The sequence below is a fragment of the Musca domestica genome, unplaced genomic scaffold (genome assembly GCF_030504385.1).
Source record: "Musca domestica strain aabys unplaced genomic scaffold, Musca_domestica.polishedcontigs.V.1.1 129, whole genome shotgun sequence".
Classification (NCBI taxonomy): domain Eukaryota; kingdom Metazoa; phylum Arthropoda; class Insecta; order Diptera; family Muscidae; genus Musca; species Musca domestica.
The window spans coordinates 849681-911414 of record NW_026712171.1 but is presented as its reverse complement, the minus strand read 5'-3'; the positions used below and the strand labels follow the sequence as shown (position 1 = coordinate 911414).

General features: G+C 34.2%; 1 protein-coding gene across 1 annotated transcript; it reads left to right on the top strand.

The window, feature by feature from the left end:
- The first annotated feature begins 2003 nt into the window (after positions 1-2003).
- On the top strand, positions 2004-43115 carry LOC101897055 (dual specificity protein kinase splA). The gene is made up of 4 exons (XM_020037169.2): positions 2004-5030; positions 38593-38762; positions 41366-41439; positions 41842-43115. The coding sequence occupies exons 1-4, from the start codon at positions 3732-3734 to the stop codon at positions 42978-42980; spliced, it is 2682 nt and encodes an 893-aa protein (XP_019892728.2). The 5' UTR covers positions 2004-3731; the 3' UTR covers positions 42981-43115.
- The last annotated feature ends 18619 nt before the right edge of the window (positions 43116-61734 follow it).

Genomic DNA, 61734 nt, shown 5'->3' with positions numbered 1-61734 from the left:
TATAGGTCTACGTTTTGGTATAGCTCCCATATAATTGTACATCCCGGTATTCGGTAATTAGATGATTTTTGTCACATTTTTCCACGAATTTTTCTAAAAATTGTTATTTGTAGTTGGTAATGGGTTCTAGCACCGGTGGCGGAGCACAGCCCCCGCATAACGATACCTCCCGAAATTCGATATTTTAATGATTTTCGCCACATTTTCCATGGATTTGTCTAGAAATTGGCTTTTATGGCGGAACTTAGTATATATAGATCTATGTTTTCGTATAGCCCCCATATAACGGTACCTCCCGATATTCGCTATTTAAATGATTTTTGCCACAGTTTTCAATGGATTTGTCTAAAAATTTATGTTTGGAGTTCGTATTGGGTTTTAGCGCCGGTGGAGCACAGTCCCATATAACGGTACCTCCCTAAATTCGATATTTTGATGATTTTCGTCACATTTTTCCACGGATTTGTCCAAAAATTGGTATTTTGTAGGTCATAGTCGGTTCTATCTTCGGTGGCGAAACATTGAATGTATAGGTTCACGGTTTTGTATAGCCCCATATAACGATACCCATCGATATTCGGAATTTTGATGATTTTTGCCACATTTTCCCACGAATTTGTCTAAAAATTGTTCGTAATAGGTTCTATAGTCGACCTATACATACAATGTATATAGGTCTGCCGATATTCACGATTTTGATAGTTTTCACCACATTTTTCACCGATTCGTCTAAAAATAGGTATTTGGAGGTCATAATGGGTTCTCGTTTTGGTGGCGAAACTTTGTACGTTTAGGTCCGAGTTTTTGTAAAGCCCCCATGTAACGGTAACTTCCGATATTCGGAATTTTGATGATTTTTGCCACATTTTTCCACGGATTTGTATAAAAATTGGTATTTGTAGATCATAAAGGGCTCTAGCTCCGGCGGTAGATTTTTACATTACCGATACAAATGTTTTCTTTACCCGAAGGTAGAGGGTATTAAAAGTTCGGCGCGGTGTTAATACCCTCAGCCATGGCATTTAATGTTGTTTTTTTTTGTTTTATTTCAAACTTGCACATGACGCTCTACATATGTATGAATGTATCCCCCATTATTAATTTGACCTTTAAAAAAAAAATAAAAAATATATATATATTGACGCTGGCATTGATTTAAATTAAATTAAAACAGCAACAACAAAGAAATATGGCACTAAATTAAAAGTAATATATTTTTCCTTTTTTTACTTATATTTCCAGAAATTATAAACAAAATCAACGGCAACGGATATAAAATGCAGCAACAACAAAATTGAAGCCAGGCAAAAACAAAGAAAGAAAAGCAAATTTAATAAAGCCAAACAAACAACAACAACTAACTAGCAAAAAAAATACAAAAAGAAAAAGTGCAATTTTCTTCTTTACACTTTTTGTATTACAACAAGAAATATGAGAATAAATTATTACACAGGTGTGGAACGCGTATAAAGAGATGGAAAAAACAAAACAAGAAACTATATAAAAAATGCTAAAAGATAAGGAACTAAACACACAAAAACAAAACAAGAAGCTAAAAATCAAGTATTTTTCCAATGCATTATTTATTGTAAGAATAAATCCAAAATCGACAAGAAAATAAATAAGAATTAACAACAACAATTTATGTGCCATAATTGACAAAAAACTAAAATTAAACATTTAAGTATAACAAAATAAATAAAAATTACATATTATATATCTACATATTCCTAAAGAAAAAACAAAACATAAAAGCTTTAAAAAATTATTTATAAATAATATACCTACCAACATATATTTATTTTAATATTAAAGAAAATTAAATATAAAAACATAAAGGACAACCTTTAACTAACAACAAAAAACTTAACTACTTAACTGAGACAAAGGTGTCGAAATTATAACACCAGTTACGAGAACAAGTATCAAACCCCCTCTTTAAAATAACTAGAGAAAGAAAAGAGAACCCATCACAGCTTCTCTCACTTACAGCAAAACAGACAAAAAAAGAAAAACCAAAACCAACAAATTTGACAAAGTGTAAACATTGTATTCATAACAGTATTATTAACACATAACCCCCCAAACATCACTTTGCCAACGCCATCATCTGAACTCTCAGCATTAATGCCGCCGATGCCACCAACAATACCACCACCATCAACATTGAGCCATTTATTCTGTGTGTTTGTTGCTTCATACTCATCACCGCAAATCACTCTGACAACTGTAAACATCAACAAAAACAACAACTGCTACTCACCTAACAGCTGTTGAGCTGTTGTTTATCAACGACAAAAAGAGCGTCCCCCCAACCAAGAAGACTTGGACTTGGCAAAAAAAGCGAGAGTGTTTTTAACACCATCACCAACAATTGTTATTGCTGTTGACATCATCATCGCCATCATCCTCGTTCGTCATTCTTGCAGTGGAGATAATACAACAACAAGGGCTACTGACGACGACTACACCCAGTGAAACGACATTTCTTTACAACCTCGAATAGCAACACATTACATTGTTACAACGCCAGCCGAGAGAAAAGTCATAGACCCCCCACATGAACACAGAGAGTAAAGTGAGAAGAGAAAACAAAAAGAAAAAAACCATCCCCACACACACACACCATAGATTTGTGCGTGTGCATGTTTGAACCGTCTGGCTTGATTCGTTTAACACATAACAGCGTCGGTACTGTGTGTCGTGACTCCTTCGGCGGCAGCAACAACTACAACAACCACGACTACCCTTTAACACATGAAACAAACACACACAATCGAGTTGTGTACGGTTTTCGTGGTCTTTCCATTCGTTCGTTAGGTGTTCGTGTGCGTTAGGTCTTTTCCTGTTGTGTGACGTAGTCAGTCAATCCCCATTGTTTTGTCCCAAAGAGAGGAAGGGCCAAATCGTACTGTGTTCTTTTTTTTTTTTTTTTGATTTGGACTGTGGAGTGTGTTTTGTTAAGTTAGTTGTGATTTGAAATTCTTTAACATGTGGATTTGTGTGTGATTGTCTGTCCTTCCGGATCAGCATTGAAGACGGAACCTGAAAAAAAAAAAACATTTATATGCCTCCATCCCATACTGTGTATATGTCTATGTGTGTAATCTGTGTGAACATTTACCAAACGAGACATCAACACTCAGCTTGAAAGCAAAATAAGAAGAAAATCTGCCAACAAAAAAGCAGCATTTAAGAACTCACTAACCCACATACAAAAAAGAAACACAAAACAAGCTAAACAGAGAACAACAGAGAAACTGACTGCCACACTCAACCAAGCAGACTGGCAAACCAACAACAAACAGTAGCTACCACACTAGAGGAGGATATCATCAGGCACTTGCTTGCTTGTCAGTTTGGCTGTGTGTGAAATTGTGCAAAGAAGGAAGTTGAAATAAACAGAGGAGAGAAACAACAACACGACAATATCAAAACAAAGCTACACGCGGTTACAACATCATTGGTGTTTCCCAAACGTTTGTGGGCCAAAAGAGTAAAAAAAACTCGAACACACAAGTCAGACGGGCAGACAGACAGACTAAGGCAAAGCGACCTTGGTAAACACAAACAAGAGCCGCCGCCGTCACTACCATCGCATCACCACCACCAACCACCACCTGTAAGCCAACAGCTTGTGTGGGTCATCAAATAGCAACAACAAGAAGAAAAAGCTTGCGGATTTCGTTTTTTCTGTCTTTTTGTTTGTATTCGTATCTTTATCCCTCAAAATGTCCTGCATCTCTAGTAATTTCAGCTCATTCTTCCTGAATTCCCTCAATGATCCATCGGAATTTTCAAAATACCTAAGCAATGGCGAGTTGAGATTTTCCTCATTTGAGGATTTTCAAGTTTACAACAATAGTTCGCCACAACAATACCAGCAACAACAACAGCCCCAGCCACATTATCACATGAATGGCACAGATGTGGCTACCGATGATAATAATTCGAATTTGGAAAATACTCAGCCGCAACCTGGACAACATTATGCCGGAGGCAGCTATCAGCAACAACAGCAGCATCCGCAACAGGCCCATGCCAGTATGCATGCTCCCCATGGCGTGGGTAATTCATCTACACATCCCTTAATGCATCTACAACAACATCAACAAAGATGGACTCCCCATGCCCCAGCAAATGGGCCACATCATGGCGGGGCAGCTACTACCGGCTCGACTGGACATCAGCAACAGCAACAACACTTTGATGGTTCCTTTGAATTTATGAAGTATTTACGTCACTCCAACGAATACAATGAAACCAATGCCCATGACCCAAATCAGCGCTTGTCCTCCCATCATCATCATCAGCCACATAATGGCAATGCTTCCAGTGGTGCCGTTGGCGGTCCTGGACCAACAGCCATTGGCACCAAACCTGAACCATCCCTAAATGCCAACAATTCCAGTCTCATCGATTTGGATACGACACCCCATAAAGTTTCACGTTCCTCGCGCAAAACTCCCGCCAACAGCAGTAACTCGAACAGCAGCAATAGCAATTCGACAAGTAATCATCATCCACCCACACCCATGGCAGTCGATGTCTACGATCATGATTCCAAACATATGCTGTACGATATGCATCACATGAATTCGGCCCACAGTTCCAATTCCAATGAATCTTCCATGGAGTTATCCTCGCTGACGTATCCCAATTCCCATTTGAATGCTTCCAATTCGAATACTTCCTCCGAGGGTGGGGGCAACACTCAAGGTCACAGTGACTTTTCTATGCTGGGTGTTGGTGGTGCCGGCGCAGGCTCCTCCACAACATCATCATCATCGGGCAATCCCGATGCCGCAGCCGCCTCACCTGCGGCGCCCAAACCCTTGGCCACATTCACCATTGTTGAGAATTTCGAAGCGCATCCCTCGCACAAAGTGGAGGAGGGCATATTCCAGCACATGAACAAATTGCCAACCAAGAAGAAAGAGAATCTCAAACAGTTGGGTGTACGTTTTACCGGTCAAATGACACTCAACGATAAATCGATAATTGTGGAGAACTTTATTAAATTCTGTCAGGTAAGTGTGTGTGTGGTTATTTTTTCCATTATCATTATTATTATTAAATTCTTGTCCATGTACGTATTACCCATGACATTTTACGTTGTGGTACTGCAAACGGTTGTTCTGGTAGGATTGGAATTGCACACCAATATGCTATTTTTAGTCCTATCTCAGGGTGGCCCAAGAAAAAGTTCAGCAACTAGTCAATTTTCTCGAAAAGGCTTTGTACACCTAGTATTTTCTCGCTCAACTAGTCAAAACTAAGATTTAATTTCGTTAAATTTAAGTTTCGTTTAAGTTTAAATTTATATATTTCTGTTTTATGACCTTTTTGAAATCTCCATCAAAATGTTAGGTAATTCAAAGGCCATTTGATATTAGTTAAAATCATTTGTCCACTAGGTATCCGTGTCTAATATGAGAACAGAAGCCGCGAAATCTTGTACAGAAAAAATACACATACATAGGCCACATTAATTTTATCGCTAACTAAAGGCTACATATCGTGTTCGAGTCATATGTAAAGCGTAATTTTCACATTTATACTTTGCTCTCTTTATAGCATAGTTTTAGGCGCTAAACTATATTCTATACAAAACCAGATTCATTCCAACAGTTCGTGTTAGACCTTTTTAGTACTCAAAATGCATAATTTGTCTAGTTTGACACAAATACAAAACTTCATACATCGTACTAAGATTTCAAATTTTCGAGGTTTTGCTTTTTTGGAAAGAATAATAAAAGGTGAAACAAAAAAGTTTTCAAAATAGTAAAACCATTGCAAAATGGATCCAAATCTAATTTTTATGTCCAAAATTATTTCAACGTCTCCAAATGTAAACCCTTGAAATCAACAGTGACCTCAATATCAAATTTCAGAATTGTATGTAGTACACATTTCCAAAACCACTTCCTTCTCGCAACTCCACACACCAACAGTAACATCCATATCAAATTTCAGGATTTCAGCTCTATCCCTTCACCATTGGGTGAAATTGTGAAATTTTGTAGCATTTAGTTCTTTTCGTACAGTTAAAGTACGCATTTTCAAAACAATCTCCATATCTCAATCACTGATACCAACAAAGACCTCAATAACAAATATCGGAATTCCAGATCTTTCCATTCACCCAGTACCAAATTTAGTACTATTCATACAATTATAGTACACATTTCCAATATCCCACAGACCACCAACAGTGACATCTACATTAAATTTCATAATTTTAGCTCTATTAAGATCCAATACCAAATGTAGTACTATTTTGTACTTTTCGTACTATTGTAGTACACATTTGCAATACTTCACCGAATACCAAATTTAGTATTATTTCATCCATATTTAAATTCCTGATACCAACCGAGAACTCAATATCAAATTTCGGGATTTAAGATTTATTCCTTCACCCAATACTAAATATAGTACCATTTAGTACATTTCGTAGAAATATAAAACGCATTTCCAAGCGCATCTTCAAATCTTAGAGACCAACAGTTATCTGAAATTCGAATTTCAGAATTTTATCTCTATCCCAAAATAACCCAATATGAAATTTAGTACCATTTAGCACTATTCGTACAATTATAGTACACATTTCCGAAACCACCAAGTATGGTACTATCTAGTACTTTTCGTGCACTTGTAGTATCCATTTCTAAAACTACCCAGATACCAACTGAGACCTCAATATAAAATTTCGGGATTCCAGCTCTATTCCTTCACCGAATACCAAATTTAGTATATTTCATACAATTGTCGTACACATTTACAAACCATCTTCATATCTTAACTGCAGATACCAACAGATACCTAAATATCAAATTTGTGGATTCCAGCCCTATCGCTTCACCTACTACCAAATTTAGTTCCATTTAGTACTTTTCGTACAAATATAGGATGGATTTCCAAATGCACCTCCAAATCTCAACTTTATATACCAGCAGTTATCTAAATATCAAATTCGGGAATTTTATCTTTATCCCTTCACCCAATATCAAATTTAGTACCACTTAGTACTTTTCGTACAATAATAGTACACATTTCCGAAACCAGCTCCATAGGACCAGGCTACACACGATCAGCAACCCCAATACCATAATGCAGATTAAAAGCACTATTTGTTTACCCAACACCAAATTGTACCAAATATAGTAATATTTAGTACTTTTCGTGGTACTATCAGTACCCATTTTTAAAATCACTTTCAATGACAAACCTACCATCAACAGGAACCACAATACAAAATTAAAAATGTCAGCTTCATCCGTTTGCCCTAAACCAAAGTATTGCAAATTTAGTACAATTCGTACACTTAGTACAAATTTCCAAAACCACCTTAATATATCAAACTTGTTTTCCAACCATGATTCAAAACCAAATATCATGTTTTTGGCTCTATCCGTTCATATAATCTTAAATGGTACCATTTTAGAAGTTTATTACCTTTTTAGAACTTTAAAGTGGGAATTTTCCAAAAACTCTTACTGCACTCCATCAATGACTCTCATTCCAAAATGCATCCAAATTCTAGTTCATTCCGTTTGTCTAATACAAAGTGTGCTATTTTTCGTATATGTTAGTACTCTTCGTACCCTTTTAGTACGTATTTACAGAAAAGGCAGTCTTATCACATGCCTACGCACCTGATCCTCTCAATATTATATCTATGCCCGTCTTTCTCTTCTTATGTTGTAATTACGCTAGAGTCCAAACGACTTGCGATAGGAAGATTAGATTCAAAACAGAGATCAGAGATTTTGTTCTGCAGGCATGTCATGTTTGAGAACCAATGTCGTCTATATCGGTTCACGATATCGGGTAGCCCCCATATAACGGTTTATTCAATATTTTGTCAGAATTGTTTACCAATTGATATATGAAGTTCAGCTAGACGCTGAAATATTGCCTTTAAGATATTTGAGTTTATTTTGAGAAGAGAGGATTAAACTCTTTTATAGAGGGAGGAGGCCCTCTCCCCTAAATATTCAAAAATTGCTCAGGACAAATATTTACAAATTATATACCCTCCACCATTCGGAACGAATTTGGCAATTAAAAAAAAAATTAAATCTGTTAAAAAAAACTCTGTTAAAATCTTAAAAATACCGGATGTAGCCGTATGTATACGACGACGTGGACCTGCGAAGGCAACTTTTGTCATAAGCCATTACAATGCGAAACTTGAAAAAAAAAAAAAAACATTCGGTAACTAATGTCGCTAAAATCATCAAAATACCGAATATCAAGAGGTACCGTTATATGAGGGCTATACGAAGACGTGGACATGCACAGACAATTTTCTGTCTTAGGCTGAAGTATCCATGACCAACTATAAATACCAAATTTGAAATAATTTCGGTTAATAATGTCGCTAAGATCATCAAAATACTGAATATCGGGAGGTACCATTATATGGGGGCTATACCAAAACGTGGACCTGCACAGACAATTTTCTATCTTAGGCTGAAGTATCCATGACGAACTTCAAATACCAAATTTGAAACAATTCCGGTGAATAATGTCGCTAAAATCATCAAAATACCGAATATCAAGAGGTACCGTTATATGAGGGCTATACGAAGACGTAGACCTGCACAGACAATTTTCTGTCTTAGGCTGTACTATCCATTACGAACTTCAAATACAAAATTTGAAACAATTCCGGTGAATATTGTCGCTAAAATCATAAAAATACTGAATATCGGGAGATACCGTTATATGGGGCTATACCAAAACGTGGACCTACATGTCCCATTTTTAATAGCAAAAGTCCTGCAGACATAATATACATTTGAGTAAAATTTTATAAACCTACTTTATTTTTTTCGGAAACTAGATTTCCACAGACGGACGGACATCGCTAAATCGACATAGAATTTTATGCTGATCAAGAGGATGTCCATTAAGATAGATTCGAATCTATCTAGCAAATACTCAAACCACTCAGCAATTAACAGAGTACTGTTAAAATTAACAGAGTGCTGTTAAAGTTAACAGAGTTAAAAAAAATGTTTTTAGCCAAAAATATAATTTTAATTGAAAACAAATATATTTAAGTAAAAATTATAAAACTTTATTAACTTTGTTATTATTTTCACCAAAAAAATGCAACATTAAGTTATACGATAAAGGCCGAGAGAGTTATTTCTGTTGGCTAGGTTATATGCTCATTGATCCTATAAGGATAATTCTGCCGGGACAACATGGATACCGCTGAAAAGCTTATCGAGAGTACTCTCCATAGAAATAATAAAAAGATTCAAAAATATTCCCCGATGCCGCCGAATCCACCCATTTTTGAAATTATCCTGGGGTAAGGATAATTATTCCGGCCATTACTCGTACAAGGATAAATTCTGCCGGGACAACATGGGTATCGTTGGAAAGCTTATCGAGAGTACTCTCCATAGAAATAATAAAAAGTTTCAAAAATATTGCCCGATGCCGCCGAATCCACCCATTTCTGAAATTATCCTGGGGTAAGGATAATTATTACGGCCATTACTCTTACAAGGATAAATTCTGCCGGGACAACATGGGTATCGTTGGAAAGCTTATCGAGAGTACTCTCCATAGAAATAATAAAAAGATTCAAAAATATTACCCGATGCCGCCAAATCCACCCATTTCTGAATCTTTTTATTATTTCTATGGAGAGCACTGTCGATAAGCTTTCCAACGATACCCATGTTGTCCCGGCAGAATTTATCCTTGTAGGAGTAATGGCCGGAATAATTATCCTTACCCCAGGATAATTTCAGAAATGGGTGGATTCGTCGGCATCGGGCAATATTTTTGAATCTTTTTATTATTTCTATGGAGAGCACTGTCGATAAGCTTTCCGGGCCGTAATGGCCGGAATAATTATCCTTACCCCAGGATAATTTCAGAAATGGGTGCATTCGGAGGCATCGGGCAACATTTTTGAATCTTTTTATTATTTCTATGGAGAGTACTCTCGATAAGCTTTCCAACGATAACCATGTTGTCCCGGCAGAATTTATCCTTGTAGGAGTAATGGCCGTAATAATTATCCTTACCCCAGGATAATTTCGGAAATGGGTGGATTCGGAGGCATCGGGCAACATTTTTGAATCTTTTTATTATTTCTATGGAGAGTACTCTCGATAAGCTTTCCAACGATACCCATGTTGTCCCGGCAGAATTTATCCTTGTAGGAGTAATGGCCGGAATAATTATCCTTACCCCAGGATAATTTCAGAAATGGGTGGATTCGGCGGCATCGGGGAATATTTTTGAATCTTTTTATTATTTCTATGGAGAGTACTCTCGATAAGCTTTTCAGCGGTATCCATGTTGTCCCGGCAGAATTATCCTTATAGGATCAATGAGCATATAACCTAGCCAACAGAAATAACTCTCTCGGTTTTATAATTTTTACTTAAATATATTTGTTTTCAATTAAAATTATATTTTTGGCTAAAAAAACATTTTTTTTAACTCTGTTAACTTTAACAGCACTCTGTTAATTTTAACAGTACTCTGTTAATTACTGAGTGGTTTGAGTATTTGCTAGATAGATTCGAATCTATCTTAATGGACATATCAAGAGGGAGGGTATAAAAAACGACAACACACTACGGATCAGAGGGCTGCAATGAGTATGATTGAGTAGGCTTGATCACACACAGTGGAAATACAATCAAACTCAATCAGTTGGTCAGATGCAACATGTTCATTCGAGTTACTCAAGCCAAACGAAAAGATTGTGATCAAACATGTATTGATCGAAGTTTTGTGATCGCAATCAAACAGCTCACATGAGTTATTTGTTTACGAACTTATGTTGAATTGTTCATAACGGGTCGATCATCTATGATGAGTCTGATCGGTTTTATTTATCCTAGTTAAGTGAGTGATTTGATTTGATTAAAACACAAATGTTCGAATTTGAGCGAAATCATGATTGTAATTTTACTAAGGATTTCATAACTAAAAGATGTCCCCATTAAAGAAATTGGTACAAATTATATTTAATAAGCATACAATTTTTCATTATACCCTACACCACAAGGTGGTCAGGGTATTATGTCTTTGTGCATTTGTTTGTAACAGGCAAAAGGAAACGAGATAGACCCATAGTTCCTTTTGATGATCTGCATAGAATCACTTTCTGAGTTGATTTATGCATGTCAGTCCGTCTGTCCGTCCGTCCGTCCGTCTGTCCATGTATTCTTGTGAACAAAATGCAGGTCGCATTTATTATCCGATTGAGATGAAATTTTGCAAACAACATTTGTTTGGCCTAAGGACGAACCCTATTGAAATTGGAGATAATCGGTAAAAATTTAGATATAGCTCCCATATATATCTTCGTCCGATTTGCCTTTTATTGTGCCCCAAACGTGTAATATCAGCCCGAATAGTATGGAATTTTTCACATACAACCAAATTAGGCCTGAAAATAAGTATGCCAAATTTTATCGAAATCGGTTCAGATATAGCTATAGCTCCCATATATATATTGTTCATCCGAGTTGTTGTTTTTGTCCTCCGCAGCCGTAATATGCACTTTGTAACAACAATATTTGGGGAAATATATCAAATGCAGCTCAGAAATACCTTTGCTAAATGTTATCGAGATCGGTTCAGATTTGGATATAGCTCCCATATATAACTTCGTCCGATTTACCATTTATTGTGCGCCAAACGTCTAATATTTGTCCAAATGGGATGGAATTTGGCACATACGACCGAATTTAGTCTAGAAGGTAGTATGCCAAATTTATTGTTGTATTTGTTACCCATAGCCGTAATATGCACTCCGTAACAACGATATTCAGGGAAATATATCAAATATAGCTCAGAAATATCTTTGCCAAATTTTATCAAGATCGGTTCAGATTTGGATATAGTTCCCGTATATATTTTTATTCGATTTCAAATTAATTTCGCACCAAATGGGCAATACAAGTCCGAATTTGAAAGATACAAATGCTTCGGCATATTTAGTCCTTTGAATTTTAAATTATAATTATAATCATAGCGTGTATGAGTGAATTCTCCCATAAAAACTTTTAATTATTAAGTGGAGCTCAACTAAATTAGCAAAGTGGTGTAGGGTATCATAAAATCGGCCCCGCCCGACTTTAGGACTTTCTTTACTGGTTTTATTTGGGTTTTTGGGTATGCTAGGCTTCAGTAACTTATCTGAAAAAAAAAAAAAAAAAAAACAAAATTAAATTTTTTAATAAAGAAACACATCATTGGTATTTATTTTACAGTATTGGTCAAGATTTTTCACAAACTTCAACCTTTTCGTTTACCTACACCTGTGTAGTTTCTACTTGCAACAATTTCGGTCGCACTATGACAATATTCTTCCATTTCAAATATTAAAAAAGTCAAAATAAACTGTCCCAACTTGATTAAATGGTTGAATAAACAATGACGCTGAGCGAACTCGATTCAAAGAAGACAATCACGGTTGTGCTTGCTCATTTACATTCATGTGTTCGATCAACTCATGTTGCTGAACACATCAAAAAGTCTCGAACGCTCATGTTTGATTGTGAGTGAAGTGATTCAAACTGAGCGTTCGATCCGATCCGAAGCGAAAACGGTCATTTCATTCAGATCAAACTAAACGACTGCATCAACGAAAATCATGTCAGAAACCGAGTACGCTTGAATTTTTGCATACTCGTTGCAGCCCTCTGCTACGGATGTTCTTATGCAATTTTTTTTACGAACTTCTATGGCATTCCCTCTGGAATCACAACCATGACGCTGGTAGTTTTCTGAATAAACAATGCCTCCTAATTGCAAGGATATTCTCAAAGTATTTATAGCCCTTGTGAGAGATGGTGGTGTGACCTTTTCCTATCCTTGGAATTAAATGATAAATGTCATAAAAAGAAAACCACGCTATCTTTAAAATTGTGCAGAGGTTATGATAAACAACTATTGATTTTCTGCTTTGGAGACTTTTTCATTTCTTCTTTGTTATGGTTTTTTGTTTCGAAGCCTAAAATCGTTTGGTATATAAATCCATTCGCAAGGATATTCATTTCTTATTTATGGTTTCCCAATTTGTTTGGGAACAAAAACAAAAAATAAATTCTTAATTAAATCACCAAACGTTGAAGACAACACACTCATTTACACACAAACAAAAAGGCAGACGGACTGTTTTATATGTCTTCTCCCCGTTGCTTCTTCCTGGCCGTAATGTGTGTGTGTGAAAAAACTGATCCAAAATATAGTAGAGACACATTCATTAAATGTGATATTTGTACCCCAAAGGATATAACGAACTGCCTTGCCAGTCGTTTTCTGTACTGTACTTGGGTTCTAATACGCACACATGCTTAGCCCTCCAATACACACAACATGACAAGTTTAGTAGCTCGCATGGTATTCTGTCATAGACAAAGAGGCAGTGCTACAAAATTTCTATAAAATGGGATGAGCCACGAAGCCTAAAATTTGTCCATTTTGCAATGATGATGAGATGGGAGATTGAAAACTTCAAAGATACATATGGACGTATGGATGTATGGATGTGACTGGTAGCTCCCCTGTGCTTAATATTATTATTATTGTTGTTGTTGTTATTGTTATCAAACATCAGAGGAACAAAGAATGAAAATAAATTTGATATTTCTGTGGTATAAAATAAATATCATTTACATAAACGTACATATGTACGTTTCTATTCTATGTGAACACACCACCCACAGTCACATATCAATGTGGGATTTATGCATTTGTAGATTTTGCATATATTATCCTCCCCCACCTCCCCTTGTACATCATTTTAAAATTTGTGTATGGCCAAGCGACCAACCAAGCAACCAACCACCATGCATTTCCCCCCACCTATGTATGTATGTATATTTGAATTTTGTTATACCCATGCACATGTATGCGTCTCCTACACATATTTATAATCTAATGCCATGTACACATGTATTTTGGCTACATATAATTTTATACATATGTAAATAATTTTAAAATTTATAATCAAAGTATACACACACTGTGCCCACTTGTCGCCGTCGATTATGGTACATGGGCCCGACAAATGCATAACGCCACTCAAAATAGAGCCATAGAAAATGTTGTCCGCTCTTCCGAATTCTTGTCCATAAAGTCACAGAGGTATATTTCTGATGTGAGACATTCCCATGGAAAATTGTAAAACAATCAAATTTGACAAAAACGATACCAGTTGTCGTCAGTGAATTTATCTTGACATCTGGAATTGAGAAAAAAAATGAAAATATACCCCTATTCCGGCATTGTAGATAAAACTACACTCTTAGCCCCTTCCAACGATACACATATTTTATAGCTACTGAAATGGATATATATATTTATACTCTCAACCTTGGAAAGGTTTGTAGCATGTCTAAATATTCGTCGTAGACCCCATAATGTATGTATATTCATAATCAGTATAAAATTCTAAGTCAAATTAATGATGCCCGTCTGTCTGTGTGTCCGTCTGTCTGTTGAAATCACAATACAGGCCACATTATTTGACGTAGAGCGTCAACATTTAGCAGAATAATTTGTATTGTGTCTAGGATGATTGGTATTGAAAATGACATATATCGGTCCACGTTTTGGTATGGTCCCCATATAGCGGTATCTCCCGATATTCGGTGTTTTGATGATTTTTGCCGCATTTTTTCATGGATTTGTCTAAAAATTGGTATTTGTTGGTCATAGTGGGTTCTAGCTCCGGTGGCGAAACTTTGCATGTATAGGTCCACGTTTTGGTATAGCCCCCATATAACGGTACCTCCCGATTTTCGGTATTTTGATAATTTTTGCCACATTTTTTCACGGATTTGTCTGAGAATTGGTATTAGTTGGTCATAATAGGTTCTAGCTCAGTTGGCGAAACATTGTATGTATAGGTCCACGTTTTTGTATAGCCCTATATAACGATACCTCCCAATATTCGGTATTTTGATGATTTTAGATACAATATTCAACGAAATTGTTTGAAATTTCGTATTTAAATTCCTAATAGGTACTACAGCCTCTGACAGAAAACTGTCTATGCAGGTCCAGCTTTTCGTATAGCCCCGATATAACGGTACCTCCCTATATTCGGTATTTTACTTACTGCTTTTTTACTGTTAATACTCAAAATGCAATATTTGTACAGTTGGACAATTTTTTTTAATCAAAACTTCAAACATCACAGTTAATTTTCAAACATTCAAAGTTTGGCATATTATTCAAGTTTTTTCCTTTTTCGGAACGAATAATAGGAAAATGTTTACCTTTTACACCAAAATGTATTCTAAATCTTTCATTTTGAAATTTACCGAGGAGGATATTAGAAAAAGCATTGCACAATGGACCCCCAACCAATTTTTCTGTCCAAAACTATATCAACGTCTCCATACCAGTTAAAATACGCATTTTCCAAACAATCTCTATTTCTCAACCGCAGATACCAACAGTGATCTTAATATCAAATTTCAGGATTTCAGCTTTTAATTTCCCCCATTACCAATTTTTGTACCACTTACGCATAGTACAATTATAGTACGCATATCCACAACCAGCTCCCTCTCAACCACAGACACCATATCTAGTTTCAGGATTTCAGCTCCATTCCTTCATCTAATACCAAATTAGTACTTTTCGTGCAAATTTAGTAAACATTTCTAAACCACCTCCAAATCCCAAATTCAGGTACCAACAGAGAGCTCTATATCAAATTTCCGGATTTCAGCTCTATTTCTTTACCCAATAACAATTTAGTACCATTTAGTTCTTTTCGTATTGTAGTACGTATTTCTACAACCACATCCATATCTCAACTCCAGGTACCAACAGAGCCATCAATATCAAATTTGAGGATTCCAGTTCTATTTCTTCACCCAGTACAAAATTTAGTACCATTTGTTACTTTTCGTTCAAATAAAGGACGCATATCTAAAACCAGATCCTTCACGCAGACACTAACAGTGACATCTATATAAAATTTCGGCATTTAAACTCTATTCCTTCACCCAATAACAATTTAGTACCATTTAGTACTTTTCGTGCAAATATAGGACGCATATTCAAAATTACCTCCACATCTCAATCGTAAGCACCTACAGTTATCACAATATAAAATCTCGAGGTTTCAGCTCTATGCCTTCACCCAATACCAAATTTGGTACTATTTAGTACTTTCCGTACAATTATTGTATATATTTCCAAAACCACCTCCATATTTCAATCCCATCCGACAAATATTGAAAAATGAGCTCGGGGTAAAGCCATTGAAATTTCAAAAAGTGGAAGAACTTGCACCGCAACAGAAAGAAAATAGACTCAAAAGAGCTAAAGAGTTGCTTCGCTTGGCCGAAAGTGGTGAACTGCCGAATTCGGTTTTCTCCGAACAGAAAACATTCGTTGTCCAGAAGTTTGTAAACAAACAAAATGATTGTGTTTACTTGCCAAAGAGGTCAGCTGAAAATGTGCACCTTCGTTTGGCCACTAGAACTCAAGCGCCGGCCATGGTGATACCGCAGAGCAACAAAAAAAAATTAAAAACTATGGGGTTTACTTTATATATACATATATATAAAGGGCTGGGGCTTGTTTTGGGCTAGGAATACATACGCTACCATGAATTAATTAATTTTTACCAAAAAAAAAAAAATACATATTTAATAAGTGCTCCTAAAACTTGGTATGAATTTCAACTATATATACAGGATTGACTCATATCCCATGGGGGCCTTTTGACATACGTTCACAAAATGCCTGAAATTGTGCGAGTCGTATTATGGTTGCTCATGGGTGTGTGGGTGTGTGTATGTATGGGTTGGAACGTGTGCCTTTGTATGTGTCCAAAAGTAATGACCAAACTTGGAATATATCTAAATACATATATACACATCTATATTCGTACCATATATGTAGGTATGTACCCATGGTTGTATGCATGCGTTTTCGCTATATTATGTGGTTGATTCCTGTGATAATTTGTGAAAATAGACTTGAGGGAAGAGGAGAAGGTAGTGTGTGGGGGGGTTTATACATGGGGCCGGCCATACACATTACCATGGACAGAGAACGCGAGCGACGTTATTATCAAAGGTAGAAATGTAAATTATTTAATGGGGTTAACATAAGTGCTTGGTGATGCGGGGGACAAACATGGTGAGTCGGGCCTGGCGATATTTACTAAATTTGGGGGGAATTTGCTGCCACCCAGCCAGCAATTAGTAAAACCCCTTTTCATTATTCTGACATAGACACACATAGCCACACATATTTGTCTGCAGTTCTACACCGCCAAAAACCAAAATGATTTGAAATATGTTCCAAAGTCCTGACTGCATAAAATGTGTGGGAGGTGGGGGTTAGGGTTTTGGTTGTGTTGGCATCTTTTGCATAATAATCAACACCGTCAAAGGATGTTTCACCGTGTATTTGTCATGTATAAGTGAATACATATTATGTGTGCATGTGTGTATGAGTGTGTGTGTGTACGCGTACATTATGGATTCTATGTATATGTATAAATTTAGATAATTAAGGTTTCTTGTTAGGAATTAATTTTCCAAATTGAATTTTGAAATGGCGGCAGCTGTACAAAAATTATGGAAATTTTGTGAGGAGGGGAGGGGAAAGGGAGGGATGCAGGAAACATGTCGTGTATCATTTATGATATTTGTAAATGTGAAAAGGCATGGCAGGCATTTCTCTGGCATATTTGCACACAAACACATGTGTTGTGCAATTTTTCACAAAACCCACAATCTCTCCACCAATACATGTGAAATTTCAGCTAGCTACCCATACATATGTAAATACCTACCCAGTATGTATAAATGTGAACATTCAAATGTAAATGGCAAAAGTAAATAAGCACAAGGATAATGATGCAAAAGTTAAAATTTCAAGTTATAAATTTCCATGGCATACCTCTAAGTTTCGTCTACCTCTTGCTTCTGTTGCCACCACCTTCCAACGCCTAGTTGGAAATATGGTGGTTAGTAACACACAAGCAGCCAGTCGTAAGTCTTTCGTTCCTTAACTCATTCGTTTCATTTCGTTTTATAACTAGTAGTAGTTTTCGCATTTCTTCTAAGACTAGAATATTCTTCTTCTTCTTCTACAATTTCCCAACCACCACCCAAACCGGAAAAGGTAATAAAAAGTTTCAATATTTTTTTTTTTTCGTCGTACTCGCAGCTAAAACTATAAATATACAAATGTTTTTTTTGTTGTTGTTTTCCTTTTTGTAAAATAAAAACGAAGAACATATAATACATAGCGACATATATATGTTTTAAATACAGGGTGTTACGTTTGTGGCCTTCAGTCTTTTTAATACGAAAACGTACCATTTATATATATGAAATCATGATATTGGTAGCGATCGGAAAATATGAAAAGCTGTCGATTTCGGTTTGAAAAATCATTACTCTGTAATATGAAGCTATGCCAATGGGGAAATGTTCCAGACCTAAACAATCATTTGATTGAATCTTCTACAATAACCAAACAAACAAAAAACAAGTAAAAAAGATGAAAGGCAGGACCGAACGTTGAATACCCTCCACCATTTGGAAAGAATTTGGCAATTTTCAAAAAAATAAAATCCGTTAAAAATTATGAGAATATCTTTAAAATACCGAATGTAGCCGTGATATTAGGGTCTATGCGACGACGTGGACCTGCACAGACAGTTTTCTGTCTTAGGCTGTAGTATCCATTACGAACTTCAAATACCAAATTTGAACCAATTCGAGTGAATTATGTCGCTAAAATCTTTAAAATACCGGGAGGTACTATAACATGGGGTCTATATATCCATTACGAACTTCAAATACCAAATTCCAGTGAATGATGTCGCTAAAATCATCAAAATACCGAATATCGGAAGGTACCGTTATATACGCACTTCAATACCAAATTTGAAACTATTCCCGTGAATAATGTTGCTAAAATCATCTAAATACCGAAAATAGGGAGGTACCATAATATGGGGACTATACGAAGGCGTGGACCTACATGGCCCATTTTCAGTACCAAAGGTCCTGCAGACATGATATGCATTCGAGTAAAATTTTATCAACCTACTTCAATTCGATCGGAAGCTAGAGTGATTTCCACAGACGGACGGACATAGAATTTTATGCTGATGTGGGGTGAAGAGTATAACAAGTGAAAAAGTATTAGTCGGTTATGACGACAGATGTGTACCCTCAGCCAATGTTCGACTTTTGTTGTGATTATTCAAATTGTTGACCCTCTATGGAGTAGGTCCATTGGGCCAATGTATTGCGACCTACCAGGTTAGCACCATATTGGTGACTTCCTTCACTTAATAAGAGATACCAGATAGTATTCCATTTTTATACTTCTTCTAATACCCATATGGACAAAATGACAAGAAAATCGAACATTTATATCCAATTTTATGCAGAATCATAAATTCCATATTCACCTCAGGTTTCTGGTTGAGAGAAATATTTGGATATAGCTAGTTGTAAAGAATCGCTGACTTATTTCGCAAGTTATGACAGATGAAAGTATTGAAAATTGTGACCCTTTGTGGGCGAGGTACCAGAAGGGTTTCGCAGATATATATCATCTTCACAACAAATCTTGTGTTAGCAAAAATATTTGAATGCTTATTTCGCTTTTATTGAGCGATTTGTTTTTTTCAAAATCTTGAACCTTATGTGTGTAAGGTACCAGAAGAACTGGTCCGATATGTACCATAGCTATAACAGATTTTGTGTTGATGGTAATATTGAGATGTGCCAAGTCTGATTGGAATCGAATGTCAATTTCCCGTTTTATGAGGTTCATGGATATTCAAAATGGACCGAAGTGGACCGATATTGTGTTAGTTGAAATATTGGAATGTGTGAAATATAAAGAAAATCGGATGCTTATTTCGGATATATTTATAACAGATCTTGTATTTATGGAAATATTGAGATGTGCCAAGTCTGATTGCAATCGGATGTTAATTTCGCATTTCATGAGCTTCATAGTTATTCAAAATTTTGACCCTTTGTGGATGATTTACCAGAAAGAGTAGACCGATATATTCTATCTTTACAACAGACCTTGGGTTAATAAAAATATCGTGATGTGTGTAATTTGAAGACAATCGGACACTTACATCACATTTACCATCGTTCTCCACTCATAAACAAACGTTGTTTTTATAAAAACAACAATAATGGGATTTCGCCTGACGATTTTGCAACAACAAAATACTATGGTATCCCAAACAAGCAAGCCAAACTCTGTTCAATTATTCTAAATTTTGACCCTTTGTGGGGAGGTACTTGATGGAGTGGACCGATATTGTCCATTTTCGCACATGGCATAGCACTGATGCAATTTTAGGATTTGCAAAGTTGGAGCAAACTCGGTTTATCGTTTCTCTTTCTGTGCAAAAAATATTTATTTTGAAAGTTTCGGCCTTTTGTTTGCGAGGTATCAGAAGGAGTAGACCGATGTATTCCATCTTGGCACCAGACCTTGAGTTGATAAAATTATTGAGATGCGTGAAATTTGAAGACAATCGGACTTTTAAATCACATATTATATGAGTTGTAATTATTCAAAATATTGACCCTTTGTATGGAGATATTTGATGGAGTGGATCGATATTGTCCATTTTCACACCTGACCTAGAACTGACGAAAATATTATGATTTGCAAAATTGGAGCAAAATCGGACTATCGTTTCACTTTCTATGTAGAAAATATTTTTTTTAAAAAGTTCAACCTTTTGTAGGGGAGGTGGCCGAAGGAGTGAACCGATATTGCCCATCTCCGAACTCGATCTGACTTTGACAAAAATATTACGATTTACCAAGTTTGGACCGAATCGGATACTCCCTTCGAGAGTTATCATGCGCACCACCCAGCCATACAGACAGACAGACCGGCGGACATCGCTAGATCGACTCCAAATGTTCTGAAACGGGTTTGGTCCAAAGAGACCTAGAGTCTAAAATCGTTATTTCGACTAGGCACGTTTTGAACGTATCAAGTGAAATATACCCTCTAGCCATAGGGCTGAGGGTATGAAAAATGAGGTGGATTTTTTAGCCATATTTGAATATTTCTATTGTTTATAAATTATAGACTCAACGTAGAGTAGAATTACCCTTGGCTATTCTAAGCTAAAGCAAACTCATTTCAGTATCTCCCTCCTTTAAAAATACTGTTTCCTAAATACACCACTATTACTGGTATAAAATTCAACCTCTTCTTTTTCTAAATTTCATTTCTTCTTCGTCTTCATCTTCCCATTATCATTACTTTTTTCCTCTCCTTCTCGCTCATAAATTTAGTTATGGTATAAATTTGGCTTTTAAAGTGTAAACAAAAACCCTTAAAGAATATCACATTACAATCGCATGGTTTACATGTGTGAGTTTTAGTTTTTTTCCCTTTCAAATTCAAAACAAAAACAACTACACACATGTATATGGATGTGTGCGTGTCCTTCTTCCATTTTTTTCTGGTTCTGTTACTGCAGCTACTTCGGTTGTCGGCTGTGGCAAACAACACAACGTCAGTAACCTAAAATAAAGTAACAAAAAAATACCCTGCAAGCATTTGGATGTGAGTTTTTAACTCCATCACCTAATATTATACTACTTTGTCGCTTCCTGCTTGTGAAACGTCGATAGTTGGTCGATTTGCAATAACAATTCTATTGCCCCACTACAATCAACTAATTTTCATCTCCAATAGTAACTTTTTTGGCACTTCCCGAAGATTAAAGAGCGATTGTTTTGTTTTACTCCCAAAACGGAGAACAAAATTAAACGGGTTCAGTTTGTCGGAGATCGGCATTGGTGCACGAATGAAAAAAAATCTATTAAATGAAAAAATATATTTAAATTATTTAGTGAAATATAGTTGTGCCCTTTTTCAGTATTTTTTAGTGTATGTGTTCAAATAATTTTTTAAAAAAGAAGTGATATACAAAAATAAAAAAATTAATATTATTTAGTGAAAAAATAAAATTAAATTTTGTGTTAATAACTGTGTTTTACTTATGCTTTTTGTTAAACAAATAATAATTTTATTTTAAAGACTTCCAGCTCTTTTTTACTTTCTGAAGGCATTGCATATCGTATACAAATCAATAAAGTCACCAACAGTCGATGAAAACCCACGCCCTCAATCTCGAATCTTTAACCAAAAAGGTAAACCGTTCGGGAAGAAATGAACCACGCTCTCGTTACTTCCTTAAATTACCTTTATTGTAACGACTGAACGTTACTTAGTCTTTAATTTCATCTGCCACTAAAAAGTCAATGTTGAGAAGTAACGAGTGCGTGGTTCATTTCTTCCCGAACGGTTTAACTTTTTGGTTAAAGATTCGACATCGCCGGCGAGGGTTTTCATCGCCTGTTGGTGACTCTTTAGTTATGTCAGCGACAAAAAATGCTTGCTGGGTAAAAAAGAAATAAAGAACTCAAATCCTCACATCCTGTATTGGTATGAGTTGTGATGAACACGTGTTGTCGTTAATACCAACACTTACACACACACACACATCACAAGCAATGGAAGCTGGGTAAGCATAAAAAAATCCATAAAAACAAGGAATAGAAAACAAAAACACGATTAACATCCTGTTTTTACTACTTCATGTTGTTTTCCTACTTTTTTGCTCGTCTACTGTTTAGAATTTGAGAACAAAAGTAAGGATATTTATTGTTCTCATGTGTTCTCTTTTGTGGATTTTGGCTCTCTTTTTTCATGTCTCTTTTTTTGAATTTTGCATACATTTTCTCTTATGCCATATTACCTTACTATTTCAGTTTTCTCTCCGAGAGAAAGGACTACAACTTTTATTTCGTTTGTTTATTATAAAAAATGAGATTTAGGGTTGCCAAATCATTAAAAAAATAAGAGCAATGATAAGGCTAACCATACAGCATGACATCATGGAAGCGAATTGTATTTGTCATTTGTTTTGTGTGGAAAATACGAAAAGCCATTATAGCAAACTCTAATAATTCGATAAAATGACCCCTATAGTTCGTATAAATTGTACAGCAATCATAAAATAACACATCCACACATACAGTCCCCATAAATACTAGACTGAAGAAAATAATGCCCAGTATTAAAAAGAGAAGAGCATCATGTACGATTCAATCGTTTCTCTTATGAAGAAGTTGGCGTTATAGAACTGATATTTTCTTATTTGACTTATTAAGGCCTAATTACACATTATTTTAGAGTAATATCAAAGTAAAAAAAGATATAGGTTGATGCATCAACGCTTCGGAACATTGATATGTCAAAATTTTTAAAATGTTTTCTTAAAAATAAGTACATTTTTAATTTTCTTATACGACACCAATCGGAGGTTGTTTTGATATGCATTTTTCACAATTTCTACAAATTTGACTAACTTTTCATTTAAAGTTATCAATTTCAAATTTGGTTTGACAGTTCTTTGTCCCAGCAGCTGTGACGATGCGACTACCTGTATTCTAATATGTAAAGTGACTTATTCATATTTTACATTTTAATAGCATACTTTAAGGATCTCCAAATATTTGTTAGACATAAGAGTAACGCATTACCATATGAATTATATACAGGGTGAGATAAAAAAACTGCAACCACCTTCAGACTGCTGTCATTTCTAATCCACTCATCCGACAACTATTAATATTATTCCAGTGACAACTCATTATATTGTTTACAAGCGTACAAAAGCATTTTGGTGAGAATTTTTCAGAACTAAAGTTATTCGTGATGGAATTCAAGCGTGATAGTGTGATTTCTTTATATTTGGCTGGAAAACCACAATTAGCTATCGTTAGAGCACTCCAGCATTTAAATGTGAATAAATTTTTTGTTTCTCGCACCATCACTCGATACCGTGATACTGGTAGCGTAGTCCGACGTCAAGGAAGTGAACGGAAGAAAACAGGCACCATCAGCAGAAATGGTTCGAGTAAAGAAGCGACTTGATCGAAACCCAGCTGCGAGCTGAACATATCGCAATATTGCATTCGGCAAATATTGAAAAATGAGCTCGGGGTAAAGCCATTGATATGCCGAATTTGATTTTCTTCTATCAGAAAACATTCGTTGTCCAGCAGTTTGTAAAATGTGCACCTTCGGCCATCAGGATTCAATCGTCGACCATGGTGAGAGTGCGGACCGCCATAACAGCCATTGGTCGTTCTCCGCTCGTATTAATCGACCGTGGCATCAGAATAAAATATTTTGAAAATATTCTGTAGGGTGTATTAAGGCCTTGGGCACGCAAACATTTTGGCCGCAGACCTTGGATATTCCAGAAGGACTCAGCACGCGCCACCCAAGAATGGTTACAAAATGAGGTTCCTCGTTTCATTTCCATTGCACAAAGGCCACCAAAATCTCCGGATACCAATCCGTTGGACTATTGTGTCTGGAGTATTTTGGATCATCTCAAGCAAGCGCTTCGCCGGGAATGGGCCAAAATACTGCTATATAAGAATGTGCAAAGTTGTAGCAAAATCGGGTTATCCTTTCTCTTTCTGTGCAGTAAATTATTTTCTTGGAAAATGTTCTAGATTTTTTCTTCTAGGGTTTAAATTTCTTAGAAATAGATTTTTAGACAATTCCATTGAAAAAATTAGCTAAAATCATCAAAATGTCGAATATATAGAGGTACCTTTTTTGTGGGATATACGATATCGTGGACCTATATAGACAATACTCTTCCAGGGGGTAAAGTACTTAGAATTAACTCCTTTTGTGGATTTGACCGATATACCCCATCTTCGAACTTGACCCGCCAAAAGACTGAACTGTGCAAAATTTTAGCTTCCTATATTTATTCGTTTTGACTCTAGTGTGATTACAACACACGGACAGACGGATGGACGGACCGTCTTAGAATTTTACGCTGATCAAGAATATATTTTGTTATGTCTATAATTATTATTTCGATGAGTTACAAACGGAATGGCGAACTTAATATACCCTCCAAACTATGTGTGGAGGATGATATAAAAATAAGTCCTTCGTGCAGATTATCTGTGAGTGGCGGTATGCTATAAAGTATACAATCAAAATCTTCATCTACAACAATACAGAATAAGTGCATTGTTGGTCTTTTACTATGGAATATGTGAAGCTAATTTTTTCTTTACGGCAGAGTGTCGTATCTTCTAAAGGGTAGATGCTACCGATGTGTAGTTTAGTTTTAAATGTTGCTTTCACATTTTCCACCCCTTTTGCAATGCAGCATCATATGTGTATTTACACGGACATGTGTATTTTGTGCATTTGGACGTATGAGTATGTTTGTGTGTATACATACAAACATAATTAATAATGATTAATGCCTTCATTTCCATTCTATGTATATATGTCTTTTTTCTACCCTCCATATACATATTTTGTTTAAAAATAGAAACAAACAAAAATGTAGCACATAAATTCCAATTATGGTGATAATTTATCATTTTTTTGCTTGCCGCTACTTCTGCTGGCTGGCAGCATACAGATTTCTCAGGAGCACAAGAGCATGGAATAGTATTTCGAGTAGTAAGCAGACCGAGGAAATTACATGTGGGTTTGTCTGAAACTCTATGTAAAATAGTGGAAATTAAATAGTTTAAAGCAACCCTTTTTAAAATAGTTAATTTGCTTGAAAATATAAAACTTTTTTATTATTGCACTGTGCAACACAAAAAAATTGGGGGGGAAAATCTAGCGGAATATGAAAGCAGGGTTAAGAAAAGTAGACACGTTTATCGGCATTTCGAAAGTTTACATCGCAAAGTAGCCTCAATAAAGGGGACAAGTTCCTTTCTCTCTTTCACATTTGTTGATATTATCGGACTAAGATTACTCGGAATCCGTACATTTTAAGTATATAGCATCTTCGACAATATTGCAGATAAAATGTTGATATATATTTTTTAAATATAAAAATATACGTTAAAATATATAATATTGATAATGTTAATATAAAAACTCAACATTTCAAAATTAAATGGAAAACATGGTGAAAACGTAAAAATACTTCAAAACGGAGTTATCCTTACAAGGGGGCTATTCCCAAAAGTGGACCGATATGACCATTTTCGGTACCAATGATTCGGCATGTAATCCAAAAATCTCTATTAAATTTCAAAGCTCTATCATAAATATTGCGAAATATTTCTAAAAGTATAGGGGTCCCTTTGTATATGGTCAAAACTATATAGGGACATTAACGCGGCAAAACAATAGAGGTAAACTTATTTGCTAAAACGAATATGGCAGCCCTTTTCTGTCGTACTCGACCTTGTTATTTTTCAAATAAATCAGTCAGTCGGTTTCCCAATGGATGTATAACCTCAACTAATGTTCGATTATTTTAATATATTTTGACTTCTGTTATGATTTCTCAAATTGTTAATCCTTTAGGCTCCGAAGGAATGAGCCAATATTGTCCATTTCGTATCGGATCTAAATAAATATGATACAAATATTGCGACGTGCCAGGTTTGGACTACTACCTTCACTTTATATGAAATATGTGATATTTTTTTGAAAAATTTCAAATGTGCATGAGGTACCAGATATAGTCGACCGAAGTATTCCATTTTCATACTTAGAAATACAGATAAAAAAAAATATTGGCATGAGTAAAATTACAAGAGCATTCACAGGGTGAGATAAAAAACGCCATCATTTTCAGATTTTTTTTTTTAAATTTTATTGAATGAAAGCAAAAAAATGTCGGAAATAGCATCAAATTTTAGAATTTAGAAGTTTAGATTTGTTCGAATTGGTCACCTTTGGTACGAATTATGGCCTTGACCGCCACACGCTGCCCAAATGTTGCTCTGTGGTATTTAGGTCCATTCCCGGCGAAGCGCTTGCTTGAGGTGATCGACAGCTTGGTATTCTTTAGTGCCAACCTTGCTTTCCAAAATACTCCAGACACAATAGTCCAGCGGATTGATATCCGGAGATTTTGGTGGCCATTGTGCGCTGGAAATGAAGCGAGGAACCTAATTTTGTAACCACTTTGGGGTGGCGCGTGCTGAGTGCGATGGTGGTGCTGAGTCCTTTTGGAATGTTCAAGGTCTGCAAACAAAATATTTGCGTATCCAAGAATATTTTCGCGATAATATTCGGCATTTATTCTGATGCCACGGTCGATTAATACGAGCGGAGAGCGACCATCGGCTGTTATAGCGGCCCACACCATCGCCATGGCCTGCGCTTGAGTTCTGGTGGCCAACCGAAGGTGCACATTTTCAGCTGACCTCTTTGCCAAGTAATCACGATCATATTGTGTTGGTTTACAAACTGCTGGTAAACGAATGGTTGCAGTTTTTTCATCTCACCCTGTATATCCAATTTTATGCGAAATCATAAATTCCGATAAATTCCATATTCACCTCAGTTTTTTTGTTAAGAGAAATATTTAGATATAACAAGTTGTAAAGAATAGCTTACTTTTTTCGCAAATTATGACAGACAAAAGTATTGAAAATTGTGACCCTTTATGGGCAAGGTACCAGATATATATATGATTTTCACGACAGATCTTGTGTTAGCAAAAATGTTTGTGTGTGTGAAATTTGAAGAGAGTTGGATGTTTATTTCGCTATTTATGAGCTTTATGGATATTCAAAATTTTGAACCTTTGTGGGGGAGGTATCAGAAGGAGTGGACCGATATATTCCATCTTCACACCAGACCTTGGATTAATAGAAATATTGTGATGTTTGTAATTTAAAGACAATCGAACTCTATCATCACATTTTGTAAGAGTTATAATTATTCCAAATTATGAACGTTTGTGGGGCAGGTACTTGGTGGAGTGGATCGACATTGTCCATTTTCGCATCTGACCTAGCACTGATCCAAATGCTAGGATTTGCATAGTTGGAGCAAAATCGGATTATCCTTTGTCTTTCTGTGTAGTAAGTTATTTTATTGGATAATAACAATATCCATCTCTGCATTTTCTGTAATTTACTTTGTCAAAATTTAACTTCTTTGGAAACTATCGAAGGTATAATTTTGAAAAATAGATTTGATTGTTCAAGTTAACTTTGATAATTCTACCCTCAATCTGAATGAATTCCATTGTAACGATACGTTTACATACAAATAATTATCCTGGTTAACCATTACAATGTAAACACGCTATTATACTCTCATAGAAAATCACAACAACAACAATGTGGTGCTTGTTTACAAAATGTTGACGTGATGTGGAGCAACAATACTTATTACTTTGCTATAGCCTTTTAAGCTTTTTCATCCTCGTTCAAGTTTCCCCACGAAAATAAAAAAAAACAAAATTTGGTTATGAACATGTAACAACAATAACAAATAATTGCGAAAAGGAGCATTATTTTCTAAACCTAAAACTTGACTTGTATTCAATCAGCAAAATATACACATTAAACGTTTAGTAGCGTGCGTTAGTTGGATGTGAAACTATACATACGTTCATACGAGGTAACAAACACACGACACGAACTCTCAAAACGATAGCCAAGCAACCCAGCTACTCTTTTTTCCGAGGTTAGTTTTTTGAAACTTAATACCGTATTGCTTTCAAAATCCATAACAACTGTGTGAAAGTACCATTATATTCGGAAAATAGTTTTTTGACAAATGGCAGAAAAATCGGAAGATATACAAATACTTTTTCAAAAACTTAAATTAGAAACAAGTAAAAAAGCAGCAAATTCGGCCGGGCCGAACTTTGAATACCTCCACCATTTGGAAAAAATTGGAAATTTTCGAAAAAAGGTAAACTTTGTTCAAAATTCCGTTATAAAAGTCCGTCTTCAATTGAGCTTACGATCTCGTCAATTGGGTAAATTTTTTTTTTTGTCATAGGAGTTATTTTAAAATAACTTCTGGGGAGAATATCCCAGGCAAAAAACAAGGGAACTGATGAGGATTGGTGGCTCTTTCCGAAACCTAGGTATTCCCTGCCTTACCCCCTGGTAAACATTGCCATCATTCTCCACTTATAAACAAATGTTGTTTTATAAAAACAACAATACTGAGATTAAGCCTGACGATTTTTGCAACAACAAAATACTACAGTATCCCAGACAAACATGCCAACACTATTCCGTTAGAATCTTAAAAAAAACGAATATATGGAGTTACCGTTATATCGGGGTCTGTTCGAAGACAATTGACCTGCATAAGCATTTTTTGTCATAGGCCATTACAATATTCAAATACGAAACTTGGAACAATTCCAGTGAATAATGACGCAAAAACATCAAAATACCGAATATAGGGAGGTACCGATATTCAGGGGCTATTCGGAGACCTGGACCTGCATTGACAATATTCTGTCATAGATTGAAGTACCTATTAAGAACTTCAAATACGAAATTTGGAACAATTTCAGTGAATAAAGTCGTTGAAATCATAAAAATACCGAATATGGGGAGATACATTTATATCGGTGCTATTCGGAGACCTGGACCTGCATAGACAATTTTCTGCCATAGACTGTAGTACCCATTATAAACTTCAAATATGAAATTTGAAGCAATTCCGGTGAATAATGTCGCTGAAATCAGCAAAATACCGAATATGGGGTTGTACCGTTATATGGGGGCTATTCGGAGACCTGGACCTGCATAGAAAATTTTCTGTCATAGGCTGTAGTATCCTTACGAACTTCAAATACCAAATATGAAACATTTCCAGTGAATAGTGTTGCTAAAATCATCAGAATTCCGAATATCGGGCGGTACCGTTATATGAGGGCTATACGAAGACGTGGACCAGCACAGACAATTTTCTGTCTTAGGTTGTAGCCTAATTTGGAACAATTCCGGTGAATAAAGTCGTTGAAATCATAAAAATGTCGAATATGGGGAGATACATTTATATGGGTGCTATTCGGAGATCTGGACCCTGCATAGACAATTTTCTGCCATAGACTGTAGTACCCATTATAAACTTCATATATGAAATTTGAAACAATTCCCTTGAATAATGTCACTAAAATCATCAAAATACCGAATATGGGGAGGTACAGTTATTTGGGGCTATTCGGAGACCTGACCTGCATAGACAATTTTCTGTCATAGACTGTAGTAACCATTAGGAATTTCAAATACCAAATTGGAAACAATTCTGGTGAATAATGTCGCTAAAATCATCAAAATACCGAATATATAGGTACAGTTATATGGGGGCTATAACTAAATGTGCACCTATATAGCCCATGTTTAGTACCAAAAGTCCTGTATACGAAATTCACATTTGAGTAAAATTTTATCAACCTACTTCAATTCGTTGGGAAATCTACATAGAATTTTATGCTGATCAAGAATATATATACTTTGTGGGGTCTTAAATGTTCAGATAATTGATATGAAATTCGAATAGAAATTTAAATATTTTCGAAAGTTTTATCCGAAAATCTTAAAAATTTATTGATTCGAAACTCGTAAAGTTATCCTGAAAACATTATAGCTCTTTTCGCTATTATCCTGAATTCACTCCCTTCCAAAAGAATCTAGAGCGGAAAATATTGCTCTTAGTTGAGAAAAATTTAAAAATACAAAAATGTCGTTACTATTTTGGCAGACCTTAATCGGTAATCATCTTCTACAGAGTCAATTCAGTATTTGGATCTTCTGGCGCAATTTAATGTGAATTTTAGTATTTTGGTTTACTGGGTGAGCATACATGCTCATTCATTATATACTCATGTGTATAAAAGTACACACACTCACATCATCGAAACCCCAACATTAAGCTATATATATACGAATATATGCATTCTCTCACACACATAAACCACACTTTCTAACACAATAAAGGGATAATGAGTCTGGTTTTTGCTAACAACGAGGACTGATTAACCGATGAGAGCCGTGGTTAAGATTAGAATAGAATCAATGTAAGTATAGTATAGATACGTTATATAATATATAATTTATGTGTGTGTAAGCTTGCCTGCAGATTACGTTAAAGTAAACGATTATTTTCCTATGGATTTGTCTAAAAATTGGTATTTGTAGGTCAAAGTGGGTTCTAGCTCTGGTGGCGAAACATTCTATGTATATATTCTATCTACGTTTTTGTATAGCCCCCATATAACGGTACCTTCCGATCTTCAGTGTTTTGATGATTTCGCCCACGTTTTTCCACGGATTCGTCTACAAATTGGTATACATATGTAGGTCATAATAGGTTCTAGTTCGTGTGGCGAGACATTGTATAGGTCCACGTTTTGGTATAGCACCCATACAACGGCATTATTTTTGCCACATTTTTCCATGGATCTGTCTAAAAGTATAAATAACTTGAATATCTCTAGCTGTTCCAATTTCCCTGAATATCCGGATGAACTTGACGTTTCATTGATTTTAACATTTATTCTTAGAAAAATGCTTCCTTTACTTCTTGTGAATGTGGGACCATTTTTATTGAATTGTGAGGTGTGTTTGTGGCCGTTTTTATTTCCTTGCAATTGTAATGTATCTCAACGCTTAGAGTTGCCAAATTTCAACAAATATATGTATATTGAGAGTTGCCAAAATTTATAAAACTAAATCTTCCTTAACGGTAAACAAAAACTTAGAAAAGTCACTGTGTCACTAGTTCCAACATAATATTCGTTAAGGGTGATTTTTAAGAGCCATAGGAAAATTAAAAAACTACTGAATTTTAATGTTTGTAGATTATTTTACGCAACTGTTGACCCCAACTGCGCCTCAAATGGTCCATCTGCTCATTCCAATTTTGTCATACTCTTTCACATTTCGCCCGGTATCACACGAATAAATGTTTCTTTGTTGATGCAGGTTGGTATGATATGTGTAGGCATGAGCTTTAACATAGCCCCACAAAAAATAGCCTAAAGGCGTTAAATTGCACGATCTGGGCGTCAAATTTAAAGGTCCCGAATGTAAACCAAAATGTTCGCCGAACTCGCCTCTCAATATGATTTATATTTGGTCAAGCAATTTAAAAACATATTTATTTGGAAATACCAAGGTCTAGGCTCATTTTTAATTTTTTTATGCTAAATTTCTATTTACGACGGACAAATTGTTTCATTTTGACAAGTCAGCTGATTGCCTGCATGTTTATGCAGGGATTGCGTCAGTTTACTTTTCCCAGTTTTCTTGCAAAATAAAAAAGAAAGAAAAATTACCTACCATACTCTCTCTCTCTCAGAAAGAACCTGCTGGACAATTCCTACAGGTAAAGTAACCCAGACCCATTTTTGTAATATATGTACGTGAAAATTCCCTCAGTACTATTTACATTGGAGATGTTGTCATACAAACATATTATATTGGCAACTCTGGTTTCTATTTCACACTTGCTTTTAACCACTCTTCCACTCTCTGTGTTGTTTTTTCGTCATAACTAACTGTTAACAAGTCCTTCTGTCATGCCACATGACCACACCAACACAGGCACACCCACAAGATTGTTTTCTGTAATGGTCTCGGCATTTATTGATTCTGAATAACCTAACAGTGACGGCTTTTTGAGTTGACTGTCTTGTTGACATTCTATGCATTTGTTATTGTTGTTATTTATGTGTCTTCCTTTTTGCAAAATGAGTTGGTCGTTTTTTGGAAATCTGAAAGTTCAATGAGAAATGTTAGGAGGGAGTGACAGAGAGGGAGTGAGATTGTGTGTGTGTGTGTATAAATGTCCCCCTCTTATTTGTATGTGTGAAGTTCCACCTATTATAATGAATTTTGATAAACGAATATTTTTGTTTTATATGTCACTTTGCCCACTCCTTCGTCGTAGAACGGTAACAGTATCATCTACAGCCTCCTGTACTTTTTATGCCCTTAGATGGTATATATCATTTGATACAGGTAAAATATGCCTCGTCGAAATAACGATTTTAGACCCTAAGTCCTAATCCGTTTCAGGACATTTGAAGTCGTCCGTCTGCTCTCAAAGAAAGCAACCGATTTGATCCAAGCATGGTACATCGTAATATTATTATCAAACTTACATCGAGTTCGGAGAAGGGCTATATCGTTCCACCAGGTACCAGCTCCCCCACAAAAGGTCGAAATTTTCAAAAAAAAAAAAAAAAAAAAAAAAAAAAAAAAAAATATATATATATATATATATATATATATATATATATATATATATATATATATATATATATATATATATATATATATATATATATATATATATATATATATATATTTACAACATTTTGAATAATTATAACTCTTATAAAATGTGATGTAAGTTTTCGATTGGTAAGGATCGGACCATTCCTTCTGGTACCTCCCCCACAAGGGGGAATAACAAAAACAATTATAAAATCTGAAATAAACTTTCGATGATCTTTATATTTCACACATCCCATAATTTCTACTACCACAAGATCTACTGTGAAGATGGCATATATCGGTCCACTGCTTCTGGTACCTCCCCCACAAAGGGTCAACATTCTGAACATTCATTCAACGGATTGGTATCCGAAGATTTTGGTATCCATTGTGCGCTGGAAATGAAGCGACGAACCTCATTTTGTAACCATTCTTGGGTGGCACGTGCTGAGTCCTATTGGAATGTCCAAGGTCGGCGGCTAAAATATTTGCGTTCCTAAGGCTTTAATACACCCTCCAGAATATTTTCGCGATAATATTCGGCATTTATTCTCATGCCATTGTCGCTCAATACGAGTGGAGAGCGACCATCGACAGTTATGGCGGTCCACACCATCGCCATGGCCGGCGCTTGAGTTCTGGTGGCCGAAGGTGCACATTTTTACCTGACCTCTTAGCCAATGACCGTGTTTCATTTTGTTTGTTTATAAACTGGTGAAAAACGAATGTTTTCTCATCGGAGAAACCCAAATTCGGCAGTTCGCCACTGTCGGCCAAGCGAAGCAATTCTTTAGCACTTTTGAGTCTGTTTTCTTTCTGTTGCGTTGTAAGTTCTTGTACTTTTTGGAACTTCAATGACTTTTCCCCGAGCTCATTTTTCAATATTTGCCGAATGGAATATTGCGATACGTTCAGCTCACGAGCCATTTTATCGATCAAGTCGCTTCTTTACTTTTCGAACCATTTCTGCTGATGTTGCTGTTTTCTTCCGTCCACTTCCTTGACGTCGGGCTACGCTACCAGCATCATGGTATCGAAATTTTCAAAAAAAAAAAAAAAAAAAAAAAAAATATATATATATATATATATATATATATATATATATATATATATATATATATATATATATATATATATATATATATATATATATATATATATATATATATATATATAATATATATATATATATATATATATATATATATATATATATATATATATATATATATATATATACTAGCTGGCCCGGTCCGCGTTGCCGGCCCTTACTTTTAGTCTTTAATCTTAGTAATTTCTAAATAAAAATAAACATTCATGGGAAAAATTATAATAGATAATAATCTACCGTCGGTTTTAGATATTTTGAATAGCCTGATCTTATTTTTCAGCCTAAGGCTATAATTGAGTGTTAAAAACCTGTATGATATAGAACTTCTATAATAGCCCCATGTGAAAACTCAGCTAAATTTTTGGTATTGAATTTCCAATGTTAAGAATACCGTGCTGCGTGGTATTTAGTTTTGTCCACCTCATAATTGAGGGCGGAATGATTTCAAAATAGTCAAAGATAATTGCTTTTTTACACCCATTACCGTGAAATATTAATTAATTTATTTTTGTCATTTAAATTGTGAGTTGGAGAACCCATAAAGTCCATATTTTTCATCATAGAATAATTCAATAACGAACAAAAAAATTAATATTCGTGATTTTTTCATGTTTCTGCCACAATTTGATATTTCGGAGTTTATGGCATGTAGATGTTAATCCCACATCTACGTTCCCAACCAATATTCTCTTGGGAGTTTCAAATTCAATAGTATATCAAATTTTCTTTTCTGACCAAACATTGGTTAGGAAAGCGGATTTGTGGGTACACTAATGTGAGAACTATACTCGAATAAATGCCTATGTGGACAATTATCTGAGGGACGATTCTCTACCCCAGAGTTGCCTAAATACAATTTTTTAACCAAATCAATTGATGAATGTGGTCAAGACCAAGATGGACTCTACTCCGAAAATTGAAAATATTATGAGAAGAGGTTTTTTACACCCTTAGAAACAAAGATGCCAAATAAAGGCCTAAAGATGAAAAAAATGTCGAAGACCCCGAACATGGCTTAAATTATATGATGGTTATACCAAAACATGATCATATTTTGCGAGGATGGTTTCTTATCAAATTAAAATGGGTGTGAGAAAAATGTGGTTAAAATGTAAACAATACTTGAAATAGGGTTGTACCCTTATCCGGGGGTCATATATCATGACCTGCAAAAGCGATTTAAGACATCTTGAAAGTTTAGTAACAATTTCTTTCTTTTTTCCTAAATGTCCAATTCGCTCTACCATTTTGCACCCTTTATATTCGGTATTTCACTGACTGCAGTTCCAATGAATTGCATTTTGAGTTCTCACTGGGCGGATTATTGCCATATGAAAGATGTAGGTCCACGTAGGTCACTCATTTTATTTTAAATATTATTCATTCAGATTTCAAGGCAATAAAAAATGTTCACTTCAATATAGTATGTCAAATTGAAAAAATCACACCAAAAAGAAATTTGTTATTAATATTTTTATTGGATACCATTCCAAAATTGTATGAATTGTCAAGCCGTTCTTTAGTTATACCTTATGTAATTTTTTCCCCGATTTGAGAATTTTTGCAATGAGATCTCTTTTTTCAAGATTTTTAGAAATTTTGACTTAAATTTGGTGTGACCGCTTTAAATTATTTCGATAACATCTATTTCGTTTCGCCACCACATAATTTGGTACTACACTTCAATGTAACCCGGCTTCTATTTCAGTTCTCAAGAAATCGAGTCAAAATAAATTGGTATTAATATTCGAATCAAAAAGAAAAAAAAAAAAATATTAAAAAAAAACACTACAAATGTACATTCGAAAAAAGTAAGTCAAAATAGAAAAAAAAAAAATACAAAATAAAACATTACGATTGTACATTTCGGAAGTCAAAATGAAAATGTTAATATATCACATTTTTACGCGATTTTTTTGAATATTATCCTTTTCGGAAAAGAGACAATTCAGAATTTGTATGAATCGTTAAAATCAGATCAGCGGTTCTTGAGTTATAAGCGTAGTAACTAACACAACTTACATTTATATATATATATATATATATATATATATATATATATATATATATATATATATATATATATATATATATATATATATATATAATATATATATATATATATATATATATATATATATATATATATATTTACAACATTTTGAATAATTATAACTCTTATAAAATGTGATGTAAGTTTTCGATTGGTAAGGATCGGACCATTCCTTCTGGTACCTCCCCCACAAGGGGGAATAACAAAAACAATTATAAAATCTGAAATAAACTTTCGATGATCTTTATATTTCACACATCCCATAATTTCTACTACCACAAGATCTACTGTGAAGATGGCATATATCGGTCCACTGCTTCTGGTACCTCCCCCACAAAGGGTCAACATTCTGAACATTCATTCAACGGATTGGTATCCGAAGATTTTGGTATCCATTGTGCGCTGGAAATGAAGCGACGAACCTCATTTTGTAACCATTCTTGGGTGGCACGTGCTGAGTCCTATTGGAATGTCCAAGGTCGGCGGCTAAAATATTTGCGTTCCTAAGGCTTTAATACACCCTCCAGAATATTTTCGCGATAATATTCGGCATTTATTCTCATGCCATTGTCGCTCAATACGAGTGGAGAGCGACCATCGACAGTTATGGCGGTTCACACCATCGCCATGGCCGGCGCTTGAGTTCTGGTGGCCGAAGGTGCACATTTTTACCTGACCTCTTAGCCAATGACCGTGTTTCATTTTGTTTGTTTATAAACTGGTGAAAAACGAATGTTTTCTCATCGGAGAAACCCAAATTCGGCAGTTCGCCACTGTCGGCCAAGCGAAGCAATTCTTTAGCACTTTTGAGTCTGTTTTCTTTCTGTTGCGTTGTAAGTTCTTGTACTTTTTGGAACTTCAATGACTTTTCCCCGAGCTCATTTTTCAATATTTGCCGAATGGAATATTGCGATACGTTCAGCTCACGAGCCATTTTATCGATCAAGTCGCTTCTTTACTTTTCGAACCATTTCTGCTGATGTTGCTGTTTTCTTCCGTCCACTTCCTTGACGTCGGGCTACGCTACCAGCATCATGGTATCGAGCGATGGTGCGAGACACAAAAGATTTATTCACATTTAAATGCTGGAGTGCTCCAACGATAGTCACTTGTGGTTTTCCAGCCAAATAAAAAGAAATCACACTACCACGCTTGATTTCTATCACGAATAATTTCTTTCTGGAATATTCTCACCAAAATGATTTTGTACGCTTGTAAACAATATAATGAGCTGTCACTGGAATAATTTTACAAGTTGTCGGACGAGTGCCTTAGAAATGACAGCAGTCTGAATTGGTTGCAGTTTCTTCATCTCACCCTATAGTATAGTCCAAAATTGACACGTCGCAATATTTATATCATATTTATTTAGGTCCGATACGAAATGTACAAATGTTGTCCATTCCTTTGGAACCTACTCTATAGATTCATTTGAATAATCATAACAGAAGTCAAAATATATTTAAATAATCGAACATTGGCTGAGTGTATACAACTTTCGGCAAAACCGACTGATACTGTTTAACTTGTTTTGTTTCGTTGTTTGAAATTCTTTAAGGAATGGAATGAGGGATCGAGATCTCTCTCTTTTGTGACCTTGAATTTTGACACGAAAAAAGAGTTTAAACTCGATTATTCTTATAAAAATGCCCACATGTGTCATTTCATCTTTCCAGGGGAAATAAATTAATGAGAATATCTTTAAACAGCAAAAAAAAAAAAAAATATATATATTTTAATATTAATTTTAATCTGACTACCAATTTTAAGAATATTGCCTAGTATTATTGGAAAATGATTAAAAGGAGCCTTAGTTGCGTAGTTGGAATAATTCGAGAAAAATAATTGTCTCCATACGAAGAGAAAGTATGGATTTTTATAGTGGCGTCTTTAAACAACTTTATATTGTTTTATATTTTATAAAATATCACGTAGTGTTTATATGAACACATACAATTATTCATATACCATAAATTTCAATAGTTTTCGCCATAAAACAAACACTGTAGTTAAAATTGGTTTTTGAGTTTCTTTCATTTGAATTGATAATCTAGCTGGTCGTTGTTGCTACTGCTGGTAATGCAGAGCATGTTCGTGATGGCTGGGCCATTTAAAGACTTGGTTCGATGTCATTTGTTTAGAGTACAGCAAAAAAAATTAACATTTGTGGTCTAGTTTAAATGATTAATTTTTTGGTGTTTTTCTTCACGACTTCCCCGCTCTTTTCACTATTTCTAAGTAGCCAACAAGGCTGTCAATTTTCTCATTTATGTTTGTTCAATTTTTAATTTGTGTCTAATTAATTTGGCTTTTTTGTTCTCTCTTTCCAGGAATATGATATACAAGATCATCGACCGTTTCTATCACTCAATCAAAGTGGCCTAAATAAACCTGATCAAATAAAATTTGCCCGCTATCTTGGACAAGGTTTACCAACGTTTACATTATTTTGCATTTATAGTAATTTTAAAAATTTGTTTTGCACAAAACGTACCGAGAAGTAAGTATCATTTAATATTACCCCTCATCTGGTTTTCATATTTTTTGCTTTTGTTTCTTTTCTGATTAGAGATACAATGTGAATTGAGTTCAATGGCTGTGAAAGTATCTTCGGCTGTATTTATAGAAAAAACAAAAAAGGCAAAACTCAAAAAAGAAAATTAGTTAACTTGCTAACTTCAGCCTGTATCATTTGGCAATGGAAGTTTCGATTGAAAATGTATCAAAGATGCAATAACAAAATGCGATTTTTTTCAAAAAAAAAAAAAAAAAAAAAAAAAAAAAAAAAAAAAAAACTCTCAAAACCATTAAGGGAAAGTCAAAAGTCGGGCGGGCTGACTATATGATACGCTACACCGCTATGCATATTTAGTGGAGCCCCCATAAAAAAAGAATTTATTTAAAAAGATTATACCTCCTATCAACCTTTGGCTTTAGAGCAGTTATAATTTGCTTCCAGAGGTAACGAATATATGGGAGGCATATCCAATTCTGAATCGATTTTCACTAAATTAAACAGGGACATTTTAATCTTATAAAATCGCTTAGCATGCATGGTATCACTTCGAGAAGGATTATATTAAAAAATGCAAGCTCCAAATCTAAGCCGATCTCGATAAAATTTGGCAAATGTATATCCAAGCTCTATAAAATATCTTGTATCAAATATCATTGAATGTGAGGGACTTAAACACCAAATCGAATAAAAAAATATATATGGGAGCTATAGCTATATCTTAACCGATTTTCACCAAATTTAATGCATTTGCTTCAGTAATAAATTCAGGATTTGCCAAAATGTGCAAAAATTTTTCTGCTGATCTTCACTCCAAAATCGAAAATTCTCCTTGTCTAACTAACCATTGAGCCAAAAATGAGTTTCTTCGCTGAATACAAAGGTTAAACTTTGTAAACATATAGAACACATTTTTATAATAAAATTCAATGATTGGCAAGCGTTGTTCATTCATGCAAGCGTTGACGATTCATGGGTTAATTAAAGACCAAACTGAAGATGTTTGACAGAGAAAAAAACACAAAACGTGCGTGAGCTGTTTAAACCAGTGTAGCCAAAAAGATAATGGCTAAAAGGGCACCCTTATTTGTATAATATAAGTAGATCCACCTCCAATAATGTATAAAATGGATGGAGCCGTTATAGGGGGCCATACCAAAACGGAAACCTATACTGACAATTTTATACTACAAGCACTGTTATCTATTGCGAGTCTCAAATACCAAAATGATTGGATCATCAAAATAACGAATATCGATGGGTACCTTTATGTGATCAATGTTTTGACACCGGTTGTAGGTCCCATTATGAAGTACAAACACCAAATTTTACTCAAATCCCTTAGAAAAGGTGGCCAAAATCGACAAAATACCAAATATTTAAGGTCATTTGTGCGCTATAGGAAAACGTAGACCTACATATACAATGTTCCGCTACCGGAGCTAGAACCCATTACGAACTGCAAATAAAATTGGTAGACAAATCCATGGAAAAAATTTGGCTAAAACCATTAAAATGCCGAATATCGGGAGGACCATTATATGGGGGCTATAGGAAACCGTGGACCTATGCATACAATTTTCAGTCACCGAAGCTAGGACCCACTACGAACTACAAATACCAATTTTTCCGTGGAAAACGTGGCTAATACCATCAAAATATCGAATATCGAGAGTTACCGTTATATGGAGACTATAGTAAAACGTGGCCCACACAGCTAATGTTCTACCATTAGAGTAAGAATCCCTTAAAAACTCTTAATATCGACATTGGGACAATTCCGTTGAAAAATGTGGCTAAAATCATCAAAATATCGAATATCGGGAGGTACCGTTATATGGAGGCTATAATTAAACGTGTGCCAAATTTATCTCATTTTCAATACCAGCCATCCTAGGTATAATACACACACTTGTGCCAAATTCTACGTCAAATAATGTGGGCTGTATCGAGTTTTTAGAATTTTATACGGATAATGAATATATTTTTATGGGGTCTATGACGAATATTTCGATATGCAATAGAATGACAAATTATATATACCCTACTTTCCATGATGAAGGGTATGAAATGAGTGATTCATTGTCACCGGCAATAATCGATGTTAGAAGTACCCCCTTTCAGTTGATCTAGAACGAATTTTGCTAAGAATCGTGTGTATGTTTTATTACTCCATGTTTAACAGCGATTTTGTCCTTCTCGAGGATATATATAGCCTGTTAAATTAAATATTATACATTGCACCTGGATTCCTTGTACGGCCTTTTTTTTGATAAATTTATGTTACAATTGTACCAGTGGACTAAAGTTGGGAGAATGCGATGCCTGCGGCACCATTAGTAAACACACAAGACAAGACGCAATCTTTGTTATCCATATCCGAGAGTTGTTGGCCGATTATTTCAGCTAATTTATACATAATTTGCAGGTTATGTTCTTTATTTGTGAAAATCATTTCCAAATGTTCTGAAATAATACAGATTTATTTGAATGGTTTCAATCTCTAATCAGAAATGTTTTTATTATTTATGAAATGTTGTTTAAAATTTAACTCGGCAATCGCTAATATTCACCTCTTCCCATTTCAGCTACACAAAGGATGGCTATAATTTGCCTTATATTTTAGAGAAAACTAAGAGCTTTCTAGCAAACACTGCAGCGGGTAAGTTTGAATGAGAAAATAATACAACCGAAATATCATTATTAGGCAAGTTTAGAAATGGCACCTTATTAATGTACATTTAATAGTTTTAGAGCATTTGCCTTGATTTGCGCCACTTACAAATGAAAATAAATCTCCTCAGGATATGAAAAACAAAAAAATAGATATCAAACACATTAGGTAAAAAACATTTCAACACACATTTTGTAAAAAAAAGAATAGATTATATAGTTAGCTTTAATATCCTTTTTCTTTGCATTATGTTTTGTATTTTTTATCTTCTGTTCTAAAAATTGGCCAAAACGTTTTTAATTATTTTTATTTAGAATTTATTTTTAATTATCTTCTTTTGTTTTGAAACAAATTTTGGTTCTAATCAAATTGGCATAAATTATGTTTTAGGTACTGACAATCGAACTGTCCCTAGCACTAGCAACAACAATAGTAACAGTAACACAGCCACCACCACCAACACATCCTCCTCGGTGATGCCCAACTCGGTTGCAGCAGTAGTCGCGGTCAATTCCAGTAATGCAACAAATTCCCCCATCACCACTTTCAATACAAATAATAGCACCACAAGCACCTCTGTTCCTTCAAACACGAACACCACCACCTCCGCCTCGAATGACATCAATGCAGCAACAACCACGCCAGAGGAGAAGTCAACGTCTCAGCCAACGGAAGCGGCAGTAAATGCAAACAACGGGGATTCTACAGTCAACGGTGAAAATGCCCACGGCAATTCAAATGGTCATGTTCAAGGGAATGGCAGCGACATAACACAAACCCCAACCAAACAAACGCCCATGAATGTGCCATCTACGCCAAGGAGTTCGCATATGCTGCATCACAATCAGCAGCCAGGCCAACAACAAGCGCCAACTGCCCCCACTACTCCCTTGACAGCACTTTCTCAACAACATCAGCAACAACAACATTTGGTCAATCACCAACAACATCATATTTCAAGTCTATCCCGACCCCAAACACCAAATACACCAAATTCTCAACAGCACCACAACCTACCGCAGCAGCAACAAGCATTGGCCCACATACACCCACACCATGTTCAACGCCCCGCAATGCCTATGAGCCCCATGGTTGTGGTTAGCTCTGCCAATGTAATTCCCACATCAGTTATTGGTTCACCTTTACCTCCCACTAATGCAGCTAATCATCATCTACAACATCCTCATCCACATCACCCACAGCAGCAGCATCACCTTCCGCAAGCAGTGCTACATCATCAATCTCCCCAGCTGCACCATCAACAACATCATCCCCATCATATGCAACAACAACAACAGCCGCCAAATCATATGGTCCATCATTCGATTCAAATGTCCAACCATCAGCAGCACGTTGTCGTTCAGACCAGTAATGGGGGTGGTGCTGTTGCCGTAGGTGGCGGGTTTGTCTATCAACAACAGCCGCAGCAGCAACAAATGCAAAAACAGCAGCTTCATCTACAACAACAACAACAGCCCCAGACACAACATCCTCTGCAACACATAGCTACTCAAAACCCACCCCATTAGAACAACATAATTATAAATCCCCAAAAATTATACACCACCCGCAACCCGACTATTCTCCAACACAATAACAACATGCTAGATTTATATTTTAGGTTAAAATTCAAAATTTCAAAATATACAAACATAACACACATATTTTTTTCTTGTTCTACTAAATTCGTATTTTGTCCATTGCTATTATTTGGTTCGTTTATTCTTTTGTGTAGAGCTACTGTATATGGTGTTCTAATTTCTAATTTATTGTTGTTTGTTTTTATTTCTGTTTATCCATTAAGGCAAAAAGTATGCTACACATTTAAATTTAGTATTGCATTAAGGCTATTGTTTAGTATTATTTTTACAAACCAAACCCTCTTTAGATTATGAATACAATTTTGTTCCGTTAGGAAGATGTTGAATAAGTCCAATTTTTACCAATTGTATTATGAATAATTTTTTGTAAAAATGTTCACAAGAACTCAGCTATTTATATGGGCTATAAAGCTATTCTTAATTTCCAAACTGTATTCGTTAGCCTGTAAATCATTGACAATCCCCATAACATAGAATAGCCGTATTGGAATATTTCCACCTCATCACTTTACCACTAGCCTTTGAGATTAAAAATGAGCAATCTTGACCATTTTCATTTCCAACAACAGATGATGAGACAAAAATAATCTCTGATTTTTAAAATTATTTGAATTGAATACAACTACATATGTTCTCTAATAGACTGATAGATCGACAACATATACACAGTGAATGTGAAAATAATTTAGCATCAAGACTTTCAAAATGTGTATTTATGTAGGGGCAATGGTTATGTAGATAGGCAAAATCATAGCATTTCAAAGTGTTCTTGTTATCGTAAATTACATGCAAGTTTACTTACATATACCCCGCATAATCGACCATAGAAACAGAACGCAGAATTCTCGTAAAGCAAATGCCATTTAATGTGAATATATATATTTGATACTTGGGCGATTTTACAAATGAGGAAGAGAAGGGAAGGTTTCAAAATTTAAAATTTATATAAGGTATGAAATACAACGCGACATAACAGAAAAGTTTACCCTCCCGCCCCATACATATGTGTATATGATTATAATATGTATAACGAAGTCATTATGTCCACGATTATGTCGATGTTGTCGTCATTATTGTTGCTGTGCGTGTTTCTATTTCTACCCATACCCATACCCATTTCTCTGAGGCTTCATAAAAGTTAGGACGTTTCGAAATTTGTATTTTCGGGCTGTCTTTTCTCTACAATTGTCGTGAGCATTTCGGGTTAAAATATTTTTTTAGACAAATACTTATTAGTATCATTATCATAAGTGTATGTATTAGTATCAGAAATACGACACGCTTTCATTTATTTGAGCAAAGTAAAAAACTATTTATTTTTACAATGGAAATTGAATTTTTGTTTGAAAAAGTGTGTAGAAAATAAAGTTTAAGTAGTCTGGAATTATGTATGTATTATTGGAAACAAAATGTATATCATGGGTCGAAAAGCACTTGGCGCATCTTAATGCTCAAAATAATAAAAAGAAAATGTTTGGCCATCGAATAAACAAATGATGGGCACTAGAAAATTATGCAAAGCAGATAAAATTAATTAAGATTATCGTCTGCAGGTTCTCGTCATATGCCTATGTAGTGAATATTTTAAAAAAGTATTTGCATTATTTTAAATTTAAGCTAAATATGAGTCCATAAGTTAACTAAATTAATATGAGACCATAGATCCCAGAGATTATTTTCTGCAGCAAGATAAATACTCATATTTTCCATCTCAATTTTTTATGAAAACAAGAAATTATATTTATCGACTATAGGATGAACAGTATATTAATCTTTAACTAGACACGTGATGGTAAATATAACACCATCAATGTCAACTTTTTGCTCGAATTCATAAATGCCTAACAAACAAGTCCATTAAGTAAAGCATTAAATAATTTATAATAATAATTGATGTTTGTGACTTCTTGGTTGTGAACAAAAGGTTTCAATGAAAATTAAGAAGAAAGTTTGTTTTATATCCTCCACCATACATATTCTCGATCACCGTAAGATTCGATGTAGGTCCTGTCCATGTGTAGAAATCACGTTTGAGTCCAAACGGTATGATTTTGCATAGAGTTGTCTTTTGTATACAGGCAGGTCAAGTTCGATTAAATGTACTAAATCGGTTAACCTTTTCACATAGCCCCCATATATTTTCAGTATTTAGCGATTTTAGCCAAATTTTCTAACGCAATAATTTAAAATTAGAGTTTATAACGGGTTCTACGCTCTGTGGCAGAATATTGCCTATAAAGGTCCATTTCGTATAGACACCAATAACTGTACCTCCCTATATTCACTATTTTGAGATAAAGGGATTTACTCATGTACCCCTGCCCCCACAATTCTATGGAGGGTATATCAAATTTGATCAGCGTAAAATTCTATGTCGATTTAGCGATGTGCGTCAGTCTGTCTGTCTGTTGTAACCACGCTATCTTTGGAACGACTTTTGCACACATGTGTATTTTTCCAGTAAATAGATTAAGTTCATTTTTTGATTTTCGACCAATTTAATTATTTGTTACTGGTTTTTATCGGCCTATTTTAAAATGAAAACAAGATTTATTTCATTTTTTGCTCGACGTTTCGTTGGCTTTTTTCCAACATTATCAAGAGCTTATTTATTTGAAATTTTTAATTATTTGTCATTATTATCTATTAATATGCATTAAGTTCATGTCGGCCCACGTTTTCATATAGCCCCCATATAACGATGCCTCCCGCTATTCGGTATTTTGATGACTTTAGCGACTAAATTAACCGGGATTGTTTCAAAATTCGTAGTTGAAATTCGTAATAGGTACTACAGCCTATCACAAAAAATCGTGTTTTCAGGTCCACGTCTCGGATAGCCCCCTAGACGATACCTGCTGATATTCGGTATTTTGATGGTTTTAGCGATATTATTAACCGGAATTGTTTTCAATTTATATTTGACGTTCTAAATCGGTACTACAGCCTATGACAAAAAATGTCTTATGAAGGTTCCTTCGTATAGCCCCCATAGAAGGGATTTCATTTAAGAGATAATGCTCTACGGATTTTTTTTTTAAATTTTCAAGTTCACCAGTTCAAGACTAATTTTGACATTACTATGTAACAACTCTAAATATTCGTCGAAGGCCCCATAAAAAATTACGTTTACCCTTCTATCTTACAGCGTAACAATGACATTTTGCACAGAAACTGATTTTTATATTTCCTTCCCAGTTTGTGGAATAGCTCCAGCTTTTGTAACGCCAAATTTGCAGACAAATGGTGGACTGTAATATGGTACTTACGGCTAAATGTTATTCTTGAAAATGCCTATTTTTATGGTAATTAAATTATTCAAATTAGATTTGGCCCAACATATCTAGGTAAACGTCCTGTCTGCACCTTTGTGCCATAGTTTATTACCGAATACATTTGGCATCAGGTCGAACCTTTGGAAACAACTGACACTTTGGTCAATAGATGTTGTCATGAAAACTGTGAAACATTTCCAAAACAAATTTACCGACCTAATGTTGCAGAAAGGAATCAGCTGAATCATATGCGTGTTTTAGGGAATCAAATAAAATCAGTTTTGTCTGAAAATGTTGTTTGATTAAATTTTGCTATAAATATTTGGTATGTTCGGCGTATGTAATTGCGCATGGAGCAGCACATAGAAAAAGAGAAGATTAATGGTACTCAAATGGCTGACATGTTAATTTGTCCATTTCCTATTTAAACCCAACCATAAATCCGATGAAACAACAGCATATTGTCAAGAACTTAATATATGTATATATCGAATACAAGTATTTTGAAGGCTTTGGAGCCACAGTTTTCAAAAGTGCAATTTTGAGTATATTTTGATCACGTAGTCGCTGTTACCAAAAAGTATAAATTTGTATTATTATTTAATCTGATGATGTGATATAAGACTGAGGTTTTTATCTTAGGGGACAAGCCATCACTTTAAGGCCAAAACGCTGGGATTCGCCAAATATTCATACGGTATTCCGCAATATTGATCAAAAATATAAAAAAGAGTCTTTATACAGAAACGTTCTTTCTCATATGTACGTCGGTCTATTTGAACATACAATATTACTGCTACGACCAAAAGAAAGAAAAACAGTCTTTCACACCATATATATTAAGAATACTCATTCAATACTACAACCACAACTCGCTTCTACCTATACATGTAGTGCATTTACATTTATTTTGCAAAACCTAAATATACCATTTTTTCTACTATTTTAATTTATAAATATGCATTTTAATTATACCGTACAACACTATGTGTTGGGGGTATTATAAGTTTGATTGGGCCAGAATTTATGTAACACCTCGAAATATTGGTTTCCCATATAGGAAAGTATATATGGATCTTCCTAGCTCGCCGAGCTGAGTCGATCTAGCTATGTATGTCCGTCCGTCCGTCTGTCCGTCTGTCCATGTTAATTTGTAATCACGCTACAGGTCGCAATTATGGCCCGATCCTTACGAAATTTTGCACGAAGGTGAGGTTAGGGTCAGAATAGAAGCCTATTTCTTTTGGAGATGATCGCCAAATGTTTAGGGGTTGAAATGGACCAAATACTGAAGAAATGTAGGATTTTGCAGTGGCTATACAGGTCGCAATTATAGACCAATCGACGCGGAATTTCGCATGTAGCTAGAGTTTAGGGAAGAAGCCTACCAATTTGGGTGGTCATCGGATAATATTTAGCGGGTAAAATAGATTATATCTTCTGTGTTGAAAAAATTCAAAATTTTTCATTAAACCGTGAATATTTTAAATCCCGTCGAAATCACAAAGCCATGACAAGGTTACTTCTGACCTTTACATTGATGTTAACATCCAACAAATCGGATATATAGCAAAATATGTGCGATATATATGTCTATCAAATAAGATATGCTTGGAAGATCTTTTATATGTCGAGAACGGCTGAACTGATTTCGACAGTTCTCATTAATTCAAAATGGCCTCTTGGCAGGAAAGAAAAAACGTCTAAAAAATTGCATAAAAATATCTCTCTAAAGATGAAAATATTGATTTTGTAATGTTTTCTCATATTTTTTCAATATTGTCATATTTTTGCTATATTTTCATTTTGAATTAAACATTTGGTAATATTTCTACAGCTAACAAAACTAAGTAGTTAGGATATCAGGATATCATATTCAGATCGCATTTATGGCCCGAACCTTATGAAATTTTGCATGGGGATAAAATAAGGGTCAGAATAGAAGCCTACTCTTTTTGAAATGATCGCTACATATTTAGGGGTTGAAATGAACCAAAAAACTGCAAAATTGTCAGCAGGTCGTAATTATCGCCCGATCCTCACGCACATTTGAATGGGGGTTACCGCACATTGCAAAAGACAAGCAGTTTCGGATGGTCATCCAAAAATATTCAATGTGTGAAATAGTTTGCCAACTTTTGTAGACTAAATACGAAAATGTCCATTCCAGCGACTTTTTGGAGAATTCACAATTGCAGGAAAGACGTCTTTGGGAAATGTTGGTTCCAGATCTAGGAAGACCATTTACGTGCAACATCTACCAATAAATTGGAAATGAGCAAATTAGTTTAAGTTGCTATTATTCGAAAATTAGAGAACGAAACATGATGGTTTTCTTTTATTATTTGTCACAATATCTTGTGGAATTCTTTCGAGTATCTCGCCTATATAAACTGTATGGTTCATTATAGTGTTGTAGGGTATTCAACGGTCGGCCCCGCTCGACTGTAGCCTTTGCTTACTTGTTTTATTTAATAGTGATTATATTTATACCCTATAACACTATGTGTTGGGTGTATTATAAGTTTGATTGGGCCAAAAATTATGTAACACCTCGAAATATTGGTTTCCCACATAGGAAAGTATATATGGATCTTCCTATCTCGCCGAGCTGAGTCGATCTAGCTATGTATGTCCGTCCGTCCGTCTGTCCGTCTGTCCATGTTAATTTGTAATCACTCTACAGGTCGCAATTATGGCCCGATCCTCACGAAATTGAAAATGAAGGTGGGTTTAAGGCCAAAATAGAACCCTATTTCTTTTGGAGATGAGCGCATAATATTTAGGGGTTGAAATGGACAAAAAACTGAAAAATTTCCTGTTTTTGCAGTTGCTCTACAGGTCACAATTATGAACCAATCGAACCAATGAAAGTGGAAGTTAGCATGGGGCTAGACCTTAGGATTGGGCAGAAGCCTTCCAATTTTGATTGTCATCGGGTAATATTTAGTGGGTGAAATAGACCATAACATTTGGGTAAAATAAAAGTCAATTTTTCCATTAAACCGCGAATATTTTTAATCCCGGCGAAATCACAAATAGACGAACAGGTAAATTCTGACCGTTACGTAGAAGCCGATAGTAAATATATCGGTTATATATAGCGAAATATATATAATGTGTATATGCAAAGGAAGGGGATGTTAGTTAGAATGCTTATATCTCAAGAATGGCTGCACCGATTTTGACAAGTTTTGTAAATTTAGAATGCCATCTTGGTATAAAAGTTTAAAATCTAAAAAATCGCATAAAAAGATGCCAATAATGATGTTAATATAGATTTTGTATTATTTTGTGACATTTTTTTATTTTTCATATTTTTTATCGCATGCGATTTTTTCAATTTGACTTAAAATATTCAAGTGTATATTTTGTAATATTTTTTTTAACTTACAACACAGGTTGGGTTATTATATACAGATTGCAATTCTCGTCCGATCCTCACGAAAATTCTCACAAGGGTAGGGTTAGGCTCAGAAGGGCTAGGTCTATTGTTTTCAAAGATGTCCGCAATATATTTAGAGGTTGAAATGGGCCAACAACAAATATTCCTGATTTGCAGCCGTTATAAAGGTCACAAATATAAACCAAAAGACACGAAATCTCGCTTGAAGTTAGACTTAGGACAGCGGATGGAATTGACCACTACTTTTGTGTGAAAAAATGCCAGTATTACTTACAGGCGATATCCGAAATACACAAAAGGCGAACTTCTGGCTTTGTTATGCTGATTTCGTTGACGAATATAGTAAAATATTGCAGACGAGCAAATCATATAGATGAGTCGAAATTTGGAGATACAGAGGGGCCTCTTGCATTCAGAGATGATCGCAAAATATTTTGGGGATCAAATGAACCGAAAACAGAAAAATTTTCCTGATCACAAAATTGAAACAAATCGACACGGAAATTTGCATGAGAAGAGAGTTAAGGACAAAGAATAAGTCTAGCGTTTTGGACGACCATATTTAGCTGTAAAAGGGACCACACCAACTAACAGCACGACAGACTGCCTAAATATTGGGCAAATTATCCTGGTCAAAATGCTAAGGGTAACATCTGGGCAGGGCTCCGTGACATAATTTCAAAAGCGAAAATTTTCAAAATGGATTTGGACATAAAGAGCCTTCTAACACATTGTAGTGTTGTAGGGTATCACATGGTCGGCCCCGCACGACTATAGCCTTTGCTTATTTGTTTTTTTGTTAAAGTCCTACTTTAGTTTTTAGCAACTTTTTTATTTTTACCACAATATGAAAATGATGGAGATTAGACTATTATTTACAAATATTATATGCAAAAACAACACAAACAATATTCTTTTAATTTATTCAATTAAAAAATGTACCTCACTCTCTCAAAAAAAAAAAAAAAAAAAAAAAAATGTAATGCAATGTTATTTCCTTATAAAGTGAGATTACTATAAAAATATTTGGGTAGTTTTATTTATTACTTAAGAAATTTACACCAACACTACACAATATACAAAAAAACAGAAACACATATAAACTACCACAAAATTAAGATTGAACAATCGTTGTTATCAATGCCTAAAATTAAATACTATTTTCTAATTATTTAAAAAAAATTATTGCGTCTACAACAAGCAACTAAATTAACAATTAAGAAGAAAACATCAACAATGCTATGACTATGACTATGACTATCATATTATATTATATATTTTTTATGATGTGCGTCGCAGATGATATTTGATTTTATATATATATATATATATATATATATATATATATATATATATATATATATATATATATATATATATATATATATATATATATATAAAATATAATAAATATATAAAAATTTAAAATTGTTTTTTATATTTACCCAAACATTACATACATATTATTATATATAGTATGAAAGCTAATTTCGAAATAATTATTAAAAACTATCTGAAAAGATGCTTTATTTTTTTAATTGGCTTCAAATTGGCGGTAAGTTTGTTTACATTCCTAGTAATGAAATACAGTCTAATGTAGTTTTTTTTTTAAATATATGATTTTACTTTTAAAATGTATTAACACTAGTAGGATGTGTTTAGGTGCAGCAGGAGCATGTATTAAGTGCGTCATATATATATATATATATATATATATATATATATATATATATATATATATATATATATATATATATATATATATATATATATATATATATATATATACTAGCTGAAACCGGCGCGCTTCGCTACTCCTTTCGCTTGTATATGCATTCAACATTTTATGCACGAATATTTGTTGGTAAAAAATTATAAATAAAACAAATTTTAAAAACGTTATTATTCTAATACTTTAATGCGTAAACACACAAATGGCTCGGTCTTCCAACGCGTGAACATGTCAGGATTTACTAATTTCCTAGGAAATGCCAAGCGTGCCGGAAACTGCAATCTTTTGAAGTTGAAAGGCATTTCTGTTGCAATTAGAGAATTTGAGGTAGCAACATACTTTCCAGTAATAATCATACCCTCAATTAAATTTTTATGTAGTTTTTATACTCTCCACCATAGTATGGAGGGTATATTAAGTTTGTATTTCCGTTTATAACACCTCGAGATGTACATTTTAGACCCCACAAAGTATATATATTCTTGATAGGCATAAAATTCTATGTCGATTTAGCGATGTCCGTCCGTCTATCCGTCTGTCAGTCTGTGGAAATCACTCTAGCTTCCGAACGAAATAAAGTAGGTTGATACAATTTACTGAAATTACTTATGTCTGCAGGACTTTTGGTATTGAAAATGGACCATGGACCAAATGGACCGCCGGAATTGTTTCAAATTTGGTATATGAAGTTCGTAATGCATACTACAGCCTATGACAGAAGATTGTCTGTGCAGGTCCACGTCTTCGTACACATTCGGTATTTTTAAGATTTTAACACAATTTTTAACGGATTTTATTTTTTGAAAATTGCCAAATTCGTTCCAAATGGTGGAGAGGATTCAAAGTTCAGCCCGGCCGAACTTACAGCTTTTTTACTTGTTTACTGTTAGCCTTATACCATTGCAAAGGCGTTGTGGGTCAATGCGTCTTAATAAAATCATATTCCAATCTGAAACAATTTCAATATAATTTGACAAAATTTACATTTACACCAAATTCCGTCACACCATCTATATTTCATTGAAATTGGAGGTACATACCGTGTTTGGTGCATAAAATATGTGAAATCGGCCGAGAATATATAGGGGAGCTATATACAGATTTTAAGCGATTTCTAATTAATTTGTCAAATTTTTTATTGTATCCAAATTCCGCCACACATTCCAATGAAATCCGGTATGCGTGACTAGATTTGGTACAAAAGTAAATTTGTCAAATTGTATTGAAATTGATTCAGATTTGGATATAGCTCCCATATATATTTTCGGCCGAATGCATGTATTTTATGCACAAAAACGATTCGTATGTCCGAGTCCAATGAAATTTGGCATGAGTGCCTAAATTTGGTTCACAAATGAATTTTTGAAATTATATTGAAATCGATTCAGATTTGGATATAGCTCCCATATATATTTTCGGCCGATTTCATGTATTTGATGCACAAAACACGATACGTATGTCTGAGTTCAATGAAATTCGGCATGAGTGCCTACATTTGGTTCACAAATAAATTTGTGAAATATTGAAATCGTTTCAGATTTTGGATATAGCTCCCATATATATTTTCGGACGATTTCATATATTGATATATGATAGACTACATTTGGTACAAAAATAAATTTGTCAAATTATATTAAAATCGATTCAGATTTGTATATAGCTCCCATATATATTTTCGGTCGATTTTACATATTTGATGCACCCAACGCGGTGTGTACGTCCGATTCCAAGGAAATTCGGACAGAGGGACGAAATCTGGTACCAAAAAAAAAAAAAAAATAATAATAATAAATAAATAAAGTTGCCAAATTATATTGAAATCGGTTGAGGTTTCGGTATAGCTCTCATATATATATCGGCCGATTTCATGTATGTTATGCACCAAACACGATATATATAACCGATTTCAATGAAATTCATATTGTGTGGCGGAATTTGGTTACAATAATAAATTTACTTTTAGTCTTTCAAGCATAATAAATCACAGATCTGACTTATGTAGGTGACACAATTTTGATTATAAGTAATGACTTGATTATGAGTAATGACTCCATGACTAAATATAAATTAATGTTCATGGAAAAAATTATAATTACCGTCGGTTTTAGATATTTTGAATAGCCTGATCTTATTTTTCAGCTATAGGCTTTAATTTGAGTGTTAAATACCTATATGATAAAGAACATATATAATAGCCCCATGTGAAAATTCAACTCAATTTTTGATATGGTAAAAAGCATCCAAATGAGCTATAATTTGAAATTTGTATTTCCAAGGTACTGCGTGGTATTTAGTTTTGTCCACCTCATACTTGAAGGCAGAATGTTGTCAGAATAGCCAAAAAATTACTCTTTTGCTCCGATTACCTTAAGATGGGCATTAATTGTTTGTCATTTAAATTGTGCGGTGGAGATCCAATAAAGTTACTTTATAATTTCGTATTTTTTTCATGTTTCTGCCACAATTTCCGACTGAATGAGTCCCAGATTGACATTTCGGAGTTTATTTCATATAGACGTACATCCCAAATCTACGTTCCCAACCAATATTCTCTTGGGCGTTACAAATTCAATACAATACCAAATTTTCCTTTCTGACCACACATTGGTTGGTAAAGTGGACTTGGGGGTATACTAATGTGAGGACTATACTTAAATAAATTCCTATGAGGATAATTATCTGTAAGATGATTTTCTACCCCAGAGTTTTTTACCCCATGTAGCCTCAAGACTAAGATGCGCACTTTTCAGAAAAATAAAACTTTATACGAAGAGGTTTCCTTCCCCCTTAGAAACAAAGATGTCAAATAAGGGCCAAAAAAATGAAAAAAGTGTCCAAGACCCCGAAAATACCTTAAATCATATGATGGTAATACCAAAACGTGATAATTTTTGCAAAGATGCTTTCTTCTTAAATTATCAACATAAGCTAAAATTAGTACGAAAAATATGGTTAAAATGTAGAATATACTTGAAATCGGGTTGTTCCGTTATCAGGGGTTATGATTCATATCATGACCTGCCAAATCGATTAAAGGTATCTTGAATGTTTAGGTAGAATTTCTATTTTGCGTTCTTTATAGTAGGTATTTGACTGATTGCAGTCCCAATGTATTTTGCATTTTGTGTTCTCATTTGACAATTTATTGTCATATGAAAGAAGTAGGTCCACTTTTTGAAATTAACCCCATAACGCTGCTTCGGTCAATTTTTGTTTGTTTAAATGTGTTCGCATCTTCCAGCTGAAGCACGATGTAGGTCCTGGAGTAGAAAGCATTTAACATCGAATTGCGCCCTCATTTCATTTTTTAATATTATTCATTCAGAATTCAAACAAATAAAAAATGTACACTTCGATATAGAAAAAAGAAAAAGAATCTTTAACTGGTTCGCTGATTTTTTTTTTGCGGCAAATTTGTAAAGGTCCTTACGAAGTTTGTCGGTAGAATGTACTATTATTTTGAAATTCGATTCCATTGAAAAATTGTCGATTTTTCCCGATTTTAGAGTTTTCATATAAAGCGACAACGGATAAAATTGTTATTTATAGATTTTATGTATTTATTGGGTATTACGAATAAATACATAAAATCTATAAATAACAGTTTTATCCGTTGTGGCTTTATACTACCCAAAAAAAACCTACACTTCGTATTAGAATTCAAAAAAAAAAAAAAAAACACTACAAATGTACATTCGAAAATAGTAAGTCAAAATGGAAAAAAAATATGCAATGTAAAACATTACTATTGTACATTTTAAAAGTCAAAATAAAAATGTTCAAATTTCACATTTTTACGCGATTTTTTTGGATTTTATTCTTTTCTGCCAAGAGGCAATTCCGAATTTGTCTAAATCGTTTAAATCAGACCGGCGGTCTTTATGTTATAGGAGTAGTAACTAACACAACTTTCTTTTACATATAGAGAGATAGATTTAAAAGTAGGCGCGTTCCTCAGCCCCTAAATATGTACTTAGGGTTGGATGGAAAGCCAACAGCATCTCGTAATAATAATCGTAATAATTCTCAAACCTATATCTTCACTATTTTGGCAAATATAAAGATTTAGATTAATCGTAATAGTGGGCGTTAAAGGAAGCTTGGTCAATATTTTTTTCTTTAAAAACCTAACTCGGGGTATGACGAACGTTTGTAAAAAAAATTATGCAAATCGGTCCAGCCGCTTTCAACTGATTCCGTTACCAACAAACAACAATTGATTTTTATATAGATATATATATATATATATATATATATATATATATATATATATATATATATATATATATATATATATATATATATATATATATATATATATATATATATATATATATATATATATATATATATATATATATATATATATATATATATATATTATATATATATATATATTATATATATATATATATATATATATATATATATCTATATAAAAATCAATTGTTGTTTGTTGGTAACGGAATCAGTTGAAAACGGCTGGACCGATTTGCATAATTTTTTTTTACAAACGTTCGTCATACCCCGAGTTAGGTTTTTAAAGAAAAAAATATTGACCAAGCCTCCTTTAACGCCCACTATTACGATTAATCTAAAATCTTTATATTTGCCAAAATAGTGAAGATATAGGTTTGAGAATTATTACGATTATTATTACGAGATGCTGTTGGCTTTCCATCCAACCCTAAGTACATATTTAGGGGCTGAGGAACGCGCCTACTTTTAAATCTATCTCTCTATATGTAAAAGAAAGTTGTGTTAGTTACTACTCCTATAACATAAAGACCGCCGGTCTGATTTAAACGATTTAGACAAATTCGGAATTGCCTCTTGGCAGAAAAAAATAAAATCCAAAAAAAAATCGCGTAAAAATGTGAAATTTGAACATTTTCATTTTGACTTTTAAAATGTACAATAGTAATGTTTTACATTGCATATTTTTTTCCATTTTGACTTACTATTTTCGAATGTACATTTGTAGTGTTTTTTTTTTTTTTTTTTTTTTTTTTGAATTCTAATACGAAGTGTAGGTTTTTTTTGGGTAGTATAAAGCCACAACGGATAAAACTGTTATTTATAGATTTTATGTATTTATTCGTAATACCCAATAAATACATAAAATCTATAAATAACAATTTTATCCGTTGTCGCTTTATATGAAAACTCTAAAATCGGGAAAAATCGACAATTTTTCAATGGAATCGAATTTCAAAATAATAGTACATTCTACCGACAAACTCCGTAAGGACCTTTACAAATTTGCCGCAAAAAAAAAATCAGCAAACCAGTTAAAGATTCTTTTTCTTTTTTCTATATCGAAGTGTACATTTTTTATTTGTTTGAATTCTGAATGAATAATATTAAAAAATGAAATGAGGGCGCAATTCGATGTTAAATGCTTTCTACTCCAGGACCTACATCGTGCTTCAGCTGGAAGATGCGAACACATTTAAACAAACAAAAATTGACCGAAGAAGCGTTATGGGGTTAATTTCAAAAAGTGGACCTACTTCTTTCATATGACAATAAATTGTCAAATGAGAACACAAAATGCAAAATACATTGGGACTGCAATCAGTCAAATACCTACTATAAAGAACGCAAAATAGAAATTCTACCTAAACATTCAAGATACCTTTAATCGATTTGGCAGGTCATGATATGAATCATAACCCCTGATAACGGAACAACCCGATTTCAAGTATATTCTACATTTTAACCATATTTTTCGTACTAATTTTAGCTTATGTTGATAATTTAAGAAGAAAGCATCTTTGCAAAAATTATCACGTTTTGGTATTACCATCATATGATTTAAGGTATTTTCGGGGTCTTGGACACTTTTTTCATTTTTTTGGCCCTTATTTGACATCTTTGTTTCTAAGGGGGAAGGAAACCTCTTCGTATAAAGTTTTATTTTTCTGAAAAGTGCGCATCTTAGTCTTGAGGCTACATGGGGTAAAAAACTCTGGGGTAGAAAATCATCTTACAGATAATTATCCTCATAGGAATTTATTTAAGTATAGTCCTCACATTAGTATACCCCCAAGTCCACTTTACCAACCAATGTGTGGTCAGAAAGGAAAATTTGGTATTCTATTGAATTTGTAACGCCCAAGAGAATATTGGTTGGGAACGTAGATTTGGGATGTACGTCTATATGAAATAAACTCCGAAATGTCAATCTGGGACTCATTCAGTCGGAAATTGTGGCAGAAACATGAAAAAAATACGAAATTATAAAGTAACTTTATTGGATCTCCACCGCACAATTTAAATGACAAACAATTAATGCCCATCTTAAGGTAATCGGAGCAAAAGAGTAATTTTTTGGCTATTCTGACAACATTCTGCCTTCAAGTATGAGGTGGACAAAACTAAATACCACGCAGTACCTTGGAAATACAAATTTCAAATTATAGCTCATTTGGATGCTTTTTACCATATCAAAAATTGAGCTGAATTTTCACATGGGGCTATTATATATGTTCTTTATCATATAGGTATTTAACACTCAAATTAAAGCCTATAGCTGAAAAATAAGATCAGGCTATTCAAAATATCTAAAACCGACGGTAATTATAATTTTTTCCATGAACATTAATTTATATTTAGTCATGGAGTCATTACTCATAATCAAGTCATTACTTATAATCAAAATTGTGTCACCTACATAAGTCAGATCTGTGATTTATTATGCTTGAAAGACTAAAAGTAAATTTATTATTGTAACCAAATTCCGCCACACAATATGAATTTCATTGAAATCGGTTATATATATCGTGTTTGGTGCATAACATACATGAAATCGGCCGATATATATATGAGAGCTATACCGAAACCTCAACCGATTTCAATATAATTTGGCAACTTTATTTATTTATTTATTATTATTTTTTTTTTTTTTTTGGTACCAGATTTCGTCCCTCTGCCCGAATTTCCTTGGAATCGGACGTACACACCGCGTTGGGTGCATCAAATATGTAAAATCGACCGAAAATATATATGGGAGCTATATACAAATCTGAATCGATTTTAATATAATTTGACAAATTTATTTTTGTACCAAATGTAGTCTATCATATATCAATATATGAAATCGTCCGAAAATATATATGGGAGCTATATCCAAAATCTGAAATGATTTCAATATTTCACAAATTTATTTGTGAACCAAATGTAGGCGCTCATGCCGAATTTCATTGAACTCAGACATACGTATCGTGTTTTGTGCATCAAATACATGAAATCGGCCGAAAATATATATGGGAGCTATATCCAAATCTGAATCGATTTCAATATAATTTCAAAAATTCATTTGTGAACCAAATTTAGGCACTCATGCCAAATTTCATTGGACTCGGACATACGAATCGTTTTTGTGCATAAAATACATGCATTCGGCCGAAAATATATATGGGAGCTATATCCAAATCTGAATCAATTTCAATACAATTTGACAAATTTACTTTTGTACCAAATCTAGTCACGCATACCGCATTTCATTGGAATGTGTGGCGGAATTTGGATACAATAAAAAATTTGACAAATTAATTAGAAATCGCTTAAAATCTGTATATAGCTCCCCTATATATTCTCGGCCGATTTCACATATTTTATGCACCAAACACGGTATGTACCTCCAATTTCAATGAAATATAGATGGTGTGACGGAATTTGGTGTAAATGTAAATTTTGTCAAATTATATTACCAACAAACAACAATTGAGTTTTATATAGATATATAGATATATATTATATATATATATATATATATATATATATATATATATATATATATATATATATATATATATATATATATATATATATATATATATATATATATATATATATATATATATATATATATATATATATATATATATATATATATATATATATATATAAATCAATTGTTGTTTGTTGGTATATATATATAATATATAAAATTTTAATTTCCGACTCTGCTCAATTATATTGCTCATTCTGCCCGCTCGATGGAGGGTCTTTTGCCATGAATATTAATTTATATTTAGTCATGGAGTCATTACTCATAATCAAGTCACTACTTAGAATCAAAATTGGGGTATATCAAAAATTAGACCTTCATTGACAGTTTTACGGAGGGATGTTTCTTACGTAAGGGGAACATATGCTGCCAATTTACAAATTGTGACTAAAGCAGCCAAAAAAAAACCTTAAAAATATATATACTTTTGAAAACAAAGACCGTCTATGGGGAGGCACTAGAACGAGTGAGTTTATATAGGCGCTCTCTTCGCGAACCTTATTCATACTTATAACTTAGGACGCTATACGTTTGGCCTAACAGCGATATGTCGACAACACCTTTTAGGCTTATCAAATATATATCCTCTGCAGCGTTAAAACAAAATATCCTATGCCATTATCATTACATAATTTCACTATATCATATGTCCGTAATATTTATATATTAACATTTCTAAATTTTAATTTCCGACTCTGCTCAATCATATTGCTCATTCTGCCCGCTCGATGGAGGGTCTTGCTGGTCTAGCTGGCCCGGTCCGCGTTGCCGGCCCGTAATTTTAATGCTATTATATCATCCACCTTGGAAAGGAGGGTATATTAACTTTTCATTCCATTTGTAACATCACTAAATGTTCGTCTTAGACCCCATTAAATATGCATATATATTCATAATCAGCATAAAAATCTAAGTCGATTTGTCCGTCTATATGTCTGTTTGTTTAAATTACGATACAGCCCACATTATTTGACGTATAGCGTCAAAATTTATCTGAAAAATTTGTAATGTGTATAGGATGGTTGGTATTGAAAATGATCTATCGGTTCACTTTTTAATATAGTCCCCATATAACGGTATCTCTCGAAATTCGGTATTTTGATGATTTTTGCCAAATTTCTCCTCGGATTTGTCTAACACATATAACGATACCTACCTATATTGGGTATGTTGATAATCCTTACATTTACGCGTATAATTGTTTAAAATTTGGTATTTTAGAAGGAGACAATCCTTGAAGTATAAAATTGTCCACAGAGGTTCCCGTTTTGGTATGGCCCCATATAAAGGCCTCATTCACTTTATGGTTTTTTTGATAAGTTAACTGCATTATCCAAACAGTCTTACTGGTATATGAAGTTTAAAGTGAAAAACGCTTGAATTTAGATACTTTTATATAAAAATGTTTCCTTTACCCCCAGATGGATGATAGTAATAATTCTGCCCGGCCGAACTTAATTTTTTTTACTTGTTTTCAAAGTAATATGAATTATTTGACATTGAAATTGCGCGTAGTAGACCCCATAATTTCCATATCTCTCATCATAGTATAATTCAAAGACGATTAAACAAATGTCCGGTTCCTTAAATCATATGATGGTTATACAAAACGTGATCAGTTTTTGCATGGATGGTTTCTTCCCAAATTACCAACATTTGCCGAAAATAGTATGAAAATATGGTTAAAATGTAAGATATACTTGAAATCGGGCTGTATCCTTATCAGGGGGTTATGGCCCATATCATGAACTGCAAAAGTGATTTAAGGTATCGTGAAAGTTTAGGACGAATTTCTGAAAGAATAGAAATCCTTTTCCCTCTATATTCGGTATTTCACTGATTGCAGTCCAATTAATTTTGCATATTGAGTTCTCATTGGACGGATTATTGTCATGTGATAGAAGTAGGTAGGTCCACGTGTTGAAATGAGCCCCATAACGTTTTGTCGGTTATTTTTGTTTATTTAAATGTGTTCGCATATTCCAGCTGAAGCACGATGTAGATCCTGGAGTTAAAAGCTAAATGCCAATTTCAGACATGAAAGATCGCCATTTAACATCTTATTGCGTACCATTTCATTTTTGATATTATTCATTCAGAATTCAAAACAATAAAAAATATGCACTTCTATATGGTTTTTAAATTGTAAAAATTTCACGCCAAAAGGATTTTTTGTTTTATATTTTTATTGGCATATTTTACGCACTTTTTTCCGAAGTTGTATGAATTGTGAAAATCCGTCAAAACGTTCTTGAGTTATAAGCACAGTAACTAATAAACAAATTGAAAAAAAAAATCTTCAACTTGTTCGCTGGTTTTTTACAGCCAATATTTAAAGGTCCTTACGAAGTTTGGTCCTTACTATTATTTTGAAATTTGATTCCATTGAAAAAATGTTCTCAGTTTTTTCCTATTTAGAGTTTTTGCAGTGCAATATGCTCTTTTTTGATTTTTTAGCAATTTTGATTTGACCA

Excerpts from the sequence above, each read along its gene's own strand:
- LOC101897055 (XM_020037169.2), top strand. The coding sequence starts at position 3,732 with ATGTCCTGCATCTCTAGTAATTTCAGCTCATTCTTCCTGAATTCCCTC. Across the intron at positions 5,031-38,592 it reads ACTTTATTAAATTCTGTCAG|GAATATGATATACAAGATCA; the intron begins GTAAGTGTGTGT and ends CTCTCTTTCCAG. Across the intron at positions 41,440-41,841 it reads TCTAGCAAACACTGCAGCGG|GTACTGACAATCGAACTGTC; the intron begins GTAAGTTTGAAT and ends ATTATGTTTTAG.